The sequence below is a fragment of the Polyodon spathula genome, chromosome 16 (genome assembly GCF_017654505.1).
Source record: "Polyodon spathula isolate WHYD16114869_AA chromosome 16, ASM1765450v1, whole genome shotgun sequence".
NCBI classification, from domain to species: Eukaryota; Metazoa; Chordata; class Actinopteri; order Acipenseriformes; family Polyodontidae; genus Polyodon; species Polyodon spathula.
Genome location: NC_054549.1, coordinates 22,263,459 through 22,335,547, shown reverse-complemented (window position 1 = coordinate 22,335,547; position 72,089 = coordinate 22,263,459). Strand labels below are relative to the sequence as shown.

The window sequence follows — 72,089 nt, the reverse complement described above, 5'->3', positions numbered from 1 at the left end:
GAGCAATCCCTACAGCTTCCAGTCTGACGTGTATGGATACGGAGTGGTCCTGTATGAGATCATGTCCGGAACGCTGCCTTATTCCAACATCAACAATAGAGATCAGGTGAGCTCTATAGCATTATAATCCATGCAGTGGTGTTACACTCCGTTGTTCAATTACTGGGACCCTTTAACCCTTTCAGGAACAAGCATTTTTCAGTTTTAAGAACATAAGAAAATTTACAAACTAGAGGAGGCCATTCGGTCCATCTTGCTCGTTTGGTTGTTAGTAGCTTATTGATCCCAGAATCTCATCAAGCAGCTTCTTGAAGGATCCCAGGGTGTCAGCTTCAACAGCATTACTGGGGAGTTGATTCCAGACCCTCACGATTCTCTGTGTAAAAAAAGTGCCTCCTATTTTCTGTTTTGAATGCCTCTTTGTCTAATCTCCATTTGTGACCCTTGTTCCTTGTTTCTATTTTCAGGTCGAAAAAGTCCCTTGGGTTGACATTGTCAATACTTTTTTGGCTGTAGTTGATTCTTATAAAAATTCACGTTTTTACAGTAGCATCTTGCAATTGGTGTCCTTTTTTCCAGAACACTCTGGGGAACATTATAAAGTACTTCACAAACCATACAAACTTTTCAAAAAGTACCTGATACATTTAGTTCATGAAATATTATATGCTCATGTTCCTTGTTTCTTGATAGTTATAAATGTTGTAAAAACATTACATATGTTTGTATATATATATATATATATATAAACACATTATATTGCCATTATATTAGAACATTTATTTTAAGCACATCAGATTTACAGTGTTTTCCCATTTTTATTTGCTCTGAACAAGTTCCTGTGATGTTTTTGTTTCTGCTTTTGTCTCTGCCGGACTGCTGTAAACTGTCTCCGCCCTTTAGACACTAAATGCCCCTCTCCGTGACATCACATGTCAACGTGAATGTCAGTCCCTCCCCTATCCACTGATGTGTGTGTCAAGCCTGTACTGCAAAGTACGGTGACCCTGTAAGTCTAAAAAAACAAAGGGCTTTTGTCATCGTGTTTACACGATCACAGTCCTAGAAGCCCACTTCAGTTTGATCATGTTAACACAATCTCGGCCCTTAAAGGGTTAAGACCCGGCTCGACAAGGTTCTGGGATCAGTCGGCTTCTTGGAACCGGACGGGCACTCATGGACCGAATTAGCAGTGTAACGAAACATGATTTTGTGATTTATATCCTATCGTAACAGAGGTGTGGATCACTTGTATTGTAATTCCAGACCAAAAGCACAACATCACACCTCATTGTAGTTCACTAAGCGGTTCTTGAATCACATTTTTGTGATTTCAATGGTCTTTTTGATCTTCTTTTCGCATTATACAAGTAAGTGGCCCATCAGGATCGTGATATGTATCGTGATGCATATCAAATCGCGACCGGCATATCGTGATACGGCTCATATGGTGACATTACGGTATCATTACACAGTTATGCTGAATGTGTTCCTCTTGCTGTTATGTTCTGCGTAACCTCTTAAAGTGGTGATAAGAAAAGATTGATCCAATGACCACAACTCTCTGTTTCAGATAATCTTCATGGTGGGTCGGGGCTACTTGTCTCCTGATCTCACTAAGGTCTACAGTAACTGCCCCAAAGCCATGAAGAGACTCATAATAGACTGTCTGAAATTCAACAAAGACGAGAGGCCACTATTTCCACAGGTAAATTGCCGGTGGACAGTCTGGAGTGTCAAGTGACAACAGATATTTTTCGCATATTCATCTTGAGTTCATGGTTGCAAACAATACCAGTAGTGGGCATTAAAAAAGACCTCAATTTGAAACATCTGCCATTGAATTTATTTAGTTTCTTTTAGTATTTCTGAAACCTGTCACTGTTGATCTGTGTGTTATATATTTAAAGCTAAAGGGCTTTTTTTAAAAAAAAATTTTTAGGCAGTTTCTTCTTCTCCTTCCTGTAATTTGCTCTCTGACTCTTGCCTGTTTTTCATTGTGTTAGATCCTGGTTGCGATGGAACAAGTTCAAGAATCGTTGCCCAAGATCGAGCGGAGTGCATCGGAGCCGTCTCTCCACCGAGCGGTACACTCCGAGGATCTTAACCCCCTGCTGCTGAACACCACACGCCTGCTACCGCTATGAGAGACCATCTCCCTGCAACACAGCACAACCAGATAGCAGCCACTATGAGAGACCATCTCCCTGTGACACAGCACAGACAGCAGCCACTATGAGAGACCATCTCCCTGCAACACAACACAGACAGCAGCCACTATGAGAGACCATCTCCCTGCAGCACAGCACAACCAGATCGCAGACACTATGAGAGACCATCTCCCTGCAGCACAGCACAGACAGCAGCCACTATGAGAGACCATCTCCCTGCAACACAGCACAACTAGACAGCAGCCACTATGAGAGACCATCTCCCTGCGACACAGCACAAGACAGCGGCCACTATGAGAGACCATCTCCCTGCGACACAGCACAAGACAGCAGCCACTATGAGAGACCATCTCCCTGCGACACAGCACAAGACAGCGGCCACTATGAGAGACCATCTCCCTGAAACACAGCACAGACAGCAGTCACTATGAGAGACCATCTCCCTGCAACACAGCACAACTAGACAGCAGCCACTATGAGAGACCATCTCTCTGTGACACAGCACAAGACAGCAGCCACTATGAGAGACCATCTCCCTGCAATACAGCACAAGACAGCAGCCACTATGAAAGACTGGGTCCAACCACAACCAGAGCCAAGAAAGAAAAAAAACAAAAACATCTTGGTTATTTCTTGCTAGTATAATCTTAAATAGATGCCTTTGCTTTTGCACATAATGCAGAAGGACCCCGAAAACCACTAAGAATGATCAGACAAGAACAGATGTTGTCCTGAATCAAGTGGCGATTTAGTGTTTTGAACAATCGAGGAAAATAAGTATGTGGTTTAAACTTCTGTGTCTTTAAAAAAAAAAAAAAAAAAAAAAAAAAACTTCTCCAAGTAGCAATCTATTAATTGGGCACACAAAATATAATCGTTCAAAAAGTGTCGATGATTGTACTACCCACAGAAATTTTCAGAGAGGTTTAACCGTTCATTTTGAAAATCCGAAGAAGTGCAAACTATATACAGTCAGTTTTCTTCAGTGTGCACAATTTATGTTTGCCAGGAATACAAGAAATTGTCGGTTCAAAGGTGGCATGCTTTTTGTTTTTCCATTGAATACACAGAGGGCGTGTACTTGCAAAGTATTCTCAAAACTGATTCGCAGGTCGTCAGGATGGGACCAGCTAATCAGATGCTAGTTTCAATTAATCTGGAAAAGAACACGCCCACTGCTTGTCTTGGCCAGACATACTGTAACAGCAAGGGAGGGCGTTCAGTGCAGTTTCGTTGATAAACATAAATAATGTTATTAACTGTGCTCGTTACAAAAATGTAATTATTCAATTATCCAGTATTTATCTCAACTTCTATAATGAGGAATGGAATCTTTTGAAAATTTTACCAGCCCTAATCCTCCCTGGGTTTGTAGAATTCATTCCATGGCAATATTTCCTGAGCATAATCAAGTTTTTGCAGAACAATCATCTATTTTGCTCATCTCATTTTTGAGTTACTTCTTTAACTGAAGTCTTCTGGTCCTTATTGATTGAAAGTATTATATGGGCAACTGGAATCCTGAAGTGGCTGTGCTTTATTTTTCCTTTCTTGGCGCAATTTACCCGCTGAAGTTACGAAACTTTGGCTGAATAGAGCCATGGGGAAATTTGCTTTACTTTTAAAGGATTAGCTCAAGAACGGAGACTGTTTTGTGCTGTATGTTTTTTTTTTTTTTTAAAAGTTGGTAAGGTTGTTGGCATACAAAGGTACTGCGGTGGGCAGCACCCTTCTTACCTGGCAGTGTGAACATGTGCAGTTTATTGTGTACAAGTGCCAGAAGAACAATGTAGCGACACTCCGATATATCAGGGGAACGTGACTCATTTAAAGAGTAACTCAAATGCTTCATTTTTAATGTGGAGTGTTTTTGTCGCTCCAGTATTAAGATACCATCCTTTTCTCTATATAGCGCTGATGTCAGCTATCTGGTAACTGTCTTCCTTATATAACACAGCCTCAAAGACAATGAGGACAGGCAATTGGTGTCCTTCTTTATTCAAAAGCAACAGATCTAGACTCTTGAGCCTTCAAATACTTAACGGAAAGCATGCATGTGCTTGTAGTATAATATACACAGGGCAATTAGGAATAGTAAATGTTTAATAAACGTCAATCAACGATCAGTGTGTTATTATTTAATCTTTTCTGATTGTATCTCAAACCAGGGAAAGGTTTATATGGCATTTGAATTAATTTTAATAGCAAACCACTAGATGCGTTAAACTCAAACAAAACTGATAATAAGCTTTTGTTTAAAAATAAATACAAAGAAACTATGTGTTACATTGATTCCCCTTTAAAAGTTTACCCTTCATAGTAAAATGTTATAAATCACTGTGAAAGAATATGTGTGTGTGTGTGTGGGGGGGGGGGTGTCTTGTTTTTGTCTGGAGTCTACTGTGTTAGGTGCTGGACAGAATGCTGTGGAAGTCAGCTGGTTGTATTATAGAGAGACTTGGTTTAGAATAGGATGTTTTACCGTGCGCCACCACACGGGGTCACTGTTGTGTAAAGCAAGGCTCTAGTTAAATGGACTCGGATGGAATACACTGTAAAACCCAGAAGGCTATTGTGTTATACATTATGTCAAGTACAAAAGCAGAATAAGCCTGATTTTGTACAAATCTGCATTTTTAACATTTTATTTGATTCATTTCTGACTCTTAATACTAAATTATGCCACTGCCATTTGGTCAAATGCCCTTTTATACAGTCACCACTCAAATCATGTCAGACCTCCTTATCCAATACCCATGGGGTTAGGACAAAATATTAGGAATGCCGGCAGTAAAAATACATCAATAAAAGCCAATAGGATGCAGCCCGGCAGCGTTGAGTCAGTTGCAAGGATAACCACTTTGAATTCCTTCAGGAAAAGTTGCCCTGGGATATTTGCCACAAAGTATGTTCTCTGGAATGGCCCAACACATATTATTTTTAATATATATTTTTTCATTTTTTAGTTTATACACCCATTGTATTTGTAAGAGACGGGAATGGAATTTGTGCAAATAACGAATTGGTAATTGACACAAAAGTGTTAGTTACATATTGTGAGTGTTTCAAACTTTGTATCCTGTCTTTGTATATACTATAGTAAGGGGGTGTTGCTGTATTAATTTAGCGCAGTGAATGAATAAACACACTGACTGGCTACTTTATTAGCACCTGTATCTGGTATGAGTTGGGGTCTCTTTGCCCTGATCACAGCCTTGACATGACCTGGCACACAGCTCTCGACAGAGGTTTTTGCATCCCCCTATAGAATGAACACTTTTTGCTTCATAAAGTCAAATGAAGCCTGCTGAATAATGTTATGTTAACATACAGAATTACACACTGCTTTGTGGTTTTCCAGATACATAACAAAAAATTGAAAAATGTGGCATTTCGAAATCTAACATAATATTACTATTATGGCTTCCGGTAGACTTTAGCTGATGTCATTTTGTAGTTTCTTTTGATTACATGATGTTAAATAAAAGTTCAAAATTATGACCATATAGTTTTTTTTTGTTTTGTTTCAATCCTAGGGGATGCAAAACTTCTGGCCAGAGCTGCAGACTCCACGAGGTGCTGGGAAGTGTCTAGACCAGGGCTTCTCAAACTCAGTCCTGGGGACCCCCTGTGGCTGCTGGTTTTCATTCCAACCGATCTCTCAATTACTGAACCAGACCCTTAATTGAACTGATAATTTGCTTAATTGGACCTTTTTACTTGTTTTCAGCTCTTGAACAGTTGCATATTTCAAGTTAGCTGTAACATTTTATAAGTAACTTAAATGCAACTGTTTAAGAGCTGGAAACAAGTACAAAGGTCTAATCAAGCAAATTATCGGTTCAATTAAGGGTCTAGTTTAGTAATTGAGAGCTCGGTTGGAATGAAAACCAGCAGCCACATGGGGTCCCCAGGACCGAGTTTGAGAAGCCCTGGTCTAGAGGGATCCATTCAGTCGTTATTGTCAATATCAAGGCTCAGCATTGTTGGCTGAATCAGCAATGATGCTTAACTATTCATTCAGCCTTCCAGAGTAATAGAGGGATCCTGGGTATACCAGGGGAGCACCCCCCCACACCAGCGCCAGGCCAAACCCAGTGAGGGTAGATCGGTCCTGATAATGTGGCCAGGCATAACATGTGAGACAGTAAATTTGAGTTATTTTACTTTGCTGTATAGGGGCCCTGGATATCTCATGATTTTTTTTAAATTTTTAAGTCAGTTAGCGTAATATAATGACAGTACTGTATTTGAATAGAAAGTGTTACATTTCTTTGGATGAGTACAGTGAATCTTTTTATTATTATTATTATTGGGGCAGGTATTATTGGGGGTCTTAAGATGTAAGCAATAATAGTGTACAGTTCCTTTTTTAATGTTATAAATTTTACTTTTCTCTTGTTTTCTATTTTTGTGTGATGGTTTAAAAAAATGTTTTAAAGTGTGTGTGTGTGTATGTATGTGTGTATATATATATATATATATATATATATATATATATATATATATATATATATGAGCCAGAAATGTTATCCTTTTTTTTTTTTTTTTTTTTTTTTTTTTTTTTAGCTTGTAAAAATGCCGGAGATAATGGATTTTATTCTGAAATAATAAAATGAAAAGTGGATTATTCACTGGAATCGTCGTGTGTGCTTTTTAAAACCAGGACTGCAAACCACGTTTTTAAAATTAATTTGCTAGCCTAGTCTAGCACTAACACTGTTAAAAAAATAACTTCACAAAGTTTTCCATATACTTCACGAAAAACTGACAATTGAAAAAAGGTGATAGTTAGAAATCTAACATGACATACTACTGTATTACTGATATGGCTTCCGGTAGACTTTTGCGATATAAGTGTATAGTTTCTTTGATTACATGATGTTGAATAAAATATCTAAATTGTGTTCATATACTTAGATGTCTCAGTCCTAGAATTCTAGGTGATGCAGAACGTTTGGCCACAGCTGTAGGTCACACTTTGGTATTTGCTGGTTCTGGCAAGATCAGTATTTGCCAGGTTAAATATACCTTTGAAAATTGCTTCTGAAAAGGTGCAGGACATTCGAACCTGGTCATTCTTGCAACAGAATGCTTTTCAATTACTTTTTTTTTTCTGAATGTTGGAACATCGGACCCTCAAAACGAGGCAGTGCGTCACTGGCAGGTCGCTGCTCTACTCGCTGTATTAAAGGAGTGGAATTCTGGAACAATGCAAGAAGCGGCGGGCGCTTTCTTCTTTATAAAGCGTCCTCATAGCTCCGCCGTGCCTCGTCTTGATCGCCAGGTCCCGTATCAGGCACACACAGTCAATATGTTACTCCTGTCGGTGGTAAAAAATAATGTATAATCTTGACTCGAGTTCCAGACTCTGCTGGGGTTGTATTGCTGATTAAGAAGCGACTCGGTTAAGATTAATAATATACTTTATTAAATATTTTTTTGTTAATTTGACAGCACAATAATTTAATATATTCCCATATTGTCACACCTACAATCGCATCGAATATATATGTTTATACACGTTTATTTCGTACACAACTTGGTCACGTCAACTTACAATTTACTTGTTTAACAGTTACAACTGGCATCAAACAATAAAACACAATAATCCAACTTATGGATATCATATTGCACAACGTAGTTTTTACATTCAATCCAAAAAATAAAATAAAATAAAATAAATAAATAAATAGAACAAAAAAATAAACGTGATCGGGTATGACATAGTCCCAGTACCGTATTAGGACAAATATATAGTTTGATATCAGACCAAAGTTAATACTGATATTAAAACGACATAAAATCTGAAATGCACTGTAAAGGATATATTTAAGATATATACTGTATTTCAATGATGTGTTCTGAATGATATATTATATGATCTCATTCGTAAGATTTATTATTTATTTTTAAAGCAATACTATAAAACACCAAAACAATTGCGAGTTTTGACGTCAAAAACATTTTAAACATACTAACGCTTTGAATAAATGTTTGGAAGTCAGGAGCTGTAGACATGTAAGGTAGATCAGGCAAAGCGTCTATTAGTAAGCCGCTTGAACAGAATATCAGCTCCCGAACACAGACTAATAATAATAATAATAATAATCCTTGCAATAATACAAAAAAAAAATAAAATAAATCCCTCTCAGAACGATTGTGCACTGCATATATTTAAACAGACTTGAATTTATTCACGTGGTTTAATAGTAAAGCTTCAGACCACCGGCGCCCTCTGGTGGTTGGCAAAAAAAAAAAAAAAAATTAACGCGTTTCAGAGAACTGTTTGGAAATGCGGAAATAAACTTAATAGTTATTCACTATATACGAAGAGATAGTTCTATGTATACAAGACATTCCACCTTGTTCAAAATGGTTTGTTTTAACCACGGACGGTTGCTAATAATTCACATTACAAAACATGCGCCTCGACATAGATACAGTTCATATATAAGCATGCATTTAGCGTTTCCAGACTTTGAAATCTATCTACCAATCTATCTATCTATCTACCTATGCCCATCTTTACACATACACTACAGAATAGCTTTTTACATAATGTACTTCTGTAGTTTGAAACAAAAAACCGGACAATGAATGAATTACGCCTTTATTTCATGTTGATAACTTTTGTCTGATACCAGGCAACCAATAAGGGCATTGGCGCCCTCTAGTGTTTCGTCCCGTTCGCACATGCACATTAATTTCATTTCAAGTGAGTGCAGGCCGATTCACTGGCTCCCTCATGTGGCTATTGTTTAGAATACATCCTTAAACCCTTAATGAAGTCTGTTTTCGATTAGTATTAAGACTTACAGCATTTCAAATTCAGTACTGTATTCTGTGTAGTAGAGCACAGAAATAATAAAGATAATTATACATATGTTTCAATAGGGTTTTCGGCAAAGTGTAAAATCGAACAAATAAATACAATAAATAATATAAATACAATGACAAAAAATAAATATTGCAAACCATTCATCCATAACACACACTAACACTGACACAGGCACATCAAACTAGAATCGCAAGAGAACAGACAGATTATCACAAGTTCATCAGAATATTTAGCACTAACTGTACAGTACTTCATTTTGATATTACAGTAAACGGTACAACTTTTACACATTTTGCACTTTTCACAAGCTTTCACATCAGATGCACAGAAAAGGAGTCAGGGAAGGGGGGGGGGGGCAGAATTCATTCAACACAGGAGCAGTGCATTTTTAGATAGCAATGCAAAGAAAATGTCATTTCTCAAAGGAGGGAATCCATTTTAATTACTATGATTCCTATAAAATTTAAAATTTACGAGCGAGAGGAGCCCTTTCAGCCCATCTGCCCTTGTCCGGTTTGCTCAGTAAAATACCCTAATGATTATTTATTACTAAATATAGAGAATTAACACTTCCGTTAACAAACTGCGTGTTGGTTTAATATTTTTCTTTCGTTGCCAAAACAAATAACTTTTTCATTTTCTCAGTTCTATAATAATATTGTCAGAAAATCCAAAAATCTCACTGCGGTTGATGGGAATCTCTGCGATACATTATGGCAGATACCGGGGTTCGGGGGTATGGGTTGGGTGGGGGGGGGGGGGTGGGGGGTGGGGGGGGGGGGGGGGGGTGGGGGGGGGGGGGGTGGGGGGGGGGGGGGGGGGGGGGGGGGGGGGGGGTGGGGGGGGGGTGGGGGGGGGGGGGGGGGGGGGGGGGGGGGGGGGGGGCGGGGGGGGGGGGGGGGGGGGGGGGGGGGGGGCTGTAAAGGACAGGCACATTTCACAAAAGGGGGAGGGGGCTAAGTCGTAAATCGCTTGGCATAGATAACGACAAGTCCTAAAGTTAGTGGAGCAGGCAGTCCAAAAGGCAATTTCCAGCTAGAAGATGCATAGTACTGGACTGAGTGACTAACTTAGAATGAGGAGTCTTTGTATGGCCGATGGTCTGTCTATGGTATTAAAACGACGGGCAGTGGGAATCCCTGAGACCACACACACGCTTTAGCAGTGGGCAGCTTTAGGAATTGGTTTACAGAGAGAAAGGGGGGAGAGAGCAGACGGAGGGAAGCAGCAACATTATATAAACATCAAATCTACTGACAACAGCAACGTAGGTGTGAGACGACAAGCGTTACACTCAAGAATGTAAAAGCGCGGCAGGGATAATGACACTCGCCAATGGTTTAACAGCAATCAGGCAAGTGACAAGCGACCAATGAAATCTTTATAGAATTCATGACAAACGGGCAATTTCTTCTCAAGGGGATGGAGTAATCTGTAGTCATTCAAAACAGTTTTAGGTTTACAAATGATAGAGTAGCTTCAGGGATCTCCTGTGGCCTTTGCTAAATTGCTGTTATAAAAGAAAAAAGCTTTTGCTTTTATCATGTAAGATCAATGGCTTCAAATGGCAGATTAATGGACTTATTCTATGATTGCTTTCAGCTAAATTCTCTTCTGCAGTGCAATGCCAAGACCATCTTTTTATTTTCTCGCTCCAGAAAGCCATATGGCGCGGTGAACTTTGAACTCTTGGCTCGGCTGTATAGCTGGCGGCGGGTTGAAAGGTCAGGTGTTGTCATTACCTGATCCATCCACAATGAGAATGGAAGATCTTTGGGGTTGATGGTACACTTTTTTCCACAAGAAAAACCATGCTTGTATTGTATTGAACAGAAGTGTGTGTTAAGCAGCATACTTTTTATTTTTAATTATTTTTTTGCTGCACGTTTCTAAACGCCTACCATAGAAGTGCCAGCGCCATCTAGTGATCTGCCATCTTAAATCTGGTTGTTTTTCTGGCAATACACTAGCTGTGCACTAGATGGTGCTTACTAACATCAAGCCACATTGTGTCTGTGACAGGCAGCCAGGACAGAAGACCCGCTCCTGAACAAAGTCCTTGTTGAAAACATCATAAAAAGACAAGGAGCATTAAAAAAATAAATAAAACAAGATCAAAAGCTATTGGAATAAATAGGACGCACAACATTCAAAAATTCTGTCACCTGGCTTTCCAATTCTGGTTTGTTTTTCATCACATCCTTGAATCCTGTTTTGTATTACGTTCAGGGACAGCTCTACTCTACTGAAGCTCTACTGAAGACCATCACAAGAGGCTTCTAAGTTAGTTTTGGCATCAATGCGAGACTAAAGGTAAGAGCGAGAATTTGATTTCCGTCTTGGTTTCCAAGTTGTTGTTGTTTTTTTGTTCATTAGATTTTAGAGTGAAACCCATAATTAAAGTGGTCTCCCTGTCTGACCTTCTGACATGAATGAGTTTGTTATGCGGAACCAAGAAGCATCTTGGAATGGTTTTTAGCAGAACACAAATTGCACAAGAACTTGACATCTCAGCCCATTGAACTGCTAAACTCCCAGTTCAAAGTCTGACTACAGGATCAGCTCTTCAATCTTATGCTGATGTCAGTTTTAATGACTCATCAGCTGCTAGGAGGAGATTGAATTAACTGTTACTTTTTTAAAATAAGTTTTAGTGTAGCGTTTACAAGAAACACATTGCCTTACAATCGTTTTTCATTCACACATCAGAACTAGGGAATTACTTTTTTAAAATTTTTACTCGGGAACGGTCTCTAGAAGAAAGCGATTTTTTTTCTTCTTCTAAACATCACTGTGTATTCAGTTCACTGTCCCTGAAAACAGAACAGAAAACCGACGTTGTTGCAGTGGGGGAGTGTGATCTGGATACACTGCGATCCTCAGAAGAGAAATTCTTTATATTTATATTTACAGAAACTGTTGGCACCTTATGAGTCACAACTTGAGATCGGAGAATTCTGAACTTTTGGTAGTTCCTAGAAGTTGTCTAAAACTAGGAGGGGCGAGAAGGGTCGTTATGCTCCCTGAGTTTGGGACTCCGTCCCGAGTCTTATCAGGCATGTTGGCACAGTCGAATCTTTTAAATCAAATTCAAAAACATATTTGTTTGAGATAACCGGAACAGAGTTCCACAAACGAGGAGCACAACAGCAAATGGCTCCAGCTGACGTATTGTATTGTATTGTATTGTATTGTATTGTATTGTGTCTTGTTAACACAGCAGGGGCTTCTGTAACGCTTTGAGGATGTCAAGAACTGAAAATGAAATGGGTGAGAGAGTTATTGAATTCTGTACACCCTAACCCAGGGGTGTCCCACTCCGGTCCTCAAGGACTACAAGGTTGTTCATGTTTTCATTCCAACTTAAGCTCTCAATTAACATCAATTATCTAATTATTTGCTCAATTGGACATCATTCATATTTTTTTCAAGGTCTTTTACAGTTGAGTCGTTTTGAAAAAAATGCACTTGATTCAAGGTACGCCACCTATAAAACATTCTGAGGCCTGGGGGCTGGCTGGTTGCTCAAGCAGCCTGTTTTGGGGGGGGGGTGGGGTGGGGGTCACTCCGTTGAGGCAACTCTTCTCACGAAGGACTTCCTGGACACCTGTACCAAAGAGTGGTTTCTCCACCCCCAATCAGGTGGGGGTTAGTTTGTGTTTTGGGGGTCACTCTATTGAGAAGAGGCTCGCGGAGGTTGTGGATGGTTTCTCAGTCGGAGGGGGGGGGGGGGTTAGTTTGTGTTTTGGGGGGTCAATCCGTTGAGAAGAGGCTCACGAAGGACTTGCGCAGGTTCCGGATGGTCTCTGCTTTCTCCTCGTCGTGGCTAAGGGTTGAACGGGGAGCCGCCAAAGGTTCTGGAATGTTGAAGGCATTGGTAAGAGACTGGGATTTGCTACAAAAAGAGAGGAGAGCAGTAATAGGAGAAAAAAAAACTATTAAAGTCATGCACACTCCCTGGGGAGGGAAAGTGAAAAGAGGGTCCACCTACCTGTCGACCCAACCAAAAAAAAAAAAAAAAAAAACATGGTCCCATAAATCTTTAATTCAATCAAAGGTGTCCACTGATCCACTCCAGGTCTTTGTTCCAGCCCTGCTCTAAATGGTTAATCCTATCAAATCTCCACCCAGACCCTGAAGTAGTTCATTATTTACCTGTGAAACCTGGAGTGGAGTAATGGCTCTCCAGGAGCCGGATCATTTGGATACCCCTGCATTCGCTACAATAGGTCTCAAATGTACAGTTAATAAAGAAACACGCGTTCTAGGAAATTTTCATTTGAAATCTGACTTCTGGTACTACACAAAGTTCTCAGTTTGCTTGCCTTTCCTTCCAGGAAGTCTGTCACTGCTTTAGTCACCCAAGTACTGTCTCCTGGGTCATGTTACTGGCTGAAAGCATGTCAGTCAACAGGGAAAGCAGCTGATTGGTTATAGACAGGGGAATAGCCAATAAAGGGGTGGGGACCCCATGGAAGTAGGGTTGTATACAGAGATATCTTCAAGCGAGTGGAGATCGTGTTTTAAAATGAACTGCCCAACAGCTTCTTTGAGAACTGCCCATTTGAGACCAATGTCGTGAATGGATGTGCATGCTGGAGAATATTTATGCAACTACAATTACTTTAAAAATTAAATGGCCATACAGCTGTGGCCAAAAGTTTTGCATCACCTAGAATTTTAGAATTGAGTCATAATTATGCTTGCTCCTATTCAAGTTTATTTTTTTAAAGAATGTAAGTCGGCACACTGAATGACAGACACTGTAGCTGGCAAATGAAAGTGCACAGTCGGTGCCGGTCTGATGATTGCCATTTAAATGAATGAGAGCATTCTAGCGCTGCTCCAGGCAACGAGACCTGTCAGAATTGGGTGAAGTGACATCACAGTGAAACCACAGTACTAACATGCCACTGAGATGACTGACAGCGACCCCTAGCCAATCAGAGCGAAACGGAGACGGGACAGACAGCAAGTATACAAACTAAACAAACTAGAGCTGATTTGTAAATGATTGTTTTTGGTAGGAAAATTTAAAAAATAGCGAGTGGTTTCTCAGACGTTTATCAGATATAAATCTATTTCAGTCTGACTGGTTTGGGGAATTCAATGTTTAACGAGCTTTACCGATTTAATATCGAAAAGTAGCAAGCCTAGATATAATTAAATAAACTGTGAACTTCATTTAGACCTTTAATTTAACAAAGAAACTACAAAATATATACTACTGGAAGCCATCATAGTAGTACAGTAGAATTTCTTGTTAGATTTCGAAATGTAACGTTTTTACATTGGTCAGTTTTTCGTTAAGTGTATGGGGGAAAACTCCAAAACGGTGTGTAATTCAATATGTTAACATTATTCGGCAGGTTTCATTCGACTTCATGAAGCAAAATGAGTTAATTCTATAGGGTGATGCAAAACCTCTTGCCACGGCTGTACTTCTTAAAATAGTTTGAATTACATACATTTGTGTGTAATGGAACGTTGTTTCCTGTATGCCACGCTATATTTGCATTAGGGTGTCATCACACACTTCTGTCGTGCTACATTTTGCGATACGATATTTATCACGATTCATGGGATGGTCCTAATGCGACATATCAAAAAAAATACACAAAGAACCCTTCCACCCCTTGTTACAGAGGATTTATTTATTTATTTATTTATCTATTTATTTATTTAGCAATAACCAATTGGGCTTTAACTGTTTGCATTCTTAAGTTAATTGAGTCATTAGTAGTAATTCAAAACAGAAGCAATCAAGTGTCTTAGTTTTAGATTTCCAATTTAGAAAATGGTCATTTCAATTGCTTCTTTGCATTGACTATTCTGTTTTTTGCAATCGAAGGCAGATTGACAGAAGTGATGTAAACTCAATATTGTAGCAGCAGACCCCAGAAACTCTCAGAATAAAAGCAAGCACCATACAACTGTCATGCAATCTCTAGCACGGGCACCATTAAATCAGGAATCATTTAAATTCTACAGAAGTTGCAGCAGCTTCCTGGAACCTAATCACTTCCTGGTCTCTCGGTCAATTTCACTCCAAGAGTCGTGCAGCAGATCGTGTGACCTTAAGCAAAGGAAGTGAATACGGCACACACAGGAAAACACTGGCCAAAGAAAATGACAGAATGAATTTCTTATAAAAACTTCATGCAAATATCTTGCTGTGGAAGTAGGGCGAAGCCTGCATTTCCCCAGTCCCAAAAACGGACCAAGCATTTAAAAATATTAACTTGCATTTCTCTTTCTATTGTGGGAGAGAACAGTGATTCAGCAATTGAATCACAAACGTTTTGACCTAACGCTGCCTTCCATCACCTGCAATTTACTGAGAAAACTAGCAGGCTTTCCCCTGTTTGCTGTCAAATTCAAATCCTTACTTGAGCTGGGGGTGCTGCTGCTGGGGTGGTATTCCCATGCTCTGATCCTGGCTGGGTTTCACGGGAGGCTGAGGCTTCTGCTGCATGGGCGGGCGGCCCCCTGCTCCCCCCTGAGGGCCCCCCTGTGCGGAGGGCCTGGGCTGCTGGGTGGTGGGTGGCAGGGGCCTGCCTTGCGGAGGAGGGCCCTGGGAGGCCGGCCGTTGCTGCTGGGAAGGGGTCTGGGGGGCTCCTTGGCCAGGTAGCCTCTGCTGCGGAGGCCTCTGCTGCGGGGGCCTCTGCTGCTGGGAGACTGCAGGCTTGGGCATGGGGCCTGGTCTTTGCTGGGGCTGTGGCTGCTGCTGCTGCTGCTGCTGCTGTGGCTGCTGTGGTTGTCTCTGCATCTGAGGGGAGCCGCTGAGACTGCGCTGGGGGGAGCTCTGAGCTGACGGGGGCCTCTGCTGGGGCTGCTGGGCCCCGGGGCCTGGCTGTCGCTGCTGGGTTGCTATCGGGTGCCCCCCTGCCTGCCCCCCGGGGCTGGGCTGCCTCTGTTGCTGGGGTGGGAGCTGAGAGGGAGGGTGCTGGGAGCTGGGGCTGGGGGCTCGGTGTTGCTGCTGTGAGGGGGGCTGGTTCAAGGCTGCCGGACTCAGACCCTGGATCGGTTGGCCTTGAGGGGAGGGTCTTTGCTGGGAGGGGGGCCCCTGGCGTGCTACTTGAGGGCCAAAGGGAGGCTGTTGGGGGCCACCTATGGAAGAGAAGAGAGATTTCCCTTATAAAATTGTCCCACGGCAAAAGCAAAGTGTAATAAAGTGAAAGCATTGTAAAGCACAGAGAGGTATTGTAAAGCATAGGGAAGCATTGTAAAGCACAGAGGTATGGTAAAGTATAGGGAAGCATTGTAAAGCACAGAGGTATGGTAAAGCATGGGGAAGCATTGTGAAGCACAGAGAGGTCTGGTAAAGCATAGTGAAGCATTGTAAAACACAGAGAGGTATCATAAAGCATAGGGGAGCATTGTAAAGCACAGAGGTATGGTAAAGCGTAGGGAAGCATTGTAGTATTGAGAATATTTCTTCTGCACAATATATAATAAAGCTGCTTGCAATAAAAAAAACAAAAAAAACAAAAAAAAAACTATATTAATGTTCTACAATGTCATTTGCGATCAAATTTCTTCAAAAAACAAACCTTACAGTTGAGGCATTTGTACTGGGAGACTTACACTGTATATGAAACCAAACCTGGAACTTAATTTTCCCAGAAAACACACTCTGTGTACCTGATGTGACTATATGATTTATTTTTTACCGTAGTGCGGTTGTTAGTGACTCACCTTGAGGAGAGGGGCGCTGTTGAGCTGGGGGTCCTTGCTGAGACCCTGGGACTGACCGAGTCTGTGCCTGCGAGGGCTGTGGGGAGACTGCCTGCTGCACTGGGGGCTGGGGCTAAAATAATGAACAGAGGAAGACTGTTAGAGAAACAGGATTGCAAGCAGATGAGGACGTTTTCTACAAATAAGGCAGACAATGCCAAGCCAATGCCCCCTCCAGTGTTGAGGAAGTTGCTTTTAAAAAAGAATCCATTAGAGTTACAAGTTACTTGAACAGAACTGTAACTACCTGATTACTTTGAAAAAAAAAAATAGTTACAGTTACAAGAAGTTACTTCTCATGCATGGTTTACATTTTACAAAGAGATTTATTTATCAGGGTGCGGTTCAAATATTCTTTGAAGACTTGACTATTGAACCCGCTGTCTGGAAAATGAACCATCACAGTTATAAGTTACTTAAAAATGTAATCAGATTACTTTAAACAGTAACTTCCCGGGTGCAGGATGCGCCCTATAGCCTGGAGATCGCAGGTTGGAATCCAGGCTCTGTCATTGCCGACCGTGACCAGGGACTCCTAGGGGGCGGTGCTCCATTGGCCGAGCACTGCCCGGGTAGGGAGGGATTAGGTCAGCCGGGGAATGCACGGTTCCCCGCGCACCAGCGACCCCTGTGGCCGATAGGGCGCCTTCGGGTCTGCAGTGGAGCCATTCAGATCTGTGTTGTCCTCCGGCACTACAGGTCTGCTTCGCTGTGGATCCGCAGTGCGAAAAATGCCGGATTGGCAGGAGGGCGTTTCGGAGCACGCCTGCTCCAGCCTCCCTTCCCCGAGTCTCCGGGGGGGTTGCAGCGGTGAACCGGGATAAAAAAAATAGTTGGGCATACCAAACTGGGGAGAAAACCGGGGTAAAATTCATTGGCGACGACGACTTATTTAAAATATAGAAATAAATTAATAAAAAAAAGTAACTTCCCCAACACTGAGAGAGTACTCCCTTTTGGGGTACAACGTCCAGCGACCGGTGGGTAAGGGTTAGGATTAAGATCCTAAAGCATCAGAAGCGAGACATTTTTAACCAAATGCGACATGACATCTGCTCCCTTAGATGCTTGGATATTGAATTTGACTACGAATCCAAGGCGGTGATCGTGATGAAATACTGTTACAAAAACAAGGAACGTGGATACATCGGCTTCCAACTGCATCTCCAGGAGGTTTAAATGGGGAACTGTCATTAGTCCCAGGTCTGTAATTGAATTTTACAGTTCATTGTAAAAGAAGTTACCGAGAAACAATTGTTGTAGATTGTCTTATTTTGATTTTAACTAGATAAAACATGTTTTGTTTGAATACACACTGAAGAAGGCATCTAGCCACAATGCATCTGTGCTGGCGTGTTTTAAAAAAAGAATCTCAAAAAGAAATGAATAGCCCTCTTTTTTTTTTTTTTTTTTTTTTTGCTGGTTTTGCTCTAAGGTCACATTTCTTATCCCTTTCTAGGGATCTATGTTCAGTGGTTTAGGGAAGAAATTAGTGGAATTATTAAAAGCAGATCTGGACCAAAGACCTATCCCACACCATGTGGAGGCGTGTGCTATTGTGGTACTCCAGGCTTGGGGTTAGGGTTAGCAGGCAGGCAGGCAGGGAGGAAGCTCAGTACCTGAGCTGGCTGGACTGGGGAGGGGAGGGAAGTCTTGGACAGGGTCTGGTTCATCTTGCTCAGCACCAGTTCTGCGATGAGGGTCCGGTCTTCATCTTGGTGCTCTCCGATGAGAGGCATGGAGCAGCCAACCACCTGCGACAGACAGGCGTTACGACACATTTAAAACCAGGACTGTGAAAGATGCTGCTAGTCATCTAAATCTCAAACTTCCTAGGGTTTGAGCATAGCACAATGAAAAATGCCAATGATATCCATTTCTATAGCGCTGTCACAACCTCTCACCTCGATGATGTAATCTTTGCCATCCTTGCCATGGAGAGCCTCCACTGCACACATATCAAGGCCCCCAAAGACGTCTGCGCAGGCGTCTACCCACTGCCTGTATCTAATGAGAGAAAAAGAGGCAGACATTAGAACCCCGCACTGTAGATTCACACATTTTTTTTTAAATAACTTTCTCAATAAAAAAAATTAACTGAACATCTGCGTTGTTTCTCACTTGTCGGACATGGCGACTTGCTCCAGCATTGCCGACCCTGTGTTGGTTTTCCAATTACCAGACATTGAAGTTCTCCTGTCGAAAGAAAAAAAGGGCAAAAAACCCAAGGTAAGTTTATTACATTTTTCCATGGCTTAGCCTTCTGTGTTTGACTATGACTTCTGGAGCTGCGCTTCAGTTCCTGTTCCCTGCCATAGACACACTGTACATCTTTATGCATTCTAACGTGAAGCAAGTTTATGTAATCAGATGTCAAATGTTAACTGGTAACCCATATTTCCCCTAAACAGCGTGATAACATGTGGCATATTATTGCAGAGGCTGTTCAGAAGATATCTGATAATCGCATGTCTCATAACTACACTGTCCTCTTCTAGTTTCCTTAGTTTAGCAATTAGTGACAGATTGCACCAGATTTCATAACTGGGACCACTTTGTCTGACAGGCAAGAGTTGATAAACTGTATGAAAAAATTACTCTATATATAACATGAGTAATACTTTACATTGTCTCTAATTACTGTGTATTTACATAGTAGTTACTTAGTAAATACATATGTGCTTACCATCTTTGCAATGTTGTTAGGCATACAATGCATCTGCTTTTCACAGTATATGCAAGTACATAATTGTATGAGAAAAGGGTTAGGGTTATGTCATGCCAAAAAGATTTTAGTAACTACTATGTAAATACAAAGTAATTTGAGACATTTCATGTAAAATGTTAACATGTATTATAACAAAAAATAATTCCTTTTCCATGAATTAAATTAGAAAAGTGTACTGTAATGATATATAGCAGCCCAACTCACTATGCAGCCACCCAGAGCTACAGTGTTGGAGGACAGCGCAGCCCTGGGCAGCTTACAGGCAAGCCCACAGGCGCCCGGCCAGAGTACATGGGTTGCTGGTGCGTGGTGAGACGACGACACCCTGGCCGATCTAGGCCCCCACCCCCAAATTGTGCGCCGCCCTCTGGGAGCTCCCGTCCATGGTCAGCAGTGCAATAGCCTGGACTTGAACCGGTATTCTCCAGGCTTTAGTGCACATCCTGCTCTCCATGCAGAGCACCTTTACTGGATGTGCTATTTTAGTAAACCCGTCCTCATAGCTCATGTCAGTAAGTCCTGGGATCAGCCTAGTTCTCTGTACCTTCTCAAGTGAAATAATGTCTTTTTTATAGTGAGGTGCCCACGACACCCTGGCCAACCTAGGCCCCCACCCCCAAATTGTGCGCCGCCCTCTGGGAGCTCCCGTCCATGGTCAGCAGTGGAATAGCCTGGACTTGAACCGGTATTCTCCAGGCTTTATTGCACATCCTGCTCTCCATGCAGAGCACCTTTACTGGATGTGCTATTTTAGTAAACCCGTCCTCATAGCTCATGTCAGTAAGTCCTGGGATCAGCCTAGTTCTCTGTACCTTCTCAAGTGAAATAATGTCTTTTTTATAGTGAGGTGCCCAAAACTGCACACAGTGTTCTAGAAGGGGGTCTAACTAGAACATTATCCAGTCTTAAACTTCCCTAGATTTGGTTATACTCCACATTTTTAGCAATGTAACCTGTCATTCTTTTTGCCCTTTTTAATATTTGGTTTGCAGGTCTGTAATTAAGGAATAGTTAGAAGATGTGTCAGGTGTATAGATATTGCAGTCTTCTGGGCAATAAGATCTGAGACAAAGCTATACTGGAGAGGGAGATTTTTTACATTCAATGCATCCTCTAGTAGTTACATTGAATAACAATTCAATGTAATGTATTGCTGTGCTGTCATAGAGGACCTTTGTGACATTTGTCTATACAAAATGTGTCACACAGTATTTGCAATCTTTAGTAATTGCTGATATGTCGGGTGGGATTTTTTTGAGAACTGCAAAGCACGCTAGTGGTATAAGAATGAGAATTCCACTCGACACTGCAGAGCGCTCTAGCAGTATAGGAATGAAAACTCCACTCTCAACACCGCAGAGCGCTCTACCATTATAGGAAAGAGAACTCCACTCTCAACACTGCAGAGCGCTCTAGTAGTATAGGAATGAAAACTCCACTCTCAACACTGCAGAGCGCTCTAGGAGTATAGGAAAGAGAACTCCACTCTGCACACTGCAGAGCGCTCTAGAGTTATAGAAAACTCTACTTAATACATCAACAATACATTATACCATACATGAGATATATTTACAGTGATCTTCCTTAGCTTGGATATAGCAGCCCTGGATGCATTTGGTCAGTCTTAGATGCATTTAATCATCGCCAATGGTTTTTACCCTGGTTTTCTCCCTAATTTGGTTGCCCAGTTATTATTTTTATTTTTATATATCCCGGTTCACCATTGCAACTCCCACGCCAACTCGGGAAACGGCGGCAGACACACACGTCCTCCGAAACGTGTCCCACCAAGCCGTCTTTTTTCACATTGCAGGTCTACAGCGAATCCACCAGACCCATAGTGCCGGAGGACAACACAGATCTGAGTGGCTTCTACAGCAGACCTGCAGCCGCCCAGCCGGTCACAGGGGTCGCTGGTGTGCAGTGAACCGAGGATTACCCTGCCGAACCATCCCCACCCGGTCGGCTCTCTGCCAATTGTGCACCGCCCCCTAGGAACTCCCAGCCACGACCGGCGATGGCATAACCTGGACTCCAACCAGCGATCTCCAGGCTATAGGACGCATCCTGCACTCCACATGGAGCACTTTTACTGGACGCGCCACTCGGAAGCCCTCGTGATATTTCATTTAAGACGGTGAGTCAGAAATAAATGCATCCGCTAAGGTGATTTATTATGGTGTTTTGTGAGCCCGGTTAAACTCAGGAGAGCAGGACAATACGAAAATTAGACTGGTGCACAGTCCTCTTCAAAGGATGAGCTGTTTGTGTTTGTTCCAGCTCTCACTATTACATATCCTGTGCATTGCAAGATTTCATTGTGTTATGTATTTATGAGCATGGTGTCTGCTTTGAGTTTGGCAGAGACTTTTACAGGCTAATTCACACTGTGTGGAATTTCCCATTTAGTGTCTGTAATCAAAGTCGGCGCAGGGATGACGCATCAAAGGCTCTCTCCACTTTCCTTTTCTCTCAGAGAGTTTAGGGAGCTGTGAGTCATAGTTTGACTGATTCCACCCCTCCCTACTCACTCTCTCTCTCTGCAATCGCTGACGTCAGCCAGATGAAAGTGCCCAGTTATTGCAAAACAAAAAAGCCATCACACAGTTAACGCTTTCAATACTGCATATAGAGCTAGGAAATAATAATAATAATAATAATAATAATAATAATAATAATAATAATAATAATAATAATAATAATAATTGGTTATACTTATAAAGCGATGTACAATTTGTATATGGTAAAAAGACAATAAAGACAAGCATTTACAATCATAAAAGCATCCCATTGTCATTAACCGCTTAATCCTTTAGGGTCGCGGTGAGCCGGACCCTAACCCGGCAGACACAGGGCGCAAGGCGGGACTACACCCTGCCCTGGATGGGACGCCAGTCCATTGCAGGGCAACACACACACACACACACACAGGGCAATTTAGAATGACCAATCAACCTGAACAGCATGTCTTTGAATTGTGGGAGGAAACTGGAGTACCTGGAGAAAACCCATGCGAACACGGGGAGAACATCCAAACTCCACACAGACAGACCCCTAGGCTGGAATCTAACCCGGGGCCCTGGCGCTGTGAGGCAGCAGTCCTAAACACCACGCCAAAGTGCCACCCCATCACAAAAGCAATGATAGATAAATAAGTAACACAACATAACAAACAACAAAGATAACACACAAACAATTAAAAAAACAAAGTAAAAAAGTATGTTTTAGAACAGATTTAAAAAGTGTCAACAGAAGGATTTCAGAGATGTGGCGATAACTCCACTCAACACTGCGGCAAAAAAACTAATTCAGGACCGAATGGGCTAATATACTTTAATACCAAAAATGCTCATGAAACTGTTCATTGCTTTTATATATTTCTTATTCTGTGCTATTCTGGAATATCGTTGTCAACTTTTTTTTTTTTTTTTTGTCCTTCTGCTAGCTCTGAATTCCAAATGTGAATATCCTGACTTTCAACAAAGAAAAACTTTTCAAATGAAAACATAACAGGCAGATGACAAAGCTTCCAGTCATGACTGGAAGACACTAGTTTATTTAATTTGATTTCAAAATTGTTTATAGTCTAAGCTCCAGGGACAACCTGGCCAGTGTTCTGCACTGAACTAATGCACTCGTCGTTTTTGTAATTCCCAGTAAGTCTGCTTTACTGGATGGGTAAAATGGGTGCATCAATTTTTATCAGCGTTTTTTATCTAAAACATGTAGCTTCAGGCAAATGGCAATGATCAGGAAATTGCATTGATCCAAGTTACGCCTCGTTGTTACTTGATGTTTATCTGCTGTTTCAGTTCTGTTTAATTTTTACTGTTTTTTTACAGGAAAACATTTCTGGGATTAAACAAACGCTATAAGTCTGTATATACTGATTTTTACCCAAAATGTGTTCAACTCAATCCTGTGAAAATCCATAACTTTACATTCAGTAGATATATTCATATAAATCCCAAAAGTTGTTTTAGTGTAATATGGGTGCAGCTAGATGGTTACCAGCTCTTTGGACCATTTTACAGCACTGGGGAATCACCCTGGCTCAATGTAGACCCTTTACAAAGAAGTGTCTCCTAACTTGCGTCCTAAATCGTCCAACTGTGTTGTCCTCTGTACTGCACTTCAAAGTACTGGCCAGGGTTAACAGGGTGTAGATTTGGCATGATGGTGCTAGATTCTATCACCAGGAAACCTCATATAGTGCCAGCTACACTTTTTCATTCCTAAGCAACCACAGTTGATGATAGCTTCTCACTGGGTCTGGACTACTCCCATGACCCACCCCCTCTCATCCACGCACACACCAGAGAAGAGGTTTGTGTTGTGTGAGGAGCAGTGAGGGGGTCTTGATAATTGATTGCTGATAGGCTCTCTGGTGCTAAACTTACAAAACAGTTTATGTAACGATAAGAGTGTGAAGACCTCCATCAATTCCGGAATTGCGCTTGGCTAGACTGCTTTATCTTTTATCCGATTTGGCTTTCCGAAACTAAAGCGTTGCAGACAGACAGGCTGGACTATTCTCTATCCTTCTGGGAATGTACCTAGCCTGTCCTCTAGTCTGACTAAACAATCATTAAAGGAAGAAAACAAAAGCATATAAAACCAGCACCATGGTGGGCTGCATTTCTAGACCATAAGTAGTCAACAAACTTCCACCCAGCTTCCAGCTGTTTCCAATCTGTTACTGGTCCTTTCCATGGAACAGGCTCATGCCACAGTATTGTCTAACCTTGCTTTACTGAGTTCCTTATTTCATTCTAAAATAATTTATGTATAAGTGAATCATGCAGTAAGGCTGTATTTTGATCTGCTGTTTGACTCCCGGTTGCAGGCAATGTTCTCTTCATTTTCTTTCTTAATTCAACCGCATTCACCAAAATGAAAGCCTATTTAGTGTTGCAGTTCGTTTACTGTCTGTTACTGTGGGTATGCGCAACTGTGTTATTTTTGGGAGCAGATCACAATCCAAGAAATAGTTCTGACCAGGCCTGACCCGGCCACTGTGTTTATCTTCCAGACATCCTGAGGAGATCACAGTGTAAGAAAATGAAAAACAAACCCTCTTTTGCCGACTTTGAGATCTGATCTGATTGCCTTCCAAGAAGAGGAAGAAGATGACGACTCACATGTACGCCTTGTAGTTGTTGCCGATCTTCTGGATGCGAACGTCGTACTTGGCATCAATGAAGGGTTCCGAAGTGGCGTAGGTCTTTGTCAGGGCGACCACACTGGCAATGTCCTGGAAATCATACTGATTGTCTACCTTCACCTGGGAGAGAAGAGAGGACAGAGCGCAGCTAATGAAAATCAATGCGCTGTTAACAACGGAACCATCCCCTATACAAGCTTATTTTAGTAAAAGCATAGCATTGGAAAGCACTATGTAATAATAATATAATATCTTTATATCTCGCCTTTCATAGTAGACCACCATCAGAAAGTGCTTTACAGAGGCAGGCTGTGAACTGTGCATTATATGCAGAGTCACTTACAATAGGACGCTGATTTAACATCTCATCCGAGGGATGGAGCACAAGGAGGTGAAGTGACTTGCTTAGGGTCACACAGTGAGTCAGTGAGTGGCCGAGGTGGGTTTTGAACCGATGACCTGGACCGGTACCCTGGATTTAACCACTGGACCACACTGTGCATGCACGCCCACCCCCGCCCACCGGGTGGGAGTGGGGGGGGGGTGCTTGTATGTATGTGTGTACATATAAGTATGTGTATTATTTCTGAATGTATAGTAATTGTTTGGAATTATTTTATTGCTGTATTGTTGTTTTATTGATTGTGGTTTACTAAGGTCTGTTCATTAGTATTAATAATGCACTATGGAGATGGACCTGTGGGCACTGTGACTCAATTAAACTAACCATGGGGATCATGCAAAATGAATATGGAAAGGTATCATGATAAATGTATTATGTGTTGTTATAAGAATATGAACAAAAAGTAAGTAGCATCTTAGTTTTTTTTTTTTTTTTAGGTTTTTGTACCTGTTGCATGGATAGAAATAAGACTCCCATTGCACAGCAGTTTGATGCATTCCTGGTTTTCACTATGAGTTTAACAAGACACCCTTGAGCTTGTTTCCTACACACACTGGAGCTAATCAAACTGGTAGTAAAACCTGGGATTGGTAAAACTGCTATGCAATAGGAGTCTTATTGCCGTCCCTGCTTTATTAAAATCATTTGGAGTGGTCCTTAATGCAATTACTCAAATGTTGTGTAATTTATTTTGTCTGTAAGATTCAGTAGCTGCTGTTTTAGCCACAGCTGTAGCTCAGTACTAGGCTATGATGGCACATCTATATAGAAATCGGACTGAACTAGACTACGTCAAAGATCACAAGCTGCTTTCAGTTCTCTGCAACTGATTCACGAAGTATAGGCAACATCGGCATGCGTATCTTTATAGCAGAGCCAGCTCCATTTAGTGATCTGCCATTTTGGAATAGTTTCCTTTTGTTTAGCTGGCAATACACTAGCTGTGCACTAGATGGAGCTGGTGCACACTACTAAAATGCCCATTTGGCTGATCTAGCCTACATATATCCATGGCAGGCAACTAGAACGCAAGAGCAGGTGAAAGCTTCTGTGTAAGGTCTCCCAATTATAGGTTTATCTCTTACCTTCCCCATTCCAGAATGAGCGTGACCCATCTTTACCACGACTGGAAACTTTGGGGTAGTGATCTGCAAAAGAATCAACAGAGTACATTGTATTGCAACTGAAACATCTGGACTACATTCAGAGAAACGCCTAGAAAGCTAGATAGAATGAGAGCTTGACTGTAAAATAGATTTCTACACATAATCTAACAGGTGCCACCCCACTACGCTTATAAAAGTGTCCCTTAGTAAAAATATTGCAAAGTGTAATACAGCAGAGTGAAAGCATTGTGAAGCACAGAGAGGTATGGTAAAGCATAGGGAAGTATTGTAAAGCACAGAGAGGTATGGTAAAGCATAGGGAAGCATTGTAAAGCACAGAGAGGTATGCTAAAGCATAGGGAAGCACTGTAAAGCACAGAGAGGTCTGGTAAAGCACAGGGAAGAATTGTAAAGCACAGAGAGGTATGCTAAAGCATAGGGAAGCATTGTAAAGCACAGAGAGATCTGGTAAAGCACACTTAAAAATCTGCTTTATCATGATATACTATGCAGTGTAACCATAGGAAAAGCATGTCCAAATTTACAGTGGCAAAGAGAATTAGAATGTAATGAATCTTTTAATGGAGCTTAAGTAACTTAAAAAGTCACATGGCCTCCGTATGTCGCTATTAGGTCATATCTCACGGTCAGCAAAAGAATCAGCGTGCAGGGTTTATTTAACTGGGAAATATGAAGACAGTATCTCAAACAGTGTCTGAGAATACAATTTGAAATAAAATACAAAAGAACAGTATTATAGGAAGAAGGCTATTCAATACCAAGTCTCCTTTTCCATTGAAATCTGAATGTTTCACTTATTAAACATAGATTTATCTTCTGTGATACTGTGATATATATAAGGGGTGGGGATGTTTATTTCTAACCTGTTTATTTATTTTTTGACATTTTGTGGCTTAGAAGTCTTTTAATTTTTCTTAAAGTTTTTTTTTTTTTTTCCCACAGGATTCTGAGGTTGGAAACCAATGGGTTACAAAAATGTTATTGTCAGATTGTTAATCTGGTCATCTTGACAATACATTCAAGAACGGCCTCTGCATAAATGTGTCATTATTGCAACACACAGGATTTCAAGGAAGATTATTGGGCAACATTTTCCAGGAGTGTCTCTAAGTGTAGTGCATTTCCCTAGTAGTTACTTGGTAAATACATGTGTGCAGTTGCAATGTACATAAGGACCTTTTTATTTTATTGTGTTATATGTTCCCATGTGTTTTTTTTTAAACTTTTTGACCACTTTTTTCAACTTTTAAAATGTAGTTCTGAGAGGTCCATGTGGATACATGGTAAGCCATCTTGAGGCAGAGAATGCAAAACAAAATAAAATTTAAACAACACACACATCTTACGTAAACAGTTGTAGCAACACATGGGAACATGTAACACAATAAAATAAAAAGGTCCTTATTTGCCCTTAAACGTGGAAATCTTTTTGCATAATATATGTAAGTACACAATTGTGTCAGAAAAGGGTTAGAGTTAGGGTTAGTAGAGTTAGGTTTAGGAATAGGGTTAGGGTTATATCGTGCATAAAATGTACACATTAAGTACATTGTAACTATGCATAGTATTTACTACTATACTGAACAAAAATATAAACGCAACATGCAACAATTTCAAAGATTTTACTGAGTTACAGTTCATAAGGAAATGAGTCAATTGAAATAAATTCATTAGGCCCTAATCTATGGATTTCACATGTCTGGGAATACAGATATGCATCTGTTGGTCAATGATACCTAAAAAAAAAAAAAAAAAAAGGTAGGGGCGTGGATCAGAAAATTTCTGGGATCTTTTATTTCAGCTCATGAAACATGGAAGCAACACTTTACATGTTGTGTTTATATTTTTGCTCAGTGTACCTAAATACACAGTAGTTAGAGGCACTCAATGTAAAGTGTTGCCGATTCTTGCTCTCCGATGCTTGTTTCAACACTGGACTAAAGTAAAAGTGAAGTCTGCTCTATTGAAAGAATATAGGCAGGAAACTTTGACATACACGTTAAAAGGTTGCTATGAACTGGACCCCTCCTGCAATGAACAGTGTGCCAACCCTAAAGAGCCAGGACCATATTTTCAATGTGTTTCCTCCAAAATCAATTAAGCTCTTTTTTACCTGGGATCAAATTACATAAACATCAAGCATCTTTTAGTTTCTTCCAATAGCAGAACAAATCGTCAATTGAATAGCTAGTATCTTATTTGTTCTTTGATAAACAATACGTCCAGCGATCGGCAAGGAATAGATTTATATTCTTACCTCAATCCATTACGTTCCCACTGTGCGCCTCCTCCTCTCCAGCCTCTGTCTGCTTTTTGGCTTTGTCTAACAGAGGAGGGCAGCTCTCCTGCCCCCCTGCCCCTGGCTTCCCTACAGTCAGCCTCTCCACTTATCTGCAAGCTAATTTATGGGCAGGTGTACCTCCAGAGGTGAGGCCAAAGAATGTAGCGTAATATAATACAGTAGTGTTGTCTAGTCTGAGCTTTCATGACTAGTCTACAGCATGAGATTTTAATGTAAACGTTACATAATGCAAAAACAAAACACCTTGAGATCACTTAAGGAGACTTGAAATACTGAAATATTGGTCTTAGTTTTGTAAAATTGATCGGGTGTTATACCGCTTAAAAAAATAAAAATAATAATAAAAAAAATATATATATATATATATATATATATATATATATATATATATATATATATATATATATATATATATATATATGTTAATTAGACTGGAATAAATGCTTTGAAAATATAGTCTCTTTTGTCAAATCACGTGGTCAGTGATATGTCAGGAGATGCAAGAATGCCGTGTCACCAGTACACTGTTTCTATGGAGATCAAACTTCAAAAGTCACATGACCCCAATATGGCAGCCACTTTAGGTCACAGATTAAAGTGAGGTTTTGCCCAACACTGAAAGTTTGAAGCTGAACCCTGTATGATCTACAGCATCCAGGATGTCTAATTTAATACCGTTTTGATTTTAAAATGTTATTAGTTGGTCTTACTATCAACAGAAGTTTCATACATGATATACTTGCCAAGGCATGCACTTGGGATATTTTACTTTCTTTTACAAACAGATATAGTTTTTTTAAGAGGTAAACACATTCACTGTAAGTGAAAATGATGCTTCAGTTCTGTAAGTTTAATAACATCCCATTAAAACAGATGGAAAGTGCTCAGCAGTAACTGCTGTCAGTAGTAATGAAATGTGACAACTTCCTGTGAAAGCCTTGGCTGAGAAAATGGGGGGCCAGTAAGGCGTTTTGAAACCCCTCTGACTCACCGACCCTGGCTGTGCTATTTCCCCCTCTCCTGCGATCTGACTGGAAGCTTTGATGAAGAAATGACTGGAGGGCAGGAGTAAACACACTCATGAAAAATGATGTCATTTGATCTGGTGTAATGCATACAGACGCTCTTAACAAGATGCATTAAGCCCTGGGAATGTATCGTGCAATTAGAATGGCTTTCCCTTTTCATACCAGAGCTGTTTGCAAACATTTTAAATGCTTCTCTTGCTCTGATATTTATGTTTTTATTTTAATTTATATCGATCCCCTGATAAAAGTTCACCTCATTAAATACAAACAGTAATTTTGCAGTTCTCACAAGAATTTCCCTTGTTTACACTATGCATTTATCATAGTTTTATAATATTCTTTACCAGACCTCTCTGTGTATTACAATGCTTCCCTATGCTTTACCAGACCTCTCTGTGCTTTACAATGCTTTCCTATGCTTTACCAGACCTCTCTGTGCTTTACAATGCTTCCCTATGCTTTACCAGACCTCTCTGTGCTTTACAATGCTTTCCTATGCTTTACCAGACCTCTCTGTCCTCTACAATGCTTCCCTATGCTTTACCAATGCTTTCACTGTGCTTTGTTACACTTTGCTGTGCTTTTACTATGGAAATGGGTTAGTTTGCAATGCTTTGTTTTGTAATCTACGCTTTACCATACCTCTCTGTGCTTTACAGTGCTTGCCTATGCTTTACGATACCTATCTGTGCTTTACAATGTTTCCCTGTGCTTTACCAGACCTCTCTGTGCTTTATAATGCTTCCCTATGCTTTACCAGACCTCTCTGTGCTTTACAATGCTTCCCTATTCTTTACCATACCTCTTGGCTTTACAATGCTTCCCTATGCTTTACCATATCTCTCTGTGCTTTACAATACTTCCCTATGCTTTACCACACTGTGCTTTACAATGCTTCCCTATGCTTTACCAGACCTCTCTGTGCTTTACAATGCTTCCCTATTCTTTACCATACCTCTTGGCTTTACAATGCTTCCCTATGCTTTACCAGACCTCTCTGTGCTTTACAATGCTTCCCTATGCTTTACCAGACCTCTATGTGCTTTGTAATGCTTGCCTATGCTTTACCGTGCTCTACTGTGTTTCCACTATGCTTTAGTACTCCTGTAATATAATGCAGTAAGGGGGAAATGCAAAGAAAATGAAATGGTACGTTGTTTTGTTGTTAGCCATGTTGCTCTTTGTTATCACTAGGTGTCAGTTCCATTTATCATGCACTCTCTTTCCCGTAACACAGGAGGTTGGGAAATTAGTCAAAGTCTAAAAACATCATTTTGACAGCCTCATTTTTCACTCTGTGAGACGACACAAAGGCTTTTCAAACACAGGAAACTTCAGGATGAAACTCCAATCAAGATAATTGTTTTTTAATGGATAACAAGTTTCTTATGCTTTTACTGTAAGTTGCAATAGAAAAAATAAAACACTCTGGCAGTTAAGAGAGACAGGGGTGTATTTTAAATCTTTACGAGAAGTCCCTACCCACATCAGTCAACTTCAACTTGTATTAGATTCACTTACTCACTCAGTGCTGAGTGGACTTCTATTTGCTACAATACTAGAGCACTTTGCAGTGTTGAGTAGAGATCTCTTTCCTATACTACTAAGAGCACTCGGCAGTGTTGAAATTCAGTTTCTTGGTGACTGGTAATTGAATTATCCCTCCAATAGCTCAGTTTACATGCTGTAGTAAACATGATGATTTTACTGCCTCAGTCATGAGACAGTTCAGAAAGACGTTCTTGAGAGACACCGTACTTGTTGTACAGTGTACTGCGGAATGCTAGGCTGGGTTACAAAAATGATAATTGGACACAGATGGTAAGCAAGTATATCAGAAACCTCCATCCAAAGACCATTAACTAATATCCACAGCATGTCATACAGAATAAGAAATGGCAGTGAGTAGTTTAATGATAAGTGAAGACTTAGGTTTAAATTTAGGTTTCATGGTAAAGTAGATTAAAATGACTGATTTACAGTATGTGGAATTCATGAAAAAGACAGCTCGCTCTTTCTTTCTTTCTTTCTTTCTTTCTTTCTTTCTTTCTTTCTTTCTTTCTTTATCTAACCACTGAGCTCCTCAAACCCACTGCCTTCCACATTGCAGCCCAGCGCTTTCTTTATCTAACCACTGAGCTCCTCAAACCCACTGCCTTCCACACTGCAGCCCAGCGCTTTCTTTATTTAACCACTGAGCTCCTCAAACCCACTGCCTTCCACACTGCAGCCCAGCGCTTTCTTTATCTAACCACTGAGCTCCTCAAACCCACTGCCTTCCACACTGCAGCCCAGTGCTTTCTTTATCTAACCACTGAGCTCCTCAAACCAACTGCCTTCCACACTCTGCGCTTTCTTTTTCTTTCTTTCTTTCTTTCTTTTCTTCCAGTAATGTTGAATCCACAGCAGGCTAAACTCTGGGACAATTCAGTAAACATCCTGGAATCCACTGAAAAGGTCCCTTGTGTTTTTATTCTCTGATAACTGCGTTCCCAAATCTAAAACAAAGCTCTCCTATTACTGGTGTGTAAACTGAGACTTTAAAGTATTTTTTTTCCAATAAGGCCTACACATTTCCCATAAAAACTCCTTCATGGGTTCACAACCTCACTTTACCTCTGAGACAGGGCTTTCCAACAACCCTAACACAGACGTCATTTCTAGAAACCAAGTCTCTTTTATAGAAGCCTACGAAACGACCACACAAAATCTCACAGAACTAAAGCATCTGAAAGTACAATGGACAAGGATCTATAACTGAGGGGGCCAACCCTGGTCCTGGAGAGCCACAATACTGCAGGTTTTTAAAATCATCAAAGAATGGCTATGACCAGACTTTTTTTTTTCTTTCTTTTTTTTTTAGTAAAGTGTTGACAAGTTAAAGGGTACATAAGGACCGTTTTATTTTATTGTGTTACATGTTCCCATGTGTTGCTACAACTGTTTACGTAAGGTGGACCTCTCAGGACTACATTTTCCATCATCCTCCTGCTCACTGGTAAATCCATCTCAGTTACATATGTGAGCAAGAGGATGATGGGAAATGTAGTTCTGAGATGTCTATGTGTGTACATGGGAAGCCATCTTGAGACAGTGAATGCAATTTAAAAGTTTAAAAAAGCGGTCAAAACGTATAAAAAAAATAAAATAAAATAAATTAAAGCACCACATTCACCTTATGTAAACAGTTGTAGCAACACAATAAAATAAAAAAAACTAAAAGACCCTGCAGCTCTCCATTGACGAAGGTTGGCCACCTCTGGTATATAAGATGAGAATCATACCTCCAAGTACTGTCTATGGAAGTGATTTCACCTTTAATGGAACTAATACAGGGCATAATTCTTTTGCCCACATGTGGTCATTTTAAGTTTATTTGTCTGACTTTACCCTGAACCCTTTCAGTCCTCAATTATTTTTGTTAAGCTTATGTAATATCATTAGAAAAGGGTTAGGGAAAACAGAACACCATTACTATTATTTATTTATTTATTATTATTTTTACATACAGTACTGTTTAAAAGTTTTAGGCAGGTGTGAAAAATGCTGTAAAGTAAGAATGCTTTCAAAAATAGACATAGACGTTAATAGTTTATATTTATCAATTAACAAAATGCAAAGTGAGTGAACAGAAGAAAAATCTACATCAGATCAATATTTGGTGTGACCACCCTTTGCCTTCAAAAAGGCATCAATTCTTCTAGGTACACTTGCACACAGTTTTTGAAGGAACTCAGAAGGTAGGTTGGCCCAAACAGTTCTTCTGTGGATTTAGGCAGCCTCAGTTGCTTCTCTCTCTTCATGTAATCCCAGACAGACTCGATGATGTTGAGATCAGGGCTCTGTGGGGGCCATACCATCACTTCCAGGACTCCTTGTTCTTCTTTACGCTGAAGATAGTTCTTAATGACTTTCGCTGTATGTTTGGGGTCGTTGTCATGCTGCAGAATAAATTTGGGGCCAATCAGATGCCTCCCTGATGGTATCGCATGATGGGTAAGTATCTGCCTGTACTTCTCAGCATTGAGGAGATCATTCATTCTGACCAAATCCCCAACTCCATTTGCAGAAATGCAGCCCCAAACTTGCAAGGAACCTCCACCATGCTTCACTGTTGCCTGCAGACACTCATTCATGTACCACTCTCCAGCCCTTCGGCGAACAAACTGCCTTCTGCTACAGCCAAATATTTCAAATTTTGACTCATCAGTTCAGAGCACCTGCTGCCATTTTTCTGCACCCCAGTTCCTTTGTTTTCATGCATAGTTGAGTCACTTGGCCTTGTTTCCACGTCGGAGGTATGGCTTTTTGGCCTCAAGTCTTCCATGAAGACCACTTCTGACTACACTTCTCCGGACAATAGATGGGTGTACCAGGGTCCTACTGTTTTCTGCCAATTCTGAGCTGATGGCATTGCTGGACATCTTCCGATTGCAAAGGGAAGTAAGCATGATGTGTCTTTCATCTGCTGCAGTAAGTTTCCTTGGCCGACCACTGCGTCTACGGTCCTCAACGTTGCCCGTTTCTTTGTGCTTCTTCAAAAGAGCTTGGACAGCACACCTGGAAAACCCTGTCTGCCTTGAAATTTCTGCCTGGGAGAGACCTTGCTGATGCAGTATAACTACCTTGTATCTTGTTGCTGTGCTCAGTCTTGCCATGGTGTATGACTTTTGACAGTAAACTGTCTTCAGCAACCTCACCTTGTTAGCTGATTTTGGCTGTTCCTCACCCAGTTTTATTCCTCCTACACAGCTGTTTCTGTTTCAGTTAATGATTGTGTTTCAACCTACATATTGAATTGATGATCATTAGCACCTGTTTGGTATAATTGTTTAATCATACGCCTGACTATACGCCTACAAAATCCCTGACTTTGTGCAAGTGTATCTAGAAGAATTGCTGCTGTTTTGAAGGCAAAGGGTGGTCACACCAACTATGGATTTGATTTAGATTTTTCTTCTGTTCACTCACTTTGCATTTTGTTAATTGATAAATATAAACTATTAACATGTCTATTTTTTAAAGCATTCTTACTTTACAGCATTTTTTCACACCTGCCTAAAACTTTTGCACAGTACTGTATATTTATACACTACCTCAGCCTGGGACCTAGGAGTCCCGCAAGGTTCCAACGTCACTTCCGACAGATGAGGAACCATCAGGGCTGAAAGGGTTAAACAAGATTCAACATTCGCTTATCCAAAAGCGAGGGAACTTGACCGCCTTTAGCACTGGTAGTGTCATTCACATCAGAGTCCATGTCTATCCGCCCATCTGTATATCATACATTTGTCCATGGTAGGTTTATTTTTCAATAATTCAGTGGTGTCCAATCACAATCCTGGAGGGCCATTATTCCACTGCAGGTTTTACAGGTAAAATTATATAAAGAACTACTTTAGGGTCTGGATGGTTCAATTAAACAATTTACAACAGGGTTGGAGCAAAGACCAGGAGTGGAAGCACTAGCTTTGGACACCCTTTATGTAATTATTCACAGATGTCAATTACACACTTTTTTTCTTAAGTAAAACAGGAGTTTTTTAATGACATTTTAAGCATGCTAGTAATTTTTTCACCTTAAAATATGAAGAGGGTGTTTACGGGAATGGCGTGCAAATGGGTTTTGTGCGTGACACACACGCAATGGTGCGTCACTGAAGTTTTACCAGAAACCCCCAAATGTATGCCCCTAGATTTTAAATTTTCAAACTGGGCGTACAATTGTGGTCACTTGGTCTACTGCCTGGAACCAGAATGTCTATTGTGGTGCAGTTCTGGGCTCTTAAAAAATATCTAGACGTGTACGCCAAGGCTATGACTTCACTGTTTCTATTTCCGCTGAAAACAAAATACATGATTGTACTCTAGGTTATATGTAAGACGTGGGGCTTTTTCCACCAGAAGTATCTTCCATAAGGAATCTTTCAATACCCATTGCTTTTGTAGTTTTGACTTGCTGTGGAAATTAAATCAAACCACTGGAACTGAAAATTAGAACATGGCCAAAGTAGGCAAAATAGGGATTGTGTCATTTATTTGATGATAGTCAAGCTAAGTCCCATGAGTCCCATCTCCCGCACTCCTGTCTGACTCGGTCAATAGTCTTCTTGATGCGATGAAATGAGCATTAGGAACATCTTCTATTGCAAACTACTTCTTTAAGAAGCTAAAAATGCTGACGAAGACAACAGCAACAGACAGCGCACCGACCACGACTGTGGACACAAACACAAATACAGCTACTGACACCCGCAGACATAGTAGCGTAGGGAAACAGTAGACTGGGGAAAAAGCAGATCACGCAAGCGCAGTAAGGTAAAAGGAAGGCGTGGCAGCTATTTGATTAAGGTTAACTGCACTCAGCATTTTCTGTCTGATCAGGTGGAAAAAGACACAGTGGAAATTAGATAAATGCAGGACCTATTATATGTGTGACTAGCAGTTCAGTATACAAATACATTCGTATAATAATTCTTGGCATTCCCATACCTTCAGATTTAAGACTACAGCACTGGCGATGACAACACAAAAAGTTATGTACAAACCAAAAGTACTGGAAATATTATTCAACGAATAATTTGTCTGGTTTATAGAGATCTGATAGACTAATAATTTACTATGTAAACAAAGGCAAATATAGTTCACAAGCTGTTTCACAGTTAAAAAAAAAACAAGACAGACATTTAAAAAAATAATAATCATTACATGAAGTGCTGTGTTTAGTACAGTGTCTACACTAGTCATTTTGATATTGAGGTTGTAAAGCTCTGACATCCATGCCTTAAAAAAACAACTTGATCAAGGTATAAATGTCAGGGTTATGAAAAATTATATAGTCTTCATGTTGTTTAGAGTCACTGTGGTCCCAGCAGAGCTCTCAGACACATCTCTCAGTTCCCCTGTAACACTCTGCCCCTAGTGGCTGTATGAGATACAGCAGTAAGAAAAACACAGAACAAATGTACTACTGTACTATTTGTTACATCCACTGCAGTGTAATAAAGCACGGTGAAAGCATGGCAAAGCATAGAGAGGCATGGCAAACCATGGTAAATGCAAGGGGGTACATATGTGCCAGATCTAGTGCTTAATTTGTGCTGGGGCACATCACATGACTCACTCAGCTGCTAGCTCGCCTTGATGTTTTTTTTTTTTTTGTTGTTTTTTTTTAGTTTTCTTTTTATGTGGTACGAAAGGTTTGCATTGTTATCACATAACACGGGGATATTAAATGTTATACGTTTCTAAAGATTATTGCTGCAGTGTCCTCACTTGCCCAGTTTAGGCGACAACACAGATCAAAACATCCGAAAATATAACGGCGTGCGAGTCCCGCGAGACGAGAACAGGAGATGTGCGATAGAAGTAGCGAAAAAAACTGGAATGTGTGTAACGCAGTTCAAATTAAAAGAGTGTGCTGCTGCATAAAGCAATGGTCATTATAATAATAATAATAATAATAATAATAATCTCAGTTAACGCAGGCAGCCGCATCACACAGGGCAAGGCAATCCACACACAGGCGGAGGGCGGGCACGAACCCAGGACCTCCCACACTAAAGCATAGTGCCGATATCGTTGTACAAATGTGCTGGCTCCTTGCAAGGAGTGTATATCGGGCTTATGTCTTTGTATGTGATTACGTCACCTACCAGCCCTGCTGCTGCCTTGCCCCGTGCACGCTACACCCTCCCCTGCCAGCCGCAAGTGCGCCCTGGACTTGCTCACCAGGCTACAGTCCTACGAGTGCGTGCCGGGGTACCTGCATCCACCTCTGACACCAATGTAGCGATCTCGGTTCCCGCAGGCAGGCGCATCACACAGGGCGAGGCAATCCACACATAGGCGGAGGGCAGGCGCCAACCCACGACCACGACAAACGAGCCGGCTCCTTTGCAAGGAGCGTATATCAGGCTTATGTCTCTGTATGTGATTACGTCACCTACCAGCTCTGCTGCTGCCTTCCCCTGTTCACGCTATAATAATAATAATAATAATAATAATAATCAGCAAAATTAATCAACCACCAAGGAAATGGTTTTACATAACTAAAAAGATAGCCAGTTACATTCAGTTAGTTAAGGTTTAGGTTAAGGTAGTTAAGAATGTTTCATCTGTGCTGTTGAAGAAAGAAATCATCGGGGGGTATGAAGCAGTTTACGCTGAAAACACGACCACGATAATAAACCTTACTGCCAGTGGAGCAACCGCCATTACATTTTGGGGGTGGGGGCTAGGCAAGTCCGTCTGAAACGTAACTGAAAAAAAATAAAATAAAATCACTTTAGTCAGGTTTACAGACGTACGTGTTATACGAAGTTAGTAAAAATCAAGTGTCAACATTTTTACAGTTTTCCACGATAAAAAAAATATATAACCCCCTCGCTTTTGTGTCAATGGTTAAGCAATGACGTATATAGACGGAGACAGAACACGCAGTCTGGTAGCCCTTTTTAGGTTCGTTTGGGGGGGGGGTATAGCCTGCTCAGCCCCCTCGTCGCGCCACTGCTTATTGTATACTGTTACCGGTATCTTTCTATTTATTGTATCTATCTCAGCTGGCGTCCTGTCTAGGGTGTAGCCCCGCCTTGCGCCCTGTGTCCGCCAGGTTAGGCTCACCGCGACCCTCTATAGGGGGGCTTCCTAACCCTGGTCCTGGGGACCCCGTGTCTGCTGGTTTTCATTCCAACTGAGCTCCTAATTACTTGACTCAACTTTTAATTGAACTAATAATTATCTTAAATAGAGCTTTTTACTTGTTTTCAAATCTTAAACAGATGTAGATTTCAAGTTAACTATAACATTTTATAAGTAACTTGAACTGCAATTTTGTAAGAGTTGAGAACAATTAAAAAGGTCTAATTAAGCAAATTATCAGTTCAGTTAAAGGTCTAATTAAGTAATTGAGAGCTCGGTTGGAATGAAAACCAGCAGCCACAGGGGGTCCCCGGGACCAGGGTTGGGAATCACTGCTCTATAGGATTAAGCAGATACAGATAATGGATGTATGGCAATCTATCTCAGAGACCTGTATATACTTTGCCCTGCAGCCTGACCTAGTACAAAAGTCTCTGTGTAGAGATCTTTGCTTTAGCCACGGCACCTCTTACAAATTTTTGGCAGTCCAGATCGCAGATCCAGTATCTTTTTGTTTGACAGGCGAGAATTATACAGTGATGATAAACGATGAACCATGCAGACAACTATTGCTTAAGTTTACAGTCAAACTATTTAATCACAAGTAAAACAAAAATAAATCACCCGTGCACAGTGGCATGATGTACAAGAATGGAATTCAAGGAATCTTCACTGTGAAGGTCATTTGGTTCTAGAAGCCTGGAACGGAAGCTGATTCGCTCCTCCTTTTTTTTCTGTTAGCCAATGGTTGTTCTGGAAGGGGGCATGGTTTTGACAATAAATACTGAACCCTGGTCTCTTTAAAGTCTCAAACAAGAAGCTCTGCTGACTGCAATCACCAGACTGACTGAAAAGACAAGGTAAGCCGAATTCTTACATCAGCAATGCGTTCTTTTAAAGTGTTTAGCATTTAAAAAAAGTTGCATGAGTAAAGGTTTTACTCTTTATTAGAATTATATTCAATTATATATTAGGGAATAATTACTAGAATATTCATTGTATTTGATACTTTGTTATTTATTTTAGTTGTACTGCTGATGCATTTAAACAGCTCTTCTGACAACTGTAACAAACTTAACACACTAGATTAATACTGCTAGCAGTGCTGCTAATACTGTAATAATGGAGCAGAGAGTAGACATAGAGACAGAGAGTTTTTTAGAGCTCAATACTGTTTTCAGATTGAACCGAATATTCTTTCAAAATAAACCAGAATATCAGAGTATACTTTCATTTTAAATTAGCTGGGAAAAGTATAATATACAGCAGTGTGCAAATCTATCGGAACACCTCAAGATTAATAATTTATGTCCTTTGTAATATATTCCTACCTGCATGAAAACCTCTGGGTGTGAGAATTTCAATTCTTGGCCAGTAATCGGTGCTATAGCAACAGTAGGGACTCCTGTGTGAAAACGTTAGACCGCTTTGTGCTTTTAATTAGGTAAGCAACTTCTAAAGTCTCCAGCATTTTACCATTTGTGGCTACACGTTCCTTTTCTTTTTCTGTTTTAAATTAATTGCATGTGTGGCCTATTAAAGTCATCAGTTAAATTAGACAATCACTAATTTGCCTATTGTTTTAATGCGCACAACAAATGAAAACTACTCAAGCAATGGAGTGTTATTTTCATTGATTTACATGATGATATGAAATATGTAAATCACTGATAGTCAATGTTCTAACAAAGTGATGTAAAACTCCTGTCCACAGCTGGATGGTACAGCGAGCTGTTTTGGTCTTGTATCACAATGCAAATGATAGATACCTCTATTACTACATATCCTGTAAAGAAGTGACCGAGGTTTATCGATTCAGGTGGACGTCTGCCACTTTTCATCACAGAGTTGCTGCTCCAACATGTTTGACTGTGATCTCTAACTCTGAGTTGCTGCTGTTTTCATAATGCGAGGTCTGGTCTGTGTGGCACATTTTCCAAAGCCTGTGCAGATGTTGAGGGGCTAACCAATTGCAGGGCTTGCAAATTCAGACAGTAACAAAGACAGCCACTCCGATGACATGAGACCAAGCCGACAGACTGAAAACCTTTTTAATTAAAGCTGTGGCTGGCAATTAGACTTGCGATAAACACTTGTATTAAGCATTAAAGCTGATCAGATTGTGCAGGTCTTATAATTAGAGATAAACATTCAGATTTCAGTGAGGACTTTGTTTTCATATTGGTTTAGGAATGGAGTAAGTCTATCAAAACATTTTATTTTAGCTTCTATTACCTTTAGTCATTATTAATACAGTAAAACCACATCTAATGCAAGCACCGTACAAACCGGTATTCTGTATGACTCACAAAATGCCTACTGAAACTAATGGTGTGCTGTCTTCTGCAACACAGAACATGTCTATTCTGGAATCCAGCTTTATTCAGAAGTCTGCGCCAAGTCCTGTGATTTTTCTTTTTCAAGTTTATAATCAAGGCAGCTGCGTAAATACAGCAGTGTGCACATTTCTACGAACATCAATCATTTCTATCCTTTATATACCTACCTGCATGAAAACTTCTGGGTTTGAGGATTTCAATCAGTGATACGGAAACAATAGGCACTCGTGTGTGAAAATGTTAGACCAATTTGTGATTTAATTAGGCATCTAATTAAAGTTTGGTCCCAGTTTAAATGAATTCCGCATGTGGCCTACTAAAGTCATCAATTAAATTAGACAATTAGACAATCATTATTTTGTGTATTATGACAATTTTCCAAGATTCATTCCAGTGGTTTGATTTCCTATGCAAATCAAAACTACAGATGCAATGGGGTGTTCTGACACATTTGCACACTTCTGTACGCACATATCCCTTAGGTTGTCATTTTTTTAAAGTTTAATTCTACCTTAATTTTTGTACAATATTAGATTTTACAGTAACTGTAGACCCACACGCAGTATAATATGGCTTGAGTTTCCGGTCCCAAGCATTGCTGGCTTACACAGTTTTACTGTACCTCAAAATGCCTGTGGGTAGATGACATTGCGAGCGAACCACACATTTCATAATCACTGCCTGGTTTTGAAGGATGCCCAGGGCTGAATGGCAGAGAAGGGATGTTTAAGACAAGGTTGGCTTTCTCGCTTGCTTGTGAAACTGTGCTTTCTAGTATCTTTTATTTTGTGGTAGTCTAACAAAAGCATTTTGGATTGCATGTAACTCGTTACTGTAATCAGATTACAGTTTTCAGTAACTTGACAGTTACGGTACCTTTTTTTGAAATTTGATAACGGATCACATTTCATGTGAAAAACAAAATCCATTACATAGCAAAGGCAAACAACAATAATAATTTGCAGAGACTTGTTTTTTCTAATAAAGGGGAGTATTGTTTTCTAACTTCCTGCTTTGTAATTCAAATTTCACACCACACGGTTTTAAAAACTGTGAAATAATTGACTTTATGTAGCACAATTTTTTAATTCTATAGGGTGATGCAAAACCTTTGGCCAGAGCTGTGTGCTCTACCGTGCTTTCACTATACTCTGAAATAAGAAAGCATTGCAGTGCTGTTGCTGATCATGGCTTTATGCAGCAGTTCCCAGTCCAGCCTACTTGTGTGATCTTGTGTTGGCAGAGGTCAGTGTGCTGCTTGGAAGTATATGAATATTCCTCTCTGGGCGTGTCTGGTTCGATACAGTCTGAGGTTTTTTAATAAGGCTGATTCATGCATTGGACACATTATGGTTTGCACACACCCCCTGGCTGATAATTTCATTTAAGTCGCTTCAAATGGATTTATGATGTCTGCAATCACTCTAGTTGCTTGTTATAGACATATGTAGGCTAGATCCACCCAATGTCTATTAGTACACACCAGCACCATCTAGTGCACATCTAGTGCATTGCCAGCAAAACAAACCATGACCTAAAGTGGCAGATCACTAGATGGCGCTGGCTCTTGCTTCTAATGGCAATGGTAGATCATTTGGGGAGGGCATATTAGGACACTGTGGTCTCATGCTACCAACGGCAGCCTAATGCAACTGTCTGCCCTATACAGTTTCTGTCTGTCCGCACTGCCATTGGACAGTTCAGCTGGCATGCTGTGGTCCCGTTCTACAGCCTTGGCAGCTTCATCCCGTTGCAGTGTGCCTGCATATATATATAAAGTCTAATATCATTTAAACCACATTTTGTTGCAGGTTGACACCTATAACAGAAAAACAGAATGAGTTCCCAGTGGTGCATGCTTTATTCCAGTGTGCTTGTAGCGCTGTTGTTTGGGGGGCTGACTGAAGCCTGCAGCTGTGGACCCCAACACCCCCAGACTGCTTTCTGTAACTCTGATGTGGGTGAGTACCAAGCACCATCGCTGTAGTTTAACACTTTGTTTTAGCCGATCTGAGTAGTTTGATACAGAACAGCACAAGTCCAACGCTGAACCATGAAGCTGTACTGCTGAACGCAGTTATCCCTAGGCTTGCTCCAATTCAACATCTATAGGAATCAATGAAGGTAAAACAAATATTGGTTCAACGCTGCTGTAAAGAAAGCATTTGTTGGAGGATGTTTTCCAGCTCAACCAACCCAGGACACACAGAAACAAGGAACTGATAAAGCGGGCTACATTTTGACCTTGTGTATGTTCTGTTTCTGGAACAAGGTTATAACACATGCCAAGGTCTTGATATTGTCTTGGTATTGTCAGAGTAAGCAGATTGTAAGCAGAGTTCACAAAGGCCGGCTTCACACAGACGCAGGTAGGGAAGATATAAGACAGGCCCTTGAGAAAAGCCTCCTCTCTTGTCTAAATGTAATGTTACTATTTTTAAATGTGTAGTAAGTAGATGCATACAACAAAGTACTGACTAGTGCAGAAAAAAAAAAAAAAAACTAAGCAAACCACTTCTTCAACTGAGCATTGTTATGACGCAACTGTCTGTCTGTAACTAGCAGCCCAGGGTGTTTGTTTTGGAGAATATTATGGCCAGACATAAGGAACCCCAAAACTTGAAACCTCAAGCTCCCTCTCTCCCTCCCTCCTCTGGATTCAAGCACAACCAGGCAGCTGTTATTACCCTCCTCAAATTCTTTCCATTTCTTTTCAAGCCTCTGCAGTCAGGATGTGAGGCAGACTGTGTGGATTTAAAAATGTTCCACTCCCTCCTGTCACCCATAAGGAAATGCCTTTTTATAATCTGAAAAGATACTGTATACAGTCAAATATCACCTGTCGAAAAAAAATGATTATAAGCTGACTTTATCAAGATTTTTATTGGGCTGAATAAAAGTTAAAACCTGACATATGCTTGTTCTGTTGCGGAACTGGAAAGACTAGATATTGCATTGATTGCAACTGTGTTCATTTCAGGATTACTTTCCTTCGAACAAGATTAGCAATTCCCATTTGTGCGACTCTCCCAGCCATCGTTGTGTTTGAATGTATTTCGAAAATTCAGCAACAGACGTTTCGACTGGAGGACATTGGAAAAAGACTTTATTAGTGTTTCTAAATTCCCTGCTATTGAGCATGTTAACAATTAAGGGTTTAGCCAGATTCCACAATGAGATCCGTTCACTCAGCAGCACTGAATACGAAAAACTCAACATCTATTGTCTCTTGTCAGTGTTTCCTCCCTCTCTGTATTCAGTGGGAGATTCTGTTCCCTGCTAATCTGTGTTCTTTATTTCCCTTGGCAGTGATCCGAGGAAAAATCGTCGGTTCTGAAGAGGTGAACTTGGAGAACCGTACAGACGGGGAAGGACTGTGGATGCGCTATGAGATTAAACAAACCAAGGTACTGTTTTGTTTCCCATCCCACTGTCGGGGGGTAAATAAAAGTTACGGTTTTATGAAATGCCAGCCAGATTCCGCTGCTGAATTATTGTGCATTCCAAAGCGCCAGTGCACTCTGTGTTATTTTGTGTTTGTGTCCACCGTTGCCTTCGTCAACATTTTTAGCCTTCTTAAAAAAATAGTGCTGGCGGGCAGAGTGGAAAACTCACATTGTCACATGATTTGAATGCGAAAGGCTTTCCCGGCACTTAGGAGGCTCCAGGCAAGCTCGAAAGTTGTAACACAATCACTTGAATCAAGAGTGAAAAAGCTACATTTGAACTGTTGAAAAACAAAAGAGCCTTAACTATACCTTGGATAACTACATTAACAGTAAGCAATCTGAGGTATAAACAAGACTTGAAGATCCACAAAACATGTGTTTGCGTACACAGTAGGTCAAAACAGCCGCTTTATTTCAGGGTACATTTCTAAAGTGCAGTTTCTGTAATGTTAGCCTTTGTTCTAAATATAAAGCTGTATGGTTTGGGGCCTTGGCTGTGTGTCATTAAAGACCCAGCTATTCAAAGTTTTGTTCAAACCCCGACAATTTGTTGTGTTTTATTCCATATATTTTTGACCCTGTAACCTTTGTAATTATAGACTTGGCCACAGCAGTTTTTAAAAAGACGGTTTGCATTGTAATTGCTGAAGTCACTTTTCCATTTAACGTTGGAATTGCTGCTGTGCTTCAGTAAAATAAATTATTATTTTGAAATTGTGTTTTTTTTTTTTTTTGTTTGTTTTTTTTTAACTCTTTTTACTAACTAAACAGAAAGGCCGCCTTGGGATCAGTTCCTGCATTTCAATTCCAATTTTTATTTTTTAAATCCATTCCCAAGTCCAGTTCATTCGAAGGAATGGGGATTAATATTTTGGAGACACTGATGCGACTTGTTCAGCTGCTTTCATCTGAAGTCAATTTAATTGACTAAGCAACAGTGACTTCAATTGAAGGAATCTGTTGCCACTGTTGAAAAGCTGATTGGAATTGTGTTAAAGGGAATAATGGGAACAGAAATTGGGGGGGGGGGGGGGGGGGGGGGGGGGGGGGGATTTTAAAAAGGAGATGGAATTGATTCCAACCCTGGTTTAACCCTTAGCGGTCCATTTATTCAGCGCTTGTAAGGCACATCAGGTCCAATTTATTTTCACATGTGCTGTTTATTTAAAAAAAAAAAATCATAGTAAAACAGGTTTTAAAGGTCCTGCATAGCAAAAGGACATCAGTACTGTATCTAGAGCCAAGCCGCAGCCCTTGCTCCCTGTATATTTCACATACCTCTTTATAGACGTGCATACTGATAAATGCTCTCCTGATCACTGGTTTTATCACCAAACTCCTCAATAATGTGATCCAAGTCATTATTTTATTACTATAACATCTCAAAAAGCTCTGCAGATGTCTGTGATATTCGGATTCGGATGCAGAAGCAGCTATCTGCTTTGTTTGTGTCTGTGTTATCTCTGTGGTGCAGGGACTGTACATCTGTATTGCTCAGATACGCCCCCTTTTTTTTCGGCTTCTCTCGGCTCCTATCAGTCTCACTCAGCCATTGAAAGGTTTTCTCAGGTTTTTCTGGAGAAAAAACGACTAGAGACCCGTGCTTGAGGTCTTCGGACTGGAAAGGGAAAATTGTGTCCGACATAGGACCGTAAAGGGTTAAATTTCCTGACTGTATTTCTCTCTTTTGTTTTGTTTCACAGATGTACAAAGGCTTTGAGAGCGTGTCAGATGTGCAGTACATCTACACCCCTCACGACGGAGGCCTGTGCGGGTTCGTGCCCAGCGACGCCACCAAGCAGAAGGAGTTCCTCTTCTCTGGCATGCTAACCGCGGGGGACAAGCTGACCGTGACTGTGTGCAGCTTCATCCAGCCCTGGAGCAAACTGAGCCCTGCCCAGAAGAAAGGGCTCATGAACACCTACAAGCAGAACTGCGACTGCAAGGTGAGTGCGGAACTCTACTCCCAGGCTAGGCTGAGGCCTAGTGTTAAACACGGTCTCGGAAACAAACGTCAATGCTGAGAGTCTCGCTGACGTGAAAGCCTTGTCTTAAAAAGGCACATGGGACCTCGTTTGCAAAGTATGCCCGCCATTCTTTAGGTGACGTTAATGTTACAAAATGAGACATATTGAGAGAAGGTGCTGTAGTTCAGCCGGAACTCGCATAATAGGCAAGCTAAGTCACATGACTCCCATCTCTCGCTCAACTGTCTGACCCAGTCACTAGTCCTCTTGATGCATTGAATAGAGCATTAGAAACTTCTTCTATTGCAAACTGTTTCTTTAAGAAGGCAAAAAAAAAAAAATCCGAACACAAGCTGTATTTATGCAATTTGTTACCATAACAACTATAAGTAAAGTTAATTAAAATAACAGGTAGATGATGCCAGTTAAAAATACTCCAAAAAATTAAGTAGCGTGTCCTCAAACTTCATTAATGTCTTTGTGTCTGTCCTGCTCTAACAGTTGTCCCTGTCTGTCCCCCACCAGATCACGGCTTGTAACTCTGTCCCCTGCACGCTGTCCACTGAAGCGGAGTGCCTGTGGACGGACGGCCTGTTCTCTCGTGACTGGGACCACGTGCAGGCCCAGCTGTACGCCTGCGTTCACAAGGGAGACGCTACCTGTAGCTGGGCAGTGCAGAAACCGGCGCGGCAGGCCTAGGTCCTGCACATGGCTTCCAATCGGTAACAGCGACTGCAATAATGAAGATCAGCTTTACTGCTTGAGGACGGCAGAGCTTCTTAAACCTCCTTCCCTTTAAGAAAACTGTCTTGCAATTGAAAAAAAAAATCTACTTAAACTTTACCTATCTGTAACTTGAAAACCATTTGGATTGCAATTTGATTACAGTTCTGCTGTATTTTATTTTATAGCAGCATACTTATACTAGAAAGAATTGCACTGCTATTTGCTACTATTTTTAAAAAATTGTTATTGGGATAGGACTGTCATAATTAAAACTGAATCCTGTGCTGAAAGGAAAACTCACGTCTAACTATTTACTTAGTTACTTCTGTGCCTTTTTGATTAAAATAACAACTGATTACAAATGTGTTTATTGGATCCTGCTTACGATTAAGCTAATCAGTTGCGTTTACTGAAGCTGTTGTCTTTGAATAATTTAGGACCAACTTATTGTCAGGTTTACAATTAGAAAGAAGAAAGAACTTTTGAGTTACCGTTCATTTTTTATTTTTTTATTTTTTTTTTATTTCCAGGGCAGTTTTAATAATAAAAATGTAGTTCTTTGCACTGAATGCAGTTCTATTTAAACTAAATTCTATCTTCTGAACTGAATGCATTATTAGCAGTATATTTTAATTCTTATTTTTCTATAGTTTTTTAAAAAAAGAGATTTTGTTGTATTTCTTCATAAACTGTTTTGTTTATTCACAATAAAAATGGTATCAAAACCTAACCTGTTCCAAGCTTGGTAAAATATTTTAAAGAAGTCATGTGACCTTATTCTAGGTCTCCTGGTCTAACCAGAGTGTAACCATTAACCCTTAGCGGTCCATTTATTCAGCGCTTGTCACGCGCTGTTTAAAATATTCTTAAAATATTTTCAGAGCAAAACAGGTTTAAAAGGCACTGCATAGCAAAGGATACTCAGTACTGCATCTCCAGCCCTGCCCCACCCCTTGTTCGCTGTATTTTTCACATACCTCTTTATAGACGTGAATACTGATAAATCCTCTCCTGATCACTCGTTTTATCACCAAACTCCTCAATAATGCGATCCAAGTCATTATTTTATTACTATAACATCTTAAAAAGCTATCCAACATCGGACTGTAAAGGGAAAATTGTATTGTCGAATCTGGTCCGACACAGGACCGCAAAGGGTTAACCTGCCCCCCTGCAACGCATCATGAGAAATAAAGTACTGACAAAAATTATGGAAACAACAAATGATTTACAGCACTAGGGTAATCCTTCCTCACTCAGACCCCTTACTTGCTAAACGCCCTGGTATCTCTGAACAGATGATCGTCTCCTCTAAATATATTAATAAGCACAAGATCTCACAAGTAGAGCGGTCCCCTGAAATGTTCTCTTTTCTCTAGGAAAGCAGCACAACCGGCGATGGGGAGTTTGTTGCTGGATAACGTCACTCTGACTCCTTACTTTCTCTTAATCTTGGTTTCCCTGTCATTCTTCTTGGATGGACGATCTGCTTGGATCTCAAAATGTACTTACTATAAAACATCTTCCCTGTAAAATGCATCGGTATAATAAAAACACAAAGGCCTTCCCTATGTTTACATTGCTGCTTCTGCTTCCCTAAGTTACAGCACTTGAGGGGGGCGTTTTATAACCACCCACTGCTGCATGCAGCATGCCTGCTAACTTCACATTGCAGTACAACGTCAAAGAAGTTTGTGTACCATTAAGGAATGTAAACAAAATGGACAGCCAAATAGTTCCTGGCGAAAACTACCTGGAATCCTGTGCTAGAGTGTGGTATTTGAATTATAATAATAATCTATTTTTATATAGCACCTTTCACAGTGGACCACCATCACAAAGTGCTTTACAAGATACGAGCCTAGGGTGTGAACTATGCATCACCCAAAAGCAACAATTAAGACAAATTAATAGAGACACCAGCTATATCATTGCTTCCAACCAAACGTCCGGTCAAGAGAGTTGTACACCCAGGATAATTATAATCTTTACTTTTATGTAGGGTGTGTGAACTATACATCAACTGCAGAGTCACTTAAGACAACGTGTCATTACCAAAGATGCAGCACAAGAAGGTTAATCGACCTGCTCAGGGTCACACAGTGAGCTGGGGACCTCCTAGTTGCAAGCCCGTTTCTTTAACCACTAGACCACACAGCCTCCTGATAAAAAAAAAAAACCCTGCAAAGCATCAGAGATTATGATATCCTCAATAACTAAATATTATCAGCAACTTTCATGAGACATGGGGTAGATTCATGAATAAATGTGTGAATCACATATAGACGGCCTCTATACACCTTCAAATTCCTATAGATTTATTAGCTAAAGAAAATCTTTCATTTCATCGCAATTAGACCCAGCGGTTCTCAAGAAATATGCAAACCCACATGCATACCCAATGGATTTCAACTCACATAGAAAGCCAGGTGTGCAGATGCATCACCATTGGAAAACAATACAGAATGAAGAAAATGTATTTTAAAGCATCTGTCAGCACACCTTTAAAGAGGATGCAATATTCAGGAGATCACATGAAGTATAAGAAACATCGGACAACACTGCCACAAAGAAATTGAAAAAGCTGGGGTCCTGCAGCTTCCAAATAGGTGCCTGTCCCTGTAAATGGGAAGGTCTCACACACACCAGCAGTAATTAAGCAATTAGCAAGAAAAATCAGCATGAGTAAACTGAGAGAGAAAAACTAACAGTGAGTCTTAGGATTGTGTTTGCTTTCTGAAGATCTTTGCCTTGTAAGTTGAGGAGAATCTGAAACTCAGGTAGGCTGAATATTTTGTAATTTGCAGGAATGGAAATAAGACTCCTGTTGCATAGCAGTTTCATCTATTCCAGGTTTTAATAGAAGCTTAATTAGTCACAGTGTACTTGGTAACAAGCTTAGGTGTGTGTTATTAAAAAACCAGGAGTGAATCAAAGTGCTACGCAATGGGAGTATTATTTCCATCCCTATTTTGAGTGTGTTTCTGTACTGATGAGATTCCAGGCTGATCACAATGTTAGGGAGACTGAATGACTCATTGCAGTAACACTGGTCTGTCTGTCTGTACTGGAGTTAAGGCGTCTCCTGGCAAATCGTGTCAACAGGCAGGATGTTGCACTTGTACAGGACAAATACTGCCCCTTGCTAAATTGTGTCTCCTTGCAGATGATTCTAACCCTAGAATTATGGCTTTATCATAGTCTGAGTTGCAGCTCCACAGTTCTTAGTTAGCTCTATAGTGGAGGCAGGCTAAGGTGAATCTTTTGTGTGTGTCTAATTTTATTGGAAAAGCCGTATGAGCTATAAATAGCTTGCTTACAAAGGCGAACCACTTGTCCAAATGTCACAAGACATGCTAACTTTGTTTTGCACAAGTTATACAGTATAATGCCGTCATAATCTTTCTGCATATACCCAGAGAACTGATAGTGATGAGATTTGTAGCACAGATTATATATTGTACCATGATATAGGGAAGCTGGCTGGCTGGCTGTCTGACTGTCTTTCTGTATGCATTTTATGCATAAATCTAGAGAAAAGCTGGCCCAAATGTGATGAAACATGCTAAGGACCATCTTTAGCACAGATTTGATATGCTGTATCACAATCGTATGATATAGGGAGGCTGGCTTGCCTGTCTGTCCGACTCTCTTTCGATATGCATTTGCATATATGTGCATTTGAAATCATTAAGAGTAGCTGTGCAGGTAAGAGATATTAGGTTAACTACAATCTATCAATAGATGCTGGCTTGGATAATTTTGTTTAAAAAAAAATACCAGCCGGCTTGCTCTGCCTTTGGAATCTGCTGCGCGACCTTGCTGTTAGCTGATTCTCCACCTTCCCATCTGTTCTTGAAACACTGAATTAACTCTGTCATTTTCCAACCTTCTCACTATTGCTGCACACTGTGTCAAGCACTTTTTAATAGGTTTAACATTATTTGGAGTAAAATTAGATCAAATTATCATACTTGACCTCCAAAACATCCATTAAAATCTTCAGCGCAGTGGTAATATAGTTTGTAGCTGCATCAGGAGAATTGGCTATCTTGTTTTTACAATGCTATTTCTTGGTTTTTAATATCAGTCTTAATTATTATGTTTCCAATAATTTAAAGTATTATTTTGTTGATACTTTAAATATATAATTTATTCATCACTGTATTTAATGTATTATGCATTGTTTTTGACTGTATATCATGTATTATGCCTTTCTCTGCATTTGAAGTAGTATGGATTTTCTTGTTGTTACTATATCTTGTAAAGGGTTTTGTGATGGTCCACTATGAAAGGCGCTACTTAAAATAAAGATTGATTGATTGATTGATTGATTAATGTAGTTTCTTATCTTTGTGTTCTCATTATATGTAGATTTTATTTTATATCAACCCTAATGAAAGATATGTGCATTATAAAGATTGAAATCGATTGAAAACAATCAAGCAGAATAACACTGTTTGTTTTTTTTTTTACATCCAGTGAAATATTGTTTTAAGAGCATAAAAAAATCCACAAGAAGAATAAAGGAAAATAAATGGATTAAGACTCAATACCATGAGGTCTGAAGGGTTAAATAGAATGGAAAAGTACATCGTTCATTGTTAACAAAAGACGCTGAGTCAGAGATTGTTGGGTGTTTTTTTTTTGTTTTCATGAAAACAGGCGAAAATTGGCCAGGACCTTAAAGAATTAATAGATTTTAAATAGAAATAATGTAATTCAGTTACCATGGCTTCAAAAGCCTAGAAGTACCTAGAATGTTTGTTTTCAAACGCGCTCCCTTGACAGAGATATCTTAAACACACCGAAATGCTGGGAAGTTGGCTCTTTTGAGCAAAACAAATTCCACATTAATGCAGCTCTGATTTGATTCGAAATCTGGAGCTGGCAAGACTAGGCCCCCCTGAGAACGCATTACGACAAACTGATATGAAATAGACTGATGCATGTGGGTCAATGTCATGTGCCCTCTGTAGGTCTTACTACTGCATACTGTAGTGTGATGTGTCTTTTTAAAGGGATCCAAAATTAATCAGTTTCTTACCTGGCTATGTTTACAACAATAGAGGACACCTGATATGATTGAAATCAGTCTGCTTGACCCATTTCCCATTCCCTATTAATCAATTCTGAGTCCTTCAAAGGAACATGGATTGGAATTGATATTTTAGAAACATAATCATTCTTGTAATGATTCATCTGCTTTCATTTGCAGCCCAATTCAACTGACACACAAACTGCGACTTCAATTGAATTTGTCGCCATGCTGTAAGAAGCTCGTTTGAACAGAATGCTACGAGTTGCAAGTTTGATCAACGGTGTGTTGGAATGGATTAAAAGAGAATGGGAATTGAAAAACAGGAATTGACACTAACCCTGGCTGGTGTCTGTATTAACTATCAGCCACTAGGAGGAGATCCATGGCATTCTGTAGTTTCTCTCTGTGCTGTGCCCAGCTCTCAAGCTTACCATCTCCTTGTGGTTAGGGTAGTAGACCTGCTCAATCAACGGGAACTCCTCGTGACCAAACTTCTTGTACAGTCTTGTCATCTGAGAAAACTGCAACACACACACACACACACACACACACACACACACTGCTGTTAGGTGGAGCTGTGCAAAAGAAAGCTCTCAGTTTGCAAGACCTGGTGTTCATGAAGCGAAAATTCGTCAAACGCTGCAATTCATTTCAGTGTTTCGCTTGAGCTGAAAGTTGTTGTTTTTTTTTTTTTGGTGTAAAAGTTGAACTGTAAATGTAAAAGTGTATATAGGTAGTAAGCTTTTTTTAACTCTCAATTAATTCCCATTCAAATATTCAGAGATAGCAAGGGTAGAAATGATTATGCTAATTTAAGTTAAACAGATATTAAAGTTAAACAAAGCTCTTTTTCAAAGACACCGCGCTTGCATTTCTGCAAAATAAGAAAAGAAAGCACTACACTCAATACTTAAATAAGATTACACACTAAATTATAAGAGATATAGGGTGAATAATAATTTTAAAAATGCACACTATCACGCTCATGTATAAACACAAATTAACGAACACCTTTCAATTTTGTCAAAACATTGTACTTGTTTCCGACTGCGTTGCTTCTCTTACACAGGATAAAACCAGCCACTCTATTGAATAAATGTAGTGTGAGTACAGGGGCTCCTGAGTGACACATCCAGTAAAAGCACTCCATGTGGATGTGCACTATAGCCTGGAGATCGCAGTCGTTTTGGGTCCGATACAGTGTTAACCGGTGCGCGACGGGCCTCCTCCCTTCCGATCCAACTAGGTGTCCCACACAGAGTCAGTGGCGCGGCGGCGCTGGGGACATCAGACCGGCCGCAGACACCCGAACGGACATTCGACGGCCTCGACGTGACAGGAGTTTTGGCTGCATGGTTAGTCTGCAGTGTGTAAAGAAGCGGACAGCTGACAGCACACGCTTCGGAGGACGGCGTGTGTTCGTCTTCGCTGCTCCCGAGCCAGCGCAGGGGTGGTAGAGGTGAGCCGAGCTTAAATAATAATTAGACACGACTAAATTGGGGAGAAAATAATAATTGGCGACAACTAAGTTTATTTAAAAAAAACTTTCCTTGAGGCAAAAAAAATCCTGCAACAGAACTGGAAGATGGGGTGGGAACCTCTGAGTGAGGTGTAGCTAAAGAAGGCTGCATTCCAGTGGACTTTTGATCCAGAAAGTAGTTGTGAAGCAGCAAAGGTCATAATGCAGCGGTAAAAGGTTACATTGGATTGCGGGATTGATTGATATGCAAACGAGGGAAGATGGACGAAGCTGAACAAACATTTGTGGCTGTTTTTATTTGCACAGTTGTCGGCAGTCTCAAAGAGGTTTCATCCCAAAGCAATAACAGAAAAGCAAAACAGTTTGTCTCTTCAGCACTTTCAGTGTGAGATACAAAACTGTGCTGTCTGAGGTCCATGCAAACACCCTCAGCCACATCTCACCCAGACGCAGCTAGACCTGGGGACAGGCAGTGGAACGGAGACATTACAGTTATTAATTACAATTGGAATGAAGCCCTGGTCTGTTTGTAATAGAAGGTAATGTGACTCACCACCCAAGGCTTGTCACAGAAGTTATAGACAGAGTGAAGTGAGTTGACTCCGGGCAGCCCAGCGTACTGCAACCCTATGACGATATTCCGGAAGTCTCCGTTCTTTGCCATGCTGAAAGCGTGCTGCCTGACAAGCACAAAGTCCGGTCGGAAAGACCTACAGACAGGAAATAAAAATATTGCCCATATTAATGACACAGGCCACTGTGAAGTGAATTGACAAGAGGTTCTAAGTTAACAAGTACAGTTGAGTCCAGCATAAGAGTGTCTTCTAGAAAGCGCTTTCCCACCTCTAATACCATAAGAGACAGTGTAATTTAGCCTAGCGTAACATATTCAATTACTAAGACAGTCAGACAGACAGCTTCCACATGCCCCGAGATCATGAAACAGTATATAATCTGTGCTAAAGATGGTCCTTAGCAAGTTTTGTCCCAATTGGCAAACCAGTTCTCCAGATGTATGCAAATCTAAAATGCACGCAGAAAGACAAACAGGCTGCATATACCTTTGAAATTGTAATACAGTATATAGTCTGTGCTACAGGTATTCACAAACATGTTTCATCGGTTGTCTGGGTATATGCAAAAAGATTACACAGCTGTGTAACGTGTGCTGAAGAAGGTCCTTAGCATGCTTTGTGACAATTGGACAAGCACTTGTAACTACGCATAATAACATTGTGATTATGTGTAAGTGACAGATTACAGCTCTGATTTTTAACTGCCTGCCATACTTTATACAATTTCATATCATACTGAACAACAGGCATCAAGATTGAATTTTCAGGTATTCTGTTTGAAGTAAAACTAATCGCCTTTAAAAAAAAAAGACTCAACATGAATTCTTCACGGGGGAATGTAATTACAGTCTTGATTTTAATTTCTGTAATTGAAATGAGTGTCATTAATTTGACATGTTCAATTAGCACCTAAATTAAATTAATCTGAATCAACACAATGAAGCTCCTGAGCAGCTAATTCCACTTTATGCATTGATGTGTGAAAAGGATTGGATGAAAAATGGTCTGTCTTAAGACTTGGGACTTGGTTAACTAAAGACCGAAGTAAACACTTTGAAACTTTGAAAGAAAAGCATCACAAACCCAAGCAGCTGTGAACGGTAAATCAGCCCGATCGACACCAATAATAAAGTACAAAGCACTTACTTGGTAATTTTGGTCCCATTTCTAATGGCTTCAATGTCCACACTATAGTTTCCAGTAGCATGGGCCACCAGGTTAATTTCAGAAAACTCAGCCTGTGGGGAGAGAAAGTTAGGCATCAGAAATTAGATCTGAACTGATCAGATACACTGAGGACCTTCTGGAATCAAAACCAAGGAGTGATCACATTTTCACATTCCTCCACAAAGTATGCCTATCGTGGTTTAATATAATTTCAAATTGTCTGCCGACTTCACCTATCTAAAGCTAAATTGGCCAGAATTGAACTGGGATTGGATGCAACCAGTTGACTGATGGCAACCAAGTTCCAGAATCTCTTGCTCATAAAGTACGCGCTAGTCCTGCCCCACATCGGGGCAGGGTCTGTAAGCGATTTGTCATCCTGTAGGCTGGGTGGTCCAGCTTTTAAAGAAATGGGCTTGTTACCAGGAGGTCCATGGTTCAAATCCTAGCTCATCCACTGCCTCACTGTGTGACCCTGAGCAAGTCACTTAACCTGCTTGTGCTGTGTCTTTGGTGATGACACGTTGTCGTAAGTGACTGTGCAGCTGATACATAGTTCACACACCCTATATAAAAGTAAAGATTACTATTATCCTGGGTGTACAACTCTCTTGACCGGACGTCTGATCTTGTTTGGTTGGAAGCAATGTTATAGCTGGTGTCTCTATTAATTTGTCTGTTCCTAGCAATTCATTTGATCTTTGGATCTTCTTACCTGCTCCACTTTGATATCGAATTCCCCGTGGACTTTCTTTCCTTTGAAGAATCTGGCCCTGGAAGAAATCACTGAGAATTAGCAATCGTCTGATTAAATATTAAAGTGCAGCAAAATCTTACAAGCCAACGTACAACCCTAGCACAAGTTTTTACATTTCGCTTTTTTGTGCTAAAGCTTTGAGATGCCTACTTTGTAATTGCTATCCTCTACATCAGTGGTATTTTTTTTAATATGCTTTACCATACCTCTCTGTGCTTTACCATGCTTCCCTGTGCTTTACCATACCTCTCTGTGCTTTACAATGCTTCCCTATGATTTACCAGACCTCTCTTTGCTTTACAGTGCTTGCCTATGCTTTACCATACCTATCTGTACTTTACAGTGCTTGCCTATGCTTTACCATACCTCTCTGTGCTTTACAGTGCTTGCCTATGCTTTACCATACCTCTCTGTGCTTTACAGTGCTTCTCTATGCTTTGCCAAACCTCTCTGTGCTTTACAATGCTCCCCTATGCTTTACCAGACCTATCTGTACTTTACAGTGCTTGCCTATGCTTTACCACACCTCTCTGTGCTTTACAATGCTTCCCTATGCTTTACCAGACCTCTCTGTGCTTTACTTCACTGTGCTTTGACACTTTGCTAGGCTAACTTTTATAAGAGATAGCTAGAAAAGATCTACTAAAATAGTATTGTTTGCTATGTATAAGCCAGCTTATAAAACCAGACTCCATCACTTGAGACTGTCTGTGCTGATGTCAACCAAGAATACATTTCCTTTCAGAATCCTTTTAAAAACCATAAAATAATAACGTACTTGGTTAACGTTGCTTGTAAAAAAAAAAAAAAAAAAAACACTTTTATTATTATTATTTTGTTTGTTTTGTTCCTTTGCTGCCTTACTGGAATTCAAGATGTCAACAGTGGTTTCTATAGCAACCGAAACCCAGTTACTGAAACGCAAGGGGTGATGCGTAGAGAGGCCTGGCGCGCCCCCAGGACTGCTGTGTACAGCACCTGTCAGTAAAACCGCACTGCTAACAATAGAAAGCGCGCAGATTTAGAATCAGTTACCACCCTTGAGACTCAGGCTAAGACTAATTGCCTGGCTACCAACACTGCAGCACAGACAGTGTGTACGATAACAGAAAAGGAGGGGAGGAGAGGAGTGGAGGGGAGGAACATAGACAGTCGGCGCATCAGACAAGGTTTGGGGTCTGTAGGTAACTTACCCTCTAATTTGAACACTGAGAGAGTAAAATGTATTTTCAGGGGGTAAAATGCAACATTACTTTGAAGCCATGAGTAATCCAGCTAAATACTGCACAATCTTTAATGGTAATGGGGTAGGCATTAAAAAAGAGCCTTCCATTTTAACTGCAATGTTACTTTTAACTCCTGTACAACCACGAATGTGTTCTACAAGGCTCTTTATCGGCTCAGCGCGTTTTTTTCGAGGGCTCACACATTAACACAAATTAATTACGCCACTTATATTTAAATGTTACATTCTTAAACCCAGTGAACGTGTTATAACTTCAATATAAAGCCGTACAGATACATAAAATAAGGAAATGCATTAATACGTTATAAAACAGTTTAATATTATAGGCACCTTCTTTTTAGCGGTTGCCTCAGACGATGGATCTAATTGGCTTTGTATCTGAGCTGGGGTGTTTACGCTTCAACCTGTGTAGCTTCGAATTGTTCTTATTCTTACTGTGATTGGCTGTAGAGACAACACGGCTAGCCAGCGATTGGATAATGCTGGTTAGGTTGGTTTTTCTTGTGTAGTTTCCTAGTAACCGAAGACATTGCATTCTGGGAGATGTAGTTGTTAGTGGACGTTTTAGGTGGAGTAGGACAAGCTGCGGAGGGAAATGGTGCAAAACACCTTTTGATGCAGCGCTATTCTTGAAAATGGCACTGAAAGAGAAAAATGAAATATTTACTATTGATGGAACCTAGGGTATATTTAATCTGCACACAAAGTAACAATTTTGCTCATTCTAAGTTACTAATTTGCCTTTTTTTTTAAACAGCTTCAGTCTTCAATATGCCGTTCAGCATTATGAGAGAGAATACACACACTGCAGAAAAGTAGATGGGCTTCTCTGAATTACAAGGCTGTAATTCCATCGAGGGGTTCTGGTGACATCATAAACCACGACAGCAAAGTGCGTTATGAAGAATTCACCAGAACCAGAGAGATGCAATTACAACCTCAAGTAATTCACTTCAGCTCCATCCGTTATTTTATTATTATTTTTTCAATATATAATATATGGCTCCCACAACGTTTTCAAAGTTTGTATCGGGAGCAGTTTCCTTTATTGTGTTTTTGTTTTCTTAGCCTCCGGTGAATGACTCTCTGGCTTCTAGTGGGAATTCCAGTGCTTGGAAAGTTATAGATTAAAAATGACAGTCTGTAGTTGAAAAGACCTACAGAGAAGTCCAAGGGGGGGGGGGGGGTCATAAAGTAGATGACGTTTTGTCACATTGCTTAATTATGGGCAATTATAGAACTTAACCATATAGTAATAAGATGATGTTTAAAGACAAAGCAAATATTAAACATGCAGGAAAAATGACTGTAAAATCGGCTCTACACAGGATTTGATACACATGGTAAAAATAAGAAAGTGATACCAGACAGGTCCTGCAAGTACGCCTAGTGCTGGTTCCATTAAACCTGAAACAACTTCCATTGTAACTATGTTACATTCGCAGGTAGGGTTACCCTATGACTCCACGTACACGAGGACAGTTTGGGACAGCTCCCACCCCCAATGCATTCTGCCTATTATGAGTTCCAATATAAAAGGACAGATTTGCAGCAGTGACATTCAGATTGAGGGCTAAAGAGCAGACTGTACTCTTCAATCAAGAATCAGCTCTGCCCTTTTCAAAAGTGAATTGTCTTGCTGTGCAGAAAAAAAGATCTAATAACCACGCTGTTGTAATGACATTACTTTGCGAAAGACTCACTGTAACATCCATCAGGTCCTCACCAGGCACCCCTGCCTAATTGTAACTGTAATCATACCATATAATTGATCGATTACAGTTCCATCATGCATTTATGCGTCATTCGATCTGTATTTTTGTATTTTCAACCACTTGTGGTGACCCCATTTGTTTGAAAAAAAAAATACATGTTCTATAATATGTGTCTATATTTTTACCTATGACCATCATCACAAAGCGCTTTACAAGATGCAGTAACAAGAAGAAAATCCATAATACCTCAAATACAGAGAAATGCATAATACATGATATATAGTAAAAAAAAAAAAAGATGCATAATACATTAAATACAGTGGGAAGTGCAGAATACATGATAGTAGCACAATACATGAAGCAGCAGCAACACAGCAGCTAACAGCCGATATCAGGCTTAAAGAGCATGGAGAGCAAGAGAGAACAGGTGGGTCTTGAGGGTTGATTTAAAGCAAGCGACGGGGGGGGACCCATTATTGGGGGCTTCCTCTGGGATCGGTTTCCCAAATATCTCAACTTTGATCACGATGGATGCCAATCAAGGGGCAAAACCGTATCACTAGAACATCAATCGCATTTCCATTTATTACTTTCATCAATTCTAATTTGCCGCCGTGGAGATGAGGGGGGTGTGGATGTTGCTGGCATCCATTCCACGGTTGGAGCCTTGCCACCACTTTCCCCACTTCGACCCAGGCAGATCAAATCCCTTTGTCAAACATGCCGCAGAACAGCTTGCTTTCTGCTGCTGAGCCAAGGGACGGGCTGCGATCCTCTTAATCTAGACAACTCATTGAGATTCAGCTTGCCTCTGCGTTGTCTGTGTTTTTCGGCTGTGCTGTAATTGATTCGCAACCCCAGAGACCAGCTGAACTCCTAACCCCTGGTATTAAGTGTTTATATCTCCAGAGTTGACCAGCAACTTCCAGAGTGGTTATTGCAATAACAAAATAAAGGCCGCAATGTCCTAATGATTTCCAGTTGAATCCCGCAGGAATAACACCTGAATGCACTTCCTCTGAGTTCTGAAGTCGTTTTGAATTCAGCCCCTGTTAATTCATGTGGATTTAATTACCCGTGTTCATTCCATGTTCTTTTGTAACACATGATCACATGTATAAGGCGTGTATTGCTGCATGAATGAACACCGCTCACAATCTCCTGGTGGGTGAGTAATCCATGCCTTACACATGGTAGCTCAGATTAATTTTAATAACAGTGCTGGATTATCAGATTGATGGAGTGCCCCACAGTAAAAGTTGTACCAACATCCCCAAATTAAATATGACTTTTAGTATTGAATATTTCTCTCCCGCATTAAATATAGATGAAAAAGGATCCATTTCATTAAACCATTATGACACTCTCGTATTTATCAAACACAGACAGAAGTAAATTAGAGCTTTCAACACCTCATTAAAACCCTTGTCTCTTGTTATAAAACATGTTTTTTTTTTCGTTAATGGATAGCAAAATATTAACCACGGGTACTAGCGAACTTCTTTTTTTTTCTGTTGAAGATAATTTGAAAAAGGTGACCAGTGATTATGTTAGTGAAGTTATTATATTTTAAAGATGGTCAGCGCTCTTTTAAAGGGAGGGACCAGTGATACTGTTAATAAAGCTAATAAGAGGTGAGAGAATGGATTTTAAAGATGGTCAGCACTCCTTTAAAGGTAGGACAGTGATAATGCTAAAAAAAAAAAAAAAGCTAATAAGAGCTAAGAGAATAGATTTTAAATAACAGTGCAGGGTTGCAATGCAAAATTTGTACTTAAATGCAGTGTAGTTTACAGTGTGTAAATAATACTGCTAGAATAAAATATGAACTAGGATGCAACAAGTATATCTACAACGACATATTAGTAGCACAATAGTGCATGAGCCTAGGGTTCAGTAATGTGATTCGAAGGGCAGGTGAAGGCAAGACACAGTAGGAGAAATGAATCAAACTGGTTTGTAATGGGAGTCTTATTTCCATCCCTGTTCAAATAAGCTCAAAATCAAGATTGTGAATACATAAAAACCTGTGCCTTATAATATAAAGAAATCAACTAAAACCCTTTCAAAATCAAAACACTACAAAACTCGTTTTGTATGTGTGTGTGTCTGAACAGTTCATTTTAAATTTCCACCTTAAGAATCGGTCGGATGGCGAAATCCTTCAATTCCACCTTAAAGCTTCCAAAAGCCCCCACTGGGAGCCAAAAAGAGGCTCACAGCTCGGCAATTGTGTCCATGGCAACGTGACGATAGATGGAGGGGACAGGCTAAGCTGCAGGGGAGTGAGAGAGAGAGCCATTTGCAAAATATACAGCAGAGGTGATGGATGTAACACCCTTGTCCTTGATGTCTATTTGTGTACATATTATACATACAGACACGAGCATGCCACCCGTCCTGTGTGTAATATGTAGTACTTTTAATTATCATAATAATCATTTAATACTGAACAAGCGCAATTTATGTATTCACGGTTGCTATTAGGGGTGGGTCTCTCTCTCTCTCTCTCTCTCTCTCTCTCTCTCTCTCTCTCTCTCTCTCTCTCTCTCCAGCGCATTCTAACCTACACCCATCCACCTCATCTATGCACAACTCCTGTATAATCATAGGCAACAACAGGCTTCTCACACGGCCCGTGCAGACCACGTCAGACTGCCCTAAAGTGCCTTGTTGAGCACACCGTTTGCATTGTCCTTCTGTTACAGTACAATCTCCACTAAAAAAGTCATTTAAATGGTACACTGTAAGCTTTTAAAAGCAGAGTTTTGAAAAAAAAAAAAACACATTCTACAGCAAAAATTGAATCTCAAGCTATCTGCTTCTGCACTGTACAGAAATTAACAACGAATGGAGCTACTCTACGGTATATTTCCACAATTGTCTCTCTTTTTAACCAAAGTACCAAGTTCATTTCTCTTTGAAATAAGCTGCATGCATGTGCTTTTATACATTCTAAACCGACATTCTACCTTTCAAAAAGTTGTTAGTCTTTCAGAGGTGTAAAATGACAGCCGTAGATACAACATATATTTCCAGTCAAGCAAGACGTGTTCCTGTAATCAGAGCAGGGAAATGTCACGCCAGCTATGAAAATGGAGCCACTTTATTATCACTGAGGGGAGGAAAAAACACCAAGAAATGGATCATTTTTAGGCTTCGAATTCTTATTTTCTATTGAGGCTTCATAAAAATATTTGAAGGGCTGTATTTGCAAAATGAACTGTTACATTTAGACTTAGCCAGATAAAAATGCTCCAGAAAGTGGTATTAATGGTATTCATTTTTGCGTCACTAATGCAACATTTTGGGTAGAATGACGAACAGTAAATGCCCCACACATTTCTTCTTTGGACAATACAAATGGGAACGAAATAAGATTCCCGTTGCATAGCAGTTGGTTTTACTATGAGTTTAATAAGACATACCTGAGCTTGTTACCTATACACACTTGGACTAATCAATCAAGCTGACCTGGGGAATGGGTGAAACTGCTAAGCAACAGGAGTGTTATTTCCATCCCTTGATGTGTGCAAGCATTGTGTTTGTTTATATAGTAGCCTCACCACATTGGCAAGATAATTGTCCAATGTCCGATGTCCAATGCACTCCTAGTTCTGTGCTGAAATGCATTATGATTTTCCAAGAAGTTTAATAACATTTTATAAGGTTAGAAAATTCCACTGTGTATTTTATCAGTCAAACTAGTGGCTGTTATTCAGAACTCCATGCAATACAAGGAAATTAAAATCAAGTGTGCATTTAAGCCCAGCGAAGCAGGGAGTCAGGGAGAGGTCCAAGCCAGCTGGTTTAAATCAAAGTCACTTCCAAATGGTATTAGGCATGTAAGTACAGCCCGGAGCAAGATATTTTCTTTTGCTGACAATCCATCTTTTCATCTCGGCAAAATAAAAGGCTGTAAATGTCACGAGCTGAGAGATTTTAATGGTCTTGCACAAAGCCCTTTTTAATCAGGTGCGTGCTATTCTCATCCAGAGTTAATTGGGTCACCTTGTCCTTTGTAAAGAAATGATGTTTAGAATAAAAAATATTTTGTAATATTTTCCTGTTTTTGTTTGGTGTGTTGCTATGGCAGCCTGTGCATTTTCTTTTCCTCCTATTTGAATTGTGTGAGTTCTCAATGTAAAGGCAAGCTGGTGGAAGATAGTGATATTTCTGTGTGTTATATGGAGGATGACTTTGCGTTGGAAGCAACATATCTTATTATGAAAAGAGAAAGGTTTGGAAATGAGAAAATGCCATCTGGCTCATCTCTTGTTAGCGCACCATTCTCCCCTACTGGAGGAGAAAACTAACTTAAAAGCACAGAATCTTTTTTTAAATGCTCCCAGTGTTTTAGATCCTACTACTTCACCTGGTCTGCTATTCCATGCATTTATAACTCTGTGTAAAAAAGTGCTTCCTGTCTTCTGTTCTAGACTCTACTCAGCTTCCATTTCTGCCCTTGTGTTCTTCTCTGTTTAATTTGAAGTTGTGTCTTGGGTTCACTTTATCTAGACCATTTATGATTTGAAAGACTCCAATCAAGTCCCATATTTTTCTTATTTTTTCTGGGCTGAAGAGATTTGATTATTTTAACAGCTGTGTGTGTGTGTGTGTGTGTCAAATGCATGAATTGTTACTAGAAGGACTAAGATGGTACCAAGTTACATTGGAAAACAGTTACAAAAGAAGGGCTTGTTAAAGAATGATGTCACTTCAGTTTGGGTATAAAAAGGCTTGGATAGAGGAATGAGGACTGCACACTCTGTCATACTCAAAATTGATAATTATGCATGAGATGCCTTTTCACATTCCTTGTTGATTTTCATGTTTTAATAAAGTGTTAGTATTAAGCTGACTGATTGTTTTTTTTGAGCGAATAATTCTGGACTCATCCACAAAAACTAAATCAGTGAGTCAGTAACATCCAGCCTCAATAAACAACAGAACATCATCCACGAACGACAGGAGGCCATTCAGCTCTTCACAGCTCATCCGGTTTCCAGTAGCTGATAGGTCTAAAAAATTAGAGTTAGGTCTTAAAGGAACCCAGTGATTCAGCATCAACGTGACTAGGTAACTCATTCCATCCCCTCACCACTCTCTGTGTGAAGAGGTGTCTCCTTCCCTCTGTCCAGAGTCTGTCTCCACTTAATTTCCAGCTCTGTGTCCTCTGGTTCTGGTTTCTGTGCTGCACTTCAAGTATTGGTTAGGGTTACCTTCGTCAACTCCTTTTAAGATATTAAAGAATTCAGTCAATTCCCTTTGTTCCAGGTTAAATAGATTCAGTTCTTTCAGCTTCTCTTCGTAGCTCATTCCTTTAAGCCCTCCTGGGATTAGTCTGGTTGCTCTTCTCTGGACTCTCTCCAGGGTCACACTGTCTCTTTGGTGCCGTCGTGACCAGAACTGAACACAGTGTTCCAAGTGCGGTCTCACCAGTGCATTATACAACCTTATCATATCCACAACTGATTTGAAACTATGGCCCAGTCCAACTGTACAGATTCATTTGCATTACTGAGGAGGTGATGTTTCCGAAGAGGTCAGCTGTAGAGATTAATAATATATTCTCTACATTTCCAACGAACCAGTGTAAGGACTTAAAGGAATGAGTTGTGAGGATTGAGGTTATTAAATGTATCCTGCATAGATCAAAGAATTGAACTTGATTGAAGTCTTTTTAAAATCCTAAATTGACACAGTTGGAAATTAAGTGATGACAGACTCAGGAGTGGCGAGGGGATGGATTGGGTTACCTAGTCATGTTGCTGAAGGAGACACTTCTTCACACAGAGAGTGGAGAGGGGATGGAATGGGTTACCTAGTCATGTTGCTGAAGGAGACACTTCTTCACACAGAGAGTGGAGAGGGGATGGAATGGGTTACCTAGTCATGTTGCTGAAGGAGACACTTCTTCACACAGAGAGTGGGGAGGGGATGGAATGGGTTACCTAGTCATGTTGTTGATGCTGAATCACTGGGATCCTTTAAGACCCGACTTGACAAAGTTCTACAAACGCAGTAAATTACCTTGTGTAGCACTATGGAATAATGTGTCTGTTTTTCATAGTTGTGGATTGAGTTTTTGATTTACTGTCTCCCCCCCCCCCACATACACACGTTGGTTTTGCCCTTGTTCTGAAGACAGTTGTGATTAATTGCTTGCTGATGGCAGCACTTCCTCTTGAAAGTAGGGGGGAGGAGAGATTTCTCCCCTTTGTAAAGTGATTTAAGGCTGCAGGGACAAGCAGTGACTGTCACCATTACTGTAATTAGTATTAGTCCTGTTCCAGCAAAAGTGAAGGACTCAATACCAAGGGTGATTAGTAATTTGAATATTTCATTGTCTCACTTACCATGAAATATGTAAATTTGACATTTGATCATTTTTGGAATACCTACTAATACATACTAAAATACTTTGTTTTCTTTTTGTTAAGTCTAGTTCTAGCTGCCTGCTAGTGACCTGTGTAATGTAGGCTAGATAAGCCAAAGTATCTTTATATTGGTATGCACCAGCGCCATCCAGTGCACAGCTAGTGTATCACCAGCAAAAATAAAGGAAGCTTTGCAAAGTGCCTAGATGGCGCTGACTTTTAATTTTATAATATATATATATATATATATATATATATATATATATATATATATATATATATATATATATATATATATATATATTTGGCACCATTAATTAATTAATTTTCAATTGATTAGTTTTCTGGTAAAGAAAAAAAATAGCCTAATACATAATAGGGTATATTGAAATAACATTAATGTGTTTGTACATGCAATACAGTACAAACTAATCTGACGCATTGTAGGCTTCACACTGTTGTAGGACTCGTAGATAATACAATCTTATTTTAATTTAAAACTAAATTATTTCAGCATGTTTTCTTCTCTCTCTCTCTCTCTATCCCTGCCACCAGTAAACACCTTCAGCTGTTCTCAATAGAATAAATATCTTGCGCAACCAGATCTCTTGCCTGCCACTGTTTGTAAGCTTTTGTAAGCTAATTAGAATTAGCTAATTTCCGACCGGTTCAGTGAATAAGTTGTTGGAATTCTGCTTTTATAAGGATCTAACCTGCACTGACCGAATGGAAGTTATACAGTCTTATCAGTATTCATGGTGGCTGCATTTCACCACTCTCTCTGTAATTTTTTTTTTTTTTTCAATCCTGATTGTCTGCTGCTCGGTTACACTGTGTCGGTGCCTGCAGCAATCGGTTGTGACATAGCAGGGGAAGGGGGGAGGAGAGAGGAGACGCAATGAGAGAGTGGCTTGGTCACGTCCTCCACCAGCATTGCCTGACTCAGAGATTCGCTTCTGCAACGCGGTAGTCGGAGAAAACTTTTCTTTTTTTTTTGCCAAGTGACACTACAAAAGGTTCTGTATGCAAAGCAATGGCGTGACCAGCGACCGGTTTCCCCGTGGGATATCGGACAGGTGCTGACATGCTGCGTCATGCTTTTGTAATTTCTTAGTTAGATTATCTAATGCTTTGTTTGCTGGCCTGTCTGTTTTTTTTTTTTTCTTCTAAATTACATCGGTTCAGCCAGAATGCTTACTGACACACATCATTCACACAACACATGACCCTGGTTCTTAGCTGCATTTTGGGATTTGCTCACTGCTTATAAGGCCTTTCATGGTTTTGGGTTTTAATATTTACAGGAATTGTTGGAACATTATGCTCCTAGTCCTGCCTTGAGATCAGCGAATGCCTTGGTAGTTTCTAGTTGTGAAAAAGCTTCAGTTGTTAGGCTGCCTGCCTTTGGAACTCCGTCCCGAGTCTTATCAATAATGCTGGCACAGTCGAATCTTTTAAATCAATTTTAAAAACAGATTTGTTTCAGGATGTTTCTGAGCTGGATTGAGCGGCCAGTGGCTCTTTTGATATTGTACAGCATCCCGGGATGCTCTGCTTAAAGAGCGCTATATACTGTAAAAGCAACCTGCGTTGTATAATGCATTGAGAGCACTCTTGTTCAAAAATGTGTAGACTTCCCTATATATTTCCATATCTCTTGAGAAGGGCTTATACAGCTGTCATGAAACTTGATATTAACATAGTTTTTGAGAGTATCAGATTCTGGTGATATAGGGTGGTGTCTGTCTATCTGTCTGTCGTGGCGATGGGGGATGGGTGTTGCTGACATTATTATTGTAAATACATACGTTCGGATGGGAAAACAGACAGATAGACAGACCCCCCCCCACCCCACACCCTGTAATCATAAAGTTATTTATGTATGCCCAGTCGTACTCTGGGGTGGGTGGGTGGGATTGGGTCTTTGACCACGAAATCAATAACTTATGCTACAAAATGTTAATGCCAAGTTTCATGACAATCAGCTGAGCGGATCTACAGATATATGCAGAAAGGTACCAAATGGAAAAAATTGATAAGCCAATTTGATTCCATTTATCATGGACTACATCTAAGAGTTTCTCTCCCATGCTCTGGTAGGTAAACTGAATTTTCCTTCTTTAAAACATAGTGCAACTTATAATCATTATTATTGTTTGTTTAGCAGACGCCTTTATCCAAGGCGACTTACAGAGACTAGGGTGTGTGAACTATGCATCAGCTGCAGAGTCACTTACAACAACGTCTCGCCCCAAAGACGCAGAACAAGGAAGTTAAGGCTCAGGGTTGCAGAATCTGCCTTTACCTGGACCTGAGCTTGTCTGCAGGAACTGGAACAACTCTCCACATTCCGTTTAAATCACGTGACACTGTGACCTTTCAACTCTGCCAGCCAAACCTACTCTACGAGTTGAAAGGCTAAAATGTCACAAGATTTGAATGGAATGTGGAAGGCTGGTCAGTCCTGGCACTTAGGATTCTCCAGACAAACTCAAAATGGAGTGAGGTAACCAGTGGAGCACCACAGGGATCAGTATTAGGTCCTCTGCTATTCCTAATCTACAGTAATGATTTAGATTCTGGTATAGTACTCAAACTTGCTAAATTTGTAGACGACATTTTCAACCTGAAAAAAGAAACAAGGACCAGGGGTCACAAATGGAGATTAGATAAAGGGGCATTCAGAACAGAAAACAGGAGGCACTTTTTTACACAGAGAATTGTGAGGGTCTGGAACCAACTCCCCAGTAATGTTGTTGAAGCTGACACCCTGGGATCTTTCAAGAAGCTGCTCGATGAGATTCTGGAATCAATAAGCTACTAACAACCAAACGAGCAAGCTGGGCCGAATGGCCTCCTCTCGTTTGTAAACTTTCTCATGTTCTTATGTTCTTAGGCAGATTGCATTCTAAGCTGGTTATAGTGAGTTTGCAGAAATAAGTCCAATCAATATTCAGCCTGCTTCCTCGGCTGGATGAGAGAATTAATTATGCAGCATGTATCAACAATCTCTGATGTGTAGGGGTTTTTAGTGAGGCTCTAGCAGACTATACTTATTCAGTGGCATTATCAACAGCTGTGCCATTGACTGTGATTGTCACACAGTGTCTGGACCGTACTGTACATATCCTTCACATAATAATGATAACCTGGACTGGAGGGAGTACCCTTTCTCTTAGGGGGGCGAGGGAGGGAGGGAGCAGTTCAGTTTCCATGCCTCAAGCCTGCCCTGGAGTGAAGAAAGCCCCCTATCTCTTGGGGGATAAGGGAGGGAGCAGTTTGGTCTCCATGCCTCAAGCTGCCATGGAGTGGAGGGAACACCCTTTCAGCTCAGAGCTCCTACTATACAGTGGCATATTTTTTGATTTAGCAAAATATAGTATTCCACTTCTAATAAAAGAATGAATGGTTTTCATCTTTGTATCACACTGCAAGCAGTTTTCTTGTTCATTACATTATTAATTCATGTCTACTCTGATTCTGGGAACCCTGACCGAATAAAAACAAATGACCTTCAAATAATTGCACTGTTTCTTTTTTTTTCAGTTAATCCAACACAAGTGGCAGTTTTACTACTGGTACTATATCTATCTATCTATCTATCTGTCTATCTATCTATCTATATATATATATATATATATATATATATATATATATATATATATATATATATGTGTGTGATCTAAAAATGACAAACTGTTTTAGAGCAAGTGCAGTGACTTTCTATTGTGCTGATTATCAATTGACATCACAAAGGTGCTGCAGAATGATCTGTCGATCTTGGGCAGGTGTTGCGACTCTTGGTTTCCCGGTTGGTGGCCTGTCATTGACAGAGTGGGTCTGGTTATACCGTCTCGCCAGGTTTAAAATTGCTGGCTGTGAGCACCCAAGAAGACGTGTTACAGTCCGCTGCCCCAGTCCTGCCTCCAACAGGCCGATCGCACGAAGGCGCCGCCCTCTTGACAGACGTGGCATATTGTTTTTTTTTTTTTTTTTTTTTCTGTGATTTTCTTTATTGCTTTTATTCAAGCTTGCAATTCAGCAGCTGAAATCACTCCGTATCCAGGGTCCAATCAACTCTATCACTAATTAGGCGATTAAGTGCTTATGCTTCAGTCACAGTCACTCCAGCGTGTCATGAGCAAGGATGAATGATGAAATGATTAAAAAGAAACCAAAAACATTTCATCAGTGTCCGTCATTTACATACCTTTTTTTTCGAAAATAAATGTGTTATAATAGTGCTAAGTTTCTTTTGATGCTCGATGTATGTATATATACGTGTGTGTGTGTGTGTGTGTGTGTGTGTGTGTGTGTGTGTGTGTATATATATATATATATATATATATATATATATATATATATATATATATATATATAGTCGCCATTCATTTTAAATTCCAAATTAAACGATTCAGACCTTGAAGTAGTTCATCATCTAATGTGACATGTTAAACCTGGAGTGGAATAGCCCTTTGGGACCACGATTGGACACACTTGCACTAAGCCTTCTAAAAAATAAAAAAATACATATTTTGAGTTCCTGGTCGATTGTCAATGACATACACAAATAACATAATTCAATGTCTAAGTCTGTACTTTGTCTCGCGGTTATGCTTGGAATTATTAATATAACGCCTCTGTAAATTCTCAAGTACACTTCATCAGAAAGGCCTCTGTTGACGGTCCAGTTTGTTTGACCTCCCCCACTGCATTTTGTAGCTCAGGGGCGTTCCCCTCCCCCTCTTTGAAATCAGCTCGTGTGAGATGAATCTACAAGCTCCAGTCTGGCTATTGCTGGTAATGGCAGTAGTGCAGGTTGTGAAATTCTGTATTTGACCTCTGCAACTGTATCGAACATTATGCAAAACATCGATTAACAGGTATCTGAATATCAATAGCATGCAACTGTTTATACAAAACGAGACCCACATGATGCGCAATTCAGTAATTAGTAATACGGTATTGCCTAATTTCAGTAAAGCCGTACAACTGATATCCTTACCCATGGTATAGTTTTCAATAGGTGTGGACAGAGACTGGACGACTCCACTATAATCCCCGTTAAGGGTGGTGGGGGTGGGAGGGATAACGGAATATATATTTTATTTTTCAAATGTCGTAATATTAATACAGAGCGTTTCGACTCTGTAAATCACCAGTTTTATTTATTTATTTGTGAAAACAACCAACCAAAAATAAAACCAGTGCTTTATTTTTAAAATGGTTATTATTATTATTATCATTGTTGTTGTTAATTATAATAATAAATAAAGCACGTAAAATAAGCTCTTACCAGTCGGTCTGTTGGTCATCGATGGCGAGCAGTATCTTGCTGCGGGCTGGACCGGTGCCACCAATAGCAGCTTCGCTCAACGTTGCCGCTGCCGCCGCGGTGGTCTGCTTGACAGCGTTGGAGATGGAAGAAAAGAAGCCGGCTCCGGCGGATTGACTCGTCGACTGACGGCGCTCTGGGGGCCCGGGCGACACTGCCGGGCTGGGCTGTGGAGGGTCCGGCCGCTGCAAGTCACTCATGTAACCGTTGGGCAGGTTGGACATGAAGCTGCTGTCCGAGAGCCGTCGACGGAGGTAATTCATTTTTGAGGTCGGACGGAGGAAGTTAACGCAAAAGTGTTATCAGTGAATATGCAAGGTGCAATAGAACTGTATTATTAGCTTGTCGGGTGCGCACAAGGAATCGAGCAGCGACCTTGCTCGTTTGCTGGAAAGCAAAAACACGGCACGATTCTGTCTTTGGTTTGGAGGAAATAGAGAGAGACAGAGAACCTATAAACATACAAGCACCTCCGTTCCCTTTTCAAAACGCATTCTTCACCAACCAAACGTCAGTTATTCCGTCGCAATTTATTTTTTCTCTAGTGCTTTTCCTGTTTTCTATTTGTTCTTTCTCCCTCCCTGCTTTTTTGAAAATAGTAATAATAATATATATTTCAATATTTGAAATATTTCCCTATTTTTCAAACTGCAGCCAAGTGCCCAGGTATATTACTTCCTTGGCAAAAAAAGAAAAAAGTTTGGGGAAAAAATATAAAAAAAGGTAACGACACGTATATTTTAATATAGTCTAGTCCGTTTCTATCTCACTGTCTACCTACGTTGCTGGTTAGTTGCAAATGATTTGTGAGAGAGAGAGAGAGAGAGAGAGAGAGAGAGAGAGAGAGAGAGAGGGACGGAGGGAGGGAGGGAGGGAGGGAGGGAGAGGGGAGGCTTTTTCCCCTGGGCATTCTTCAGTACAATTCAGTACCCCCCTCCCCGTCCCCCCCCTAATTTTCTACACTATCTGTAATGGAACGACCCAAAGCTCTGGGGGACTGGATCATCACAAAGCCGAGACACACGGGAGGGTCCAAAGCCAGCCCTCAAGGGGGTCGGTCGCGACAGGAGTTTCTCCTGATATCTATAGATTAAATTTTTATCTTTATATTACGAAACGTCACTAAAAATCTCTCTCTCTCTCTCTCTCTCTCTCTCTCTCTCTCTCTCTCTCTCTCTCTCTCTCTTTGCTTTGCCTGTCTTCCTTTTCTCCTGCACAAAGTGACACAGGCATATGGAGGTTAGGCGTTCAAGAATACCTGCTTTTGAACTGCTCCTATATCAAATAGAGATTTGTATTCGATCTTATTAGGATTGAAGTCACTGTATTGTGTATCTTGTTCTTGACTGTACTGTAATTCTTGATATGTATTTTTTGTAACAACTGTAAGTCGCCCTTGGAAGGGCGTCTGCTAATAAATAAATAAATAATGTATGAGGGGTTTGCATCGCTATTAATCTAAGTTCATAAAAACAATAAATGTATTTTGTATACATTTTTTTCCACTGCTTTATATCATTGGAGGAAAATAGCATCATGAGGTTATAAATTTGCGTCGTCCAAATGTCCCCATATAAAGACGAATTCACCGTGCATGAAGCATTACTTGCTGCCGGGAATATCCTTTTTACAATTTCGAAAGAGCTGTTAAGCTGAAATATAATTCGTACCATACTACTGTAATAATAGCAAATTAAGTACAAACAAAATAAATAACAGTAATAAACCCTGTACCGCATCAAGTTATTTATAAAAGAAAAAATACATTATA

General features: G+C 40.3%; 3 protein-coding genes across 4 annotated transcripts in view; 2 read left to right on the top strand and 1 right to left on the bottom strand.

Moving 5' to 3' along the window:
- araf (A-Raf proto-oncogene, serine/threonine kinase) overlaps positions 1–3,011 on the top strand; it is a 20,330-nt gene extending 17,319 nt beyond the window's left edge. The window contains exons 14-16 of the mRNA XM_041274731.1: positions 1–106; positions 1,574–1,708; positions 2,007–3,011. The exon at positions 1–106 is cut by the window's left edge and continues 26 nt beyond it. Coding sequence (XP_041130665.1) covers positions 1–106; positions 1,574–1,708; positions 2,007–2,147 — 382 coding nt within the window. The 3' untranslated portion in view covers positions 2,148–3,011. The remainder of the gene's footprint in view (positions 107–1,573; positions 1,709–2,006) is intronic.
- Positions 3,012–12,653: 9,642 nt separating this feature from the next.
- LOC121328498 (synapsin-1-like) lies at positions 12,654–71,119 on the bottom strand. Of its 2 annotated transcripts, none has more exons than XM_041273182.1 (13): positions 70,280–71,119; positions 55,601–55,658; positions 54,865–54,956; positions 53,697–53,853; positions 52,095–52,184; positions 26,130–26,192; positions 24,619–24,761; positions 18,871–18,945; positions 18,654–18,756; positions 18,369–18,503; positions 16,711–16,822; positions 15,402–16,122; positions 12,654–12,907 (listed from the first exon to the last, which is right to left on the bottom strand). In XM_041273182.1, exons 1-13 carry the CDS (start codon positions 70,579–70,581, stop codon positions 12,766–12,768), a joined length of 2,193 nt encoding a protein of 730 aa, XP_041129116.1. In that variant the 5' UTR covers positions 70,582–71,119; the 3' UTR covers positions 12,654–12,765. The 2 variants fall into 2 exon arrangements, with proteins under 2 accessions (XP_041129116.1, XP_041129117.1); XM_041273183.1 differs by having other exon boundaries at positions 12,654–12,869.
- LOC121328500 (metalloproteinase inhibitor 4-like) lies at positions 38,913–46,984 on the top strand. Its single transcript, XM_041273184.1, has 5 exons — positions 38,913–39,001; positions 42,292–42,441; positions 43,790–43,887; positions 45,633–45,875; positions 46,422–46,984. The coding sequence occupies exons 2-5, from the start codon at positions 42,318–42,320 to the stop codon at positions 46,593–46,595; spliced, it is 639 nt and encodes a 212-aa protein (XP_041129118.1). The 5' UTR covers positions 38,913–39,001; positions 42,292–42,317; the 3' UTR covers positions 46,596–46,984.
- Positions 71,120–72,089: the final 970 nt, after the last annotated feature.

Excerpts from the sequence above, each read along its gene's own strand:
- LOC121328500 (XM_041273184.1), top strand. The coding sequence starts at position 42,318 with ATGAGTTCCCAGTGGTGCATGCTTTATTCCAGTGTGCTTGTAGCGCTG. Across the intron at positions 43,888-45,632 it reads ATGAGATTAAACAAACCAAG|ATGTACAAAGGCTTTGAGAG; the intron begins GTACTGTTTTGT and ends TTTGTTTCACAG. Across the intron at positions 45,876-46,421 it reads AGCAGAACTGCGACTGCAAG|ATCACGGCTTGTAACTCTGT; the intron begins GTGAGTGCGGAA and ends GTCCCCCACCAG.
- LOC121328498 (XM_041273182.1), bottom strand. The coding sequence starts at position 70,581 with ATGAATTACCTCCGTCGACGGCTCTCGGACAGCAGCTTCATGTCCAAC. Across the intron at positions 16,123-16,710 it reads ACAGCGCCCCTCTCCTCAAG|GTGGCCCCCAACAGCCTCCC; the intron begins GTGAGTCACTAA and ends TCTCTTCCATAG. Across the intron at positions 12,908-15,401 it reads CAGCAGCACCCCCAGCTCAA|CAAATCCCAGTCTCTTACCA; the intron begins GTAAGGATTTGA and ends CTCTTTTTGTAG.